This window comes from Callorhinchus milii, unplaced genomic scaffold, assembly GCF_018977255.1.
Source record: "Callorhinchus milii isolate IMCB2004 unplaced genomic scaffold, IMCB_Cmil_1.0 Scaffold23, whole genome shotgun sequence".
Lineage (NCBI taxonomy): Eukaryota > Metazoa > Chordata > Chondrichthyes > Chimaeriformes > Callorhinchidae > Callorhinchus > Callorhinchus milii.
In genome coordinates this window covers 1,134,259-1,206,126 of record NW_024704764.1, presented here as the reverse complement: position 1 = coordinate 1,206,126, position 71,868 = coordinate 1,134,259, and the positions used below count along the sequence as shown (strand labels likewise).

Sequence of the window (71,868 nt, the reverse complement as noted above, 5' to 3'; positions counted from 1 at the left end):
TCACAGCCGTTGGTTCCTTTCTCCTGCCTCATCCGACATTTCGACAGAACCATCATTAATTGGCGACCAGGTGTAACAATATTTGAGTGATTAAACCAATTTTAGAACTCATTGAGCTACCGACTAAAATCATTTAAACTGTTTGCGGACGAGGATCCACTCTCTCTTCCTGGGATCTCCCAATCTTGTATGGCTCAGCTACTCATTCAATAGTCATGGAGAAAGCTGTCAGATTCCAATATCTTAAACGTAATACAAATTTGCTGAATACAAATCACGAAGGAGCATTTGTAATTCCACAAAGTAATCATCCAATCCATTTCCTTTGGAGTGCACTCCTGTTTGAAACCATTACACTTACCCTTAACCTTTCATCCTCTTAACCATCGACCATGCTCAGTAATTTAAATAGATTTACCATGGGCACACAACATTCAGTGGATAACCCAAACTGCCATTTTCTGCAAATTAGTTTTCAACAGCAATTTCCAGAGTTTTAGGTAAGCAACAATATTATTTTTAAAGGGTTTGCTAAGAACATTTTTACAAAAATTCCTAAGAAAATCTTAAATAAGAGAGATACTCTCAATGTATGTCCATACTGCTGCTTAATTGTCAAGGGAAATGCTACAGAATTTATAAACTATATATAATTCTTTGAATTTTATGTTAACAAACTATTTACTGTACGAAGAATCATTAAAATGGACCAAACTATCCACATTTTACTTCAATAACTATTAACATAAAAAAGTTTTTCACAGCGTTCAATTATAGCCAGCTTTATAGAAAGAGGACTTTTTAAATAATATCACCAGGTAATAGTGTAACTTAAATGTGGTTTAATACCACAATGAAGTACAACAGGAACTCAAAGTAAAGAATGCATTATAATAAAATTCAACGTCAACAATATTCAAAAAATATTTCATTATCACTGTGTTCATTGTTGTGTGGATCCAGTGTGACAATGTTCGTTGTAACTGGATTTAGTGTTATGGAATTCATTCTAATACTATTTCACTGCAGTGTTTACAGCACTGTTAGAAATATTCACAGTGACCCCATGTTGAATGATTTTTCTCAGAGAGAAAATGGAACCTTATATCTTAGTACTATGAACATAGTAGAAAAACATGTAGAGACGATATGGCGCTCAAAAGAGAATTAACGCATTCTGAGGTCATTCATTTACACTGATGCATAAACATCTGCATTTCTTACAACGCTCCTAGAATCCCAGGAAGCTGTTAATGATCAACAAAATGAAAGTTAACCTCCATCACTATTAACTGTGTTTCGCCAAACAAAAGTTCAAAGAATGTGGTCTGATTGCAATTGAACCTGAATGATGTCATACAAAAGGTGTAAGATATTTGTGGGGGTGGGGGGAAATTTGGTTAGACTTTGCTCACTCTCTTTAATGGAAGAAAGTTATACAGGTGGCCATCACAGCACTGTAATAGAGATATTAATATTAGAACTCTCTGTTGTCCCCAGGAAATGTTGTTACTGGTTCATAATTTATCTCGGTCCAGAAAATTTGTGAAATTCATGCGAAATACACCCCTCAGCCCAACTAAACAAAATGATCTTATCCTACGACAAGATGCATCTTTAACAGTCTCTAGTTTGCCTTCAGTAAATAAGAACAATCCTTGCATTTAATACAGCACATTTCAGGACGCCTTCAAGAGCTTCGTGGGATTTATTGTAGTAAGTGTAGTTACTGTGATGTTTTTAAATTCGATTTTGTGTTTTCAGTATAATGTGTGCATAATGCTCTATGTTTGGAGTCATCTAGAAAATATGTCAGCCTGGCTCAATGTGTAGCATCCTCACCCTTCAGTCAGAAGGTTGTGAGTTGGGGACTTTGAACTCACATAGTCTAATATTATGCAGTCCTGAGGGTTTGTTGCACAGTCAAAGAGGTGCCGCAGTAATAAATAATGATCATTCGTATCATGATTGTGAGATATTTTTGCGCGTAAATTGGCTGCCGCTCTCGCCTAGAAGTACTTACAATACTTCACTTCACAGTAAATCCTGTGAACGGATTTAGGGACGTCCTTCCGACGTGAAAGAAGCTATACAAATTGCAAGGATTGTTAGCATGGAATGTAATGCCAAGGTTAGACAACCAAAAATGCACCAACGCTTAGAAAGTACCATAACGATCATTTCTATGATTCCTATTCGTAAATCATTTTCCGATTAAGCCACAGATAACGAGTTCTATTTACAACGATTTATTTCAGGGTAACGTTTCGATTGCTTGGCAGTGATATATAAATGCCCCGATTTAGCAGTGTTCAGTTTAATAGTCCCAAACTCAAGTGGAATTATTATGGGTGGAGCAGTTGAAAACACGGTATGCAAATTGAAACTGATTTAAAAATCATCATGTCGTGCTCTGAATTTCAAACCACAGCTCAACAACAAGTCCCATATATCGACGAGACGATCTTAGCTGCACCCGCGCACCCTCTGCCGTTCAGAAGACATCCTAACAAGTGAATCGCGATTACTTTCTCGCATTAATCGACAATTCCAGACATTGCGACACTGAACGGTCAAACGTATTTGGAGCAATATTGCAACTGCCAATCTTAACGTAAGGTTTCATCTTCCGCGGCGAAGGCCAACTTCTATAATAGAATATTTCATAATTGCTTACGATTTTACCCGCAGTTTTACAAAGCGCGTTGTCTAAGTTCCCAGGTCTGTAAGCGCTGATTGAACATTATTTGCTTTTCTCGATAACAGTGAGATGATATGCTTTTAGTAACTTTTATTACAACGACTGTTGAACTGTTAGAGTCACCAGAAAAAAATAATATTTACGATAAGGTTCATTTGAATTAGTTTGTCGGTTTTACGGTTTTATATTTAATGTTGTAAATTAACATATATTTTAACGAAATAAATATGTAATTATAAAAAGTAGAGTAGCCTAAATGTATTTCCTGTGTATACGATTGTATTGCATTAGCTACTCGTTTATATTGCATCTGGAAGGGAATTTTTATTGTATTCTAATAGTATCATACTCAAATTATATATGGGTTGATGGGGATGAGATTAATATTTAGATTAAAATGTAATACTTTCTACTTTACTCAATACAGTGAACAAGCTTTCAACATCAGAGAACTTCTAATGCAGATTTTCGATGCAAGGATTCTCTGTATTCCCGTTAAACACCCAGGATGGTATTCTGACGCTTTTCTTATTAATAACAATATCAATATTAACATTAGATTAATATTAATACTTACATTGGACACTTACAATAATTTTGGATACCGATCTGTAAAATGGATTGCTGTCAGGATAGAGATCCAAATATTTTCCCAAAATATGCCATTTACTTTTAGTAAACGCGGAGTATGGTTTTTCGCGCGTTTAACAATCAAATCACTTTTCCCCGAGACACAGATGTCTTTGTCTAACTTATTCAAACACAAATGCACGAAGAGTTTACGCATGTGTGGGTAGCTTTAAAGAAAACATCGTCCGCGTAAGGAAACTGGGCCTCTTGCAGTTCGGTTTAACATTTTCTAAAGGATTCATAAAAACTCTAAGGAGGTGAAAAACCGACTTTCAGAAAGTTTCAAAGTAAATCTGAAATACTCAGATAATGGTAAATTAACCTACTGCAGAGTTAGAGCATTCATATATATTATATGAGCTCCTCGACATCAGCCACGTATTAAAAGAAACTTGAACTGAATCTCGCCCATAAATAAGCATTCCATAATTATGCTTTTCTGGGCCTTTTTCCGGGACTTCTGCAATGAAAAGGATATTCTTCACACGCCCTGGTATGAAGAAAAATGTGTTCTTTGTTACTAATCTTTCTTGCCGAATTTATATGGAAGGAGCGAAGTTTGTGCTTCCTAATCGATTCAGCTATAATTAAGTAACAGTATCCTCACTGCGAGAGCGCGGATAAGGTTGGAATATTATGTTTAAAGACGGTTCATTGGTGTTTGTGTGTCTGAAAGAGTTGTTTGGATGCATACGCTTTTGTGTGCAACTCCTGGTTATATGGTCTGTTTGCTTATTTTTACACGTGTGCATATGTTCACTCGCATTTATCTGTGTGAGTGTGTGTGTGGCTTGTATGTGAGTGTGCATTGTGCGTGTGTGTTTGCACGGGTGCGAGTGTGTATTTTTATGTGAAATGTGTGCATGTATGCCTACTCACTAACAGTAAGTACATGGAGTACATATGTGTGTGTGTGAGAGAGAGAGGGAGAGCGGGAATGTTTTGTGGATGTATATGAGTGCACGAATGAATGAGCGAGAGGCGTTTTGTGTGGGAAACAATGTACATAGATGCGTGTCCGCGCGTTAAAAGCAAAATATTGTTTTATCCCAGAGACGGAAATTGAAGAATTGAAGAAGCGGAATCTCAAGGGAAGATTTCACACTCATTTAAACCACAATTCGAATTTCAGCGAAGCGCATAAACACTCGTAACCGCACAACGTTATGTAATCTCCACCCTCCGCGTGTCAGAAACGCATCCAAATTCCAACACAAACTCCGAGTCGCAGCTAAAAGAGTCAAACTCATTTCTGAACTGTCGGAGGAGACTTTTGTGACCAATGGCAGTTGGGAATTGGTAAGATGGAGCACTCCGATATGATGCATTCATTGCGTGGATTCTCACGCCTCCTTTATTGTTCCTGTTTGTGTTGACGATGTACGTTTATGTCTGTGCGGTATATATGAGCCCCAGTGTTCCGGTCTGCGCTGAGTTGTATTCAGTGTGTAAACGCAGTAACAGTGAGTAATTTATCAGCTATAGACCAGTTTCTGTGTTGCAAGTTACCAAGTGTTATTCTTTGCGATGTAACTTTACTTGCGATCTGACATTGAACATGAATTCAACCCCTTACGAATCACCCCCTCCTCCATTCCAAATCTCTCAAACTCGCGACACAAACAGCGGATTTTTTTTTTTTACGTTGACTCACTTTCTTGGCGTTTACTCTTTTGATTTACCGATTAATAATTTCACGTCGATAACTGCTCGAAACTGGTTTCGGATCGGCTTCGCGTTTCCTGTCACTTTTTTTTTTTCGCGCAGTTTGCAACACGTACCGATTTCGCTAAACCTGACGGCAAATCAACAGTTCCAACTCAGTTCTGCGAAAAAAGACAGACAAAACCCACATAAATCCCTCCACGAATTAAGACTCGACGTTGTTTTCCAGTTAAATAATAATGGAAATTCCAATAAAATCATCCAACAAAATGAAGGCAATTGTAAAGATTGCATTAAAAAATATATTATTATTTGCGAATTGCGGGTTTATTTTTATAAATACTCGTTATTCCGTCACCTATTTACGGTTACTGGAAGAGATCGAGTTTTGCATCGTGTGTGCGCGATATTCTGCATATAAAATCCATCTTACAATGCTTTAGGTTCTCTTATAAAATCGTCACATGGAATTTTATATTAAAATTTACTTTTTGAGAGCAGTTATTCATTCGCTTTACGCTGTTTTATCATCCTCTCTCTCTATATATTTCTTTATTGGTAGTTTTTGTAATAATTGGTTGATATAAGATTCTCAATAACTCTAGGCGAACCGCTAAAGCTCGTGTTTTATTTAATAATTATGAATAAAATATCAATCATCATGCGTTTAATAACTGAGTGAAAATCGAGGATGACATTCTTTTCTGCGTTTATCTAAGCCACATGATGTTTAATTTTTTTATATATACGTTCATAAAGATAAACCATGTTGTTTAATTTCTCTTCATTTTATTTAGGCATTTGATTCTATGAGTAACCAACATTTTCCTGTAGGAATCATTTCAGTGTCAGTGATCTTACACCCTGTTACATTAGAGTCCGTATTATTTTACTCCAGATAAATTGGTAATAGTATTTCTTTTGGTTTTGCATCTTGGGGAGGACAAGTTTGCAGGGCTATGGGGAGAGAGCGGGGGGATGGGATTGATTTGGATAGATCTTTTAAAAGAGTTGGCACAGACACGATGGGCCGAATGGCCTTCTTCTGTGCTGTATATTTCTATGATTCTATGATTTGGTTAAAAGTGAATGATTTGTTTAAGGTTTTGCAAGATGTGTCTGTCGGAAACGCATTAAATCAAATGCACTCCAGGAAATACCCTCCCGTGTCAAACAGTACACCAGCTTTTCCATAAAGGCCAAGATTTACTGTGAAAAGTAGAAAACAAAAAGAATCCTGGATTACTTTGATTTCTGACATATTCCGTTTATGAATGATCAGCCCGAATTCGCCGACAAAAAGTTCCAAAACTAATAACTCTATTTATGGGGCTATATTTCTTACCCTTTGTGTTGTACCGCGAGGCATTTATAACAGTCACTTAGCTGACACGTCAGTAAAATAATAATATCAGCATTATTGACGTGACATGTTTGTCCGTGTCTGGATTTTATTTCAAACTTGTATTCTTTCGCTGACAGATCCACTTGTTTCCGCCTCCTGTTGATAATCTTAAAATGTCTGTGAATATCAACCTTCAGAGTCTATAGACAGTGCATATTGCAATTACAATGGGGAATCAAACAATGAGACATTTTTATTTACAGGCTGGTTAACGATACCATCGTTTGACGTGGGACGTCCTATTCTGCAGAACATGATTAAAGGCTAAAATGTTTCACTGAACTCATCTTATGGACAACACCTACACTGACAGCATTGTGGTTTGGTGATTAATTATGCTCAATAGTTCGAACTTGAAAAGTATCGTATTGAAAAGTAGTTATATTCCTATTTATTACATTCAATAACGATTTACTTTACAATTAGCACAAACAATGTCCTGCCATATTGCAATGTATCAATTAGTGCGAAATATTACGTTACAAAAACGTTGGTTGAAATTATGATGGTTTACAAAACGGTTCATTTCACAAGCACTTAAATTTAGTCAAGGAATTTCCAATGATTTCTCCACGTTTTGACTTGGAGTAGATGGTATTTAAAACAAAGATCTAGAACTTGTAGCAAGCATTTATATCGCTTAATGTATATAAATGACCCACCTTTACTATATTTTTCTCTATTTTATTCATTGTTTTTTTTCTTCCCTCACTTGGTACGATTGTCAGCGCTGTAAAATAATATATTGACGAATCACCAAAACAAACAGCATCAGTGGAATCCCGTGTTATAGTAAAAATGATCCAGAACCATATGTGGTATTTATGAATATATTTACCCAATACATAATGTGCAAAACGAGAACGCACGATTTTGAAAAGGATGCTTCCATTGGAAAGCTGATTATGTACTTTAGATCTATATCATCCTCCGGAAGTATAGTTTCAAAGTGTACCTTACCTGTTTTTTTTGTAAAAAAAAACGTTTGAAACAAATAATGTGAGGTTTATGTCACATTTCGCATGCACGATCAACAAGGAGAATGATAATAATCTCAAGATTAACATTGGTGTGCACACATAATCTGTCTGGAACACAATGTCATCAATGCAGGTTTGATTTGCAATGACCCAGTAGAACTTAAAATTAATGCAAATCTGCTGGATGGCACAGATTAACTACTGTACTTTGGCAATGTATAGTGCATAAATTGCCTTGAAGCGACCTTTTACATAAAATGCGAAAATCAATTAAAAAAATTACAGTGCTCTGAGGCTTATTAAAGAAACTGAATACAATATTTTAAATGCATATTTACCGGGAATACATTTATTGAATAAACTGCTGTGTTGATGCGAATTTTACGACGAACCGTTAGAACTTATACACTAATTTTCGGACGGCGTTCGTTACAAAAAGATGAATATCCCGACGAAGAAAAGATCGATCTGTGTCTATTTGTGTATGTTTTCTGACACTCAGTCAGTCAGAGGATTAAGACGTAACAATAATAATGATAACTAACAATGAAAACAGGAATAATACAAATCAAATCAGAGATTTGTAGATTCTATATCTTCTAAAAGACAGTACATCGAGCCTGAAAGTAAGAGGTTTGCTACAAGAAATGTGGCACATTTTGGTACGATACATCACCCCCATGTCTTAGGGTAAAGTGTCTGGCCCTTTCTCCCTCGAATACATATACGAACACGGATTACAAATAACATTGGATGATTTTTGACAATATTTTCCTGAAGATGTATTCAGTCCAGCTTTCTTGTTATGCCTGAACTGTCACATCCAACTGAGCCTGATAAACCGACAAGAGATAAACCGACAAGAGATAAACCGACAAGAGATAAACCGACAAGAGATAAACCGACAAGAGATAAACCGACAAGAGATAAACCGACAAGCGACGTGGCTTTATTGAAGTCAATTTCATTATCTTTGAATTAAAATGTTCCCCCTCCTACCCCGAAAGAAAATCCTTGAAGGACTTCTCTACCCATAAGCAAAAACCACCACAGAGTCAACAGCCGCCAACAACAAACGGCTTCAATGGCCTGTGATTGTCAGCAGTTACCAGGACGGTAAACATTCTCGAGAGTAAACAGTTGCTTTCAAACGCTTCTCAGAGCGACAAATAAATCCGACAGGGGAATGCGCCCAGGGAATAAGTTTTAAGTCTGGAGCCGTTTCAAGGTTAGGAACTCCAGGGGGGAAAAACAATAGAGGAAAGGGGGGGGAAAAAACTCGAGAAGTTCAACCATTTGTGGTGTGTTGCCTCCAGGATACGCTAATAAACAGCCCAAATCACCAGCAGAGCTAGTTAAATTGCATCAAAATCTTCCTTCCTTAGCCTTTTTTTTNAAGAAAAAGGAAACAGAATGCGGATGAACCAAACAATATTGACATTATCTGAAGATGTCCTGAACTTTGCAGTCACACAAACATATCCATGATCAAGTACAATGCACAGCTGGGGCGGTTTTATATTTCTTTGTAGATTTCGTTTCTTGAACTTTACCGGCAAACAAATGCCAGGAATTTCATAAAAACAAAACATAAATTTAATTCTGCATTAAAATAAATCATGTCCTCGGTTGCAAGTTTCTGGGAGGGTGTAAATGTATAAAAGGGTATTTCTGTAGGCGTACTATAAGCCGTGTACACAGCAGCCAGACAGTTTATGGCCTGTCTGTGTCAATTTTATGTGCGGACAGACTGCAAGCTGACAAAAAAAGAAGTCTCTGCTAACAAACACCAAATCGGTAGAGAGGGAGTGGGAGAGAAATGGAGCCCTTCCGAGTCCACATAAACAAAGAAGAAAAACGACAGCAGCGTTTAACCCGGGAATCCGAAGGTAATTGGAAGTAAGTAGGAATCCTTTCAAATAATCGCTGAGTGAAAACAGAGCGGACAGATACATATTCGGCCATTGGGTGAAAATTCACTTTCAGGTTCGAAAACCATAGCTGCTGATCATTGGAATAAAATGAATCAATCTACACACACAGCTGTCATTCGTGTACCCCCCACACCCCCGGGAAACTGTCTCAGAATCTTTAGATTAATATTTCTGTAATTGATAATCCATCTATTTAAAGGATTGTGTATATTATATTGTTTTTGAAATATTTCTTAAACAGACATGCTGTGCGCAAAATTTTACTTCATTCTTTTCATTATTTTATATACGTTTCAATATGTCATTGGGGCTGGAGTTCAGTTCAACTGAGTGCTAATGCAAAGTAAGGCCAAAGTATCCTATTAAAATTAATACAAATGTATTTTGTATTGTATGCTACATCAGTTGAAAACTATTAACTATTAACCTTAAAAGTAACTTTGCATTATGTATTATAAAATATCCTTCAAATGCATTTAAGGTGCAATATATATATTAGCAAGCGACTTGGAACATACTTTGCATGTTTTTTCAGTTTGCTGTTGAAAGAGTATGACCTATGCTCAATTTTTAAAAGAGTTCAATAGAATACTAAAATACGTCAAATGTTTAAATGTATCAAGGAAATACAAACGTGGCTGGTTTATATGCTGATTCTGCATCTGATTTGGGGCAATCACAACACAGTCATGTCACTCGTCACCTTCAGTCTTCAGTTAATTAAACAACTCCATGTAATACAATCATTTCATAAAGTAACGGAATTAATACACTTGCTTATGAGTGGAGATTTCAACCAATCCAATTAATTTCGATCCTTATTTCATTTTAACGCACCTTTTACACACAAGAAAAATGTTTTTTTCAAATAAAAAAATCGACAATCCGAGATTTTCCTGGAACACTGGAATGAATGATAAATTATTATTATTGTTATTATTGTTATTATTATTATTATTATTATAGTGTAGGTATTATTACTATAGGTCTTCATACATGATAGGACTGTAAAATGCACATTCAAATTTATCTAATATGCATTGTTGGGCAACTTATAATAATAATAATAATAAATTCTTCAGAACTGGGGCGAAGAGCACACAAAATAATTCGCTTCATTCAAAATATTGATTGTATTACAGACGAAATCATTCTTTTGCACAATTGATCTCCGTACCCATTGTGGAATATACATTTTGTGGACATAAATTACGCAAAGCACATTCCAAAAAATACGAGTACTTTCTGTCATTTTGTTAAAAGATAGCGTTAAGGTTAGCCACCTTCATCAGTATTTTAACGACTCCTGTTTTCAATGTATCTCTTGATCTGTAGCAGGTTTTAATAATTCAATGAATAAGTTCTGGGTAATGGGTCGCATATGGGTCAAAGACAAGTCCGGGATAAAAAGATAAAGTGACTATATGTATGTTTTGTGGGCGGACGCGACAGCCAATTTGTGCCAGCAATATCCCACAAAAAGTAATTGAATGAGTGACCAATTTTATTTGGGGGATTGTTGGCCAGAACACCGGGAGACGTTTCCAACTCTTTTCGAATAGTGCAGTGGGGGTTTACTGTGTACCTGAGCAGGTGAAGGGGGGGCTTCATTTTAACATCATCCGAGCGACAGCAATTCTAACATTTCAACGGGGCAGTTGCACTGCATTGGAGTGTTATGTTCGACTCAATGAGTTTCAAGGCCCGACGTGGGGCTTGAACCCATAACCTCTTGACTCAGAAACGAGAATGCTACCAACTGAGCCAGGCTGACACACCAGGTGTTAGGTGAAATATTCTCTGCCTGTTCTATGTAACACAGTAGGATTCTTCGCCCAGAAACGCAGAATTCAGTCTTGTCGGTTTGAATACAACGGATTTTTGAATTTATATATAAGTCTCAAGGTGCAAATGATGACACATTCAACAGGAGTATAGTATCGAGATGTGATATAACATTGCGATATCAGCTCGTCCATGTTGATGTTCCTGAAAGGTGTGGGATGTTACTAACTCTTTTTGCAGTCCTTACATTATTATCAATATTACAACAGTTATTAATGAAGTAACTGTTTCAGGTAGACCCCTTTTGCTGGAAATTTTAATTGAAGTCACAAGTCACTGCACGCAACAGCAATTTCCTGTGAACTGCTTTCAGGGTTTGCAACGCTCTAAGCGCTGTATCAAATGCAATGAGCATTATTATAAGTTCAGCGGTCTTCTCCACAATGTTGTTTCGTCTGGTCTGCACTCCATCGGTCCAATTGCGGATAAGGGGCTGCATCCGGATGGTTATCCTACCTCTCACTCTCACAAGCCTTGTGAACCACTGTGCATTCCCTCCACTTTGGTTTCAGCAGCAATTATACAGAAAGCAATGGAACGGCCAGCGATAGAAAGTAATCTTACGACGAGCAATGTTAGGTCAGTCCGTCCTACAACATAAAACAGGATTGCAATATAAATGTAATTTAGTGACATCTTGAAATGATCTTGAAATGATCGGTGGTTTTGAGCATATGAAGTAATCCACCCAGTCAAACCCTGGGTTTTTATTAACCGATTGATGTAAGAAAACGCCCATTAAAATGACATCCATTTATAAATGGAAATGCATCATAAATAAATTGGTGGTTGGGTCGGATGATAGATAAGTGTGGGTGCAAAGTTATTTGCTCTATTTGATGTCTCATTTTAAATACCGATATTCTACCAACGATATCATATTGTCCAACATCCGCTTTACAAGAGTAATCCCCCGACAACATTTGTGATGCATGTAAATTAAGAACACACCGACAATGCACATTTAGATGACGACAACTTAGCAATGTACACCGCAGCTTGAATTGGAGCACGATTTATTAACGAAAATATTGTTTCTGGTGAAAAAATTAGGGACATGGCAAACGATAAAAAGGTAATTAAATGTTGTGTGTTCGAAACACAGACTCTGAAATGAACATGGGGGTGGTTGTCATGTTCCGACCCAATGCATCGTGTCGACCAGCTGAAGAAATATGCAACTAAAGCTTACTAATTACAAATGACACCCCATGGAACGCTGTTTAAAAAAAAAGGTTCATTCAACCAACGTTAATTAAATTTATGATAAAGGTCTGGTTTAAATTGCTCAGAGCACATAAGGGAATCTGTAACTTTCGAATACTCCAGTTATTAATCATAAAAAAGCTCTTTGTGTGACCATTTGGATAGCAAATGAAGATGGGCAATTCGCCACATCGAGGGTCATATGAAGTTCCTTGTGCTTTTTAAAGTTAAACATTCATGGAAATGTAAGCGTTTTATCACTTTTTTACATTAACATCTTTATTGTGTTTGCAAAAGTGGGAACTCGTACAAAAGGAACATCGAGTGACATAAACAAACTATCGTATCAAATTAAGGAGCATAGCAATCCGTATCGAGACAACTAATAGGAGCCCAAGAATCTTTGGAATGACTTTCCAACCACAAAAACAAATTTTAGACGAATATTTTAAGTGAACCATTTCTTAATTCTTAATCTTGCCCTCTGAGTTTTACGCCTGTGGTAATTTATCGAAACAAACCGGGTCTTTTATTATGAGAACTGGCAGATCTGGGTCAGTATCCCGGGCTTTCTAAAGCGTTTTATAAACGACAACACCCCCCCACCCACACCCCCACCCCGCGCCCAAGACATTCCAGTGAATATTTTTGTTCCATAGCACAAATGAAAATAACTCTGCACATATTCCTCTTACCCTTAATAACTTTTTTTTAGGTGTAAATACCTGCAACGCAGAAATGACACCTCCCCATTTACTACATTTTACATTCTAGAGATTCATGTTGGACATGGGGGGGACAACCTATACCAAATGAAACACACTATTAACATTAGAATTTTTTTTGTTGAAAGTCAAAGCAAAGTCTGGAAGAACTTGTGCTTTTTCTAAACATGTCATTCTCACGAGATATATCCGTTCGCATTAACTCCCATTGTATAAAATTCACGACATAAACTTGTTCTCCCAAAACCACTCGATTGTGCAGTCCTCAGAGGTCAGAGCAGTAGATATGTTTCTACTTAAAGCTTTGTCCCATTCTTGGTTTTGCAAATTGACATTACGGTGCCACACATACTTTAAGATTCATGGATTATGTTAGAGATTACATTCAGTAGCTCAAGTAAATCCAACTCTCATGGTCTGCCCCTAAAACCGAATAATTGAACTAAGCAAATATTAATATTTCGTTGGTGGTGTCATATTTGCTCAGTACTCCTCTCTTTGCTGTTTACACATACACAAAGGGCAAGTGGCTTAAGTAAATAACAAGGTCTGCTTGTAGATGACCAATTAACAAAGATCCAATGTAAAATTTAAAGCAGGACCAACTTGAAATTCTACTCTAGATCCTCATTGTTTACATGTCTATGTCCATGGTTATGACAACCTGTTTCGAGGGATTGTAATAGGTTCCTTATAGCTAGATCTGTATGACTATGTATATTTAAAAAATGGACAGTGAGAAGTCAAAATGCCACCCCCTGACTGCAAGCCGCATACCAATATTCATTTGTCTCTCTGTTCGTTCGCTGAGTCAGTCGCAACCAAGTTGCATCAAAAATGCTAGACGAAAAAAAAGACCAAGGTCCATCTAGTTCTCCTTCCACCTTCCTGGCGGTCGCGTAGGTAACCGCGAGACTGGATGCTGCAAGTGTCCAAGCTCAACATACTGTACAAAGAAAAGGCAGAAAAGCCAAATTTCGAAGATTGTATAAATAGCAGAGTAAAGAGAATTACATTACTTAGGGAGGCAAATTATACCATTTGTTTAGATGCCCATAACATAGCACAGGCATAGAGTCAGATCTTGACCCAGAAAACTTTCCGTCTGACATACTTTGGGAAGATATTATCTACGGTGGACTCCAGAGAGAATCCTCACCTCATAAAATCGTGTTATTTTAAGGTTGACTTTCCAGAGCTTTCAGACTTCAGTTCAATTTTAACCCTGAAAATGTTTTTCCTTCCAGATAATTTGCATACTTTTGTCGTTAATATGAAGGTCACTTTCTAGTCTGACTATTTTCATTCGGAAGAAGGATGTGTTTTGTCTACTTTTTCCGATTTTGTTCACCACTGTTTTCTCTCTCTCTCTCTCTCTACGTTCTATCTCTGTTCTGTTATGAGGTCTCTTCCTATCTCTCTCTGCTCTCCTCTCTCTCTCTCTCTCTCTCTCTCTCTTTTTCTCTTTCATTCTGACTGCTCTCTTTCTCTCAGACAAACTCAGTGCCAAACCATCTTATCCTGGTCCAACAATTGCTGTCTTTGAACTTCCGTCCGGGTCAAGGTTACCTTTGACCCCGAGGTCAATAGAAACACATTCCACTCTCTACACAAACTTCGAAACCTCCCTCCGGAAACGGATCGATGTCGCCATCCGTTACTCTGCACGGCCCCCACCCCACCACATCACTAAAGATCAAACCCCCAAACGTGGCGTGGAAAGGACGGTGGCTCTCGACGGCTCACCTTAGAAGAAAGCAGTGCTGAGTGGAAAATGTCTGGGTATTGGGCCTCTTTGGGTCTGAAAGATGCAGAGCTATCAGTGTAAGATCGCCATATAACAGGGTGCAGCCGTTGTCATGGGTACGGTTATATATCACCGATCCTTAATAAGATTTAATGGCTGGTACTTTAAGGCGGGCGATTGGCATTAATCCAATTGCGACCAATTAGATAGAAATTTCACGTAACCCCTGATTTCACACAAATATTCAAAGGGTGACAATGACCTCCGGGGGAAAAAAATGACTTTTTGATGCCAAACAGTAACAGGGCGATCTACATAATCCGCAGGATGGCGCAATCAACGTCCACTCATAATCGCAGTAAAATTGTGCAGAGTGTTATAAAATCCCCCAACGCATATCTACACACAAGGAGAAAGGGAAGGAACAGAGGTCCAGAAGGCATGGTCACTGTGAGACGCACAACATTGGCAGCAACACACCCAAGACATGGTCTCTTCAACACACTAACAAGCCGGCAGGTAAGCGTGTTTGGCTTGTGAACTTTAGGGTGCTGCCGCTCTCTCAGAGGAAGATTAGAAGTGTGTGTTTTTTTTTGCTTGTTTGAAGTTTTCTGATCTTGACTCATGGCGAAAGTTTATTACGATCACAGTTCAGCTTGAAACACCAAGGTGAGGAAACCCCGGGGAAAAACGAAGTGGGGGGGGGGGTTAAAAAAATAGTTTCCCGTGGAGTAGCTGATCCAACCTCTCTATTAGTTTGGAACCTCGCTTTTTGGTTTGCAGAATTAGCGGCAATGGTATGTGTAAAGGAGTCCAGTCCGCTTCATATCTCCTTGTGATTTAAGTATTTAGTTTCACTGTCCTGCATTAGATAGTGGTATTGTATGTAGTCTAATGAAAAGAGGCATTTGTGTTGTTATTGTTGTTGTTGTTCAGATATGCTCTCCAGATATGTAGCCTTGACTGTGTGTGAGCTCTGAGCATTAGCGTTACCCAAATCCCTTTTCCACACACTAATTGTTTAAAGATTTTTAGTTTAGACACATGTATACCGTTTGGGTACGTGTGCGCGTGAACACATTTAAATATCATAATTTTGAGAATGATCTATGATATGTGTAGTGCTTTCTGTGTGTTTTATTAGATAATACAGTTGTAGAAAAAAAAATTGCATTGTTTTCCCTGTCGCTTATTGCTGGATTGTTCATTTAAATTTCCCCAAATACGTGCATTTTGTTCTTTATTCTATTGTGCAATTATTTGGCAGCAGTTTAATCAGCTTCTACAGTAAGGCCTACGTTTTATTTTGTGTTTTCTATTTTAATTGCAATTTTTTTTGAGAAATGCCATTGACTTTGGAAGTGATGGTTCTTTGCCGAATTATAAGTACTTCACGTCGAAAAATTGTGTACGCTTGAATAAATGTAAAAGTGTCTTTCTTCAGTAATGGTATTGACTCTTTTCTGTTGTTGTTTGTTTGGTTGATCTCAAGCTTAAAGCAACAGGAAGGTAAGGCGGAGAGTTGAGATCAACTAATTGGAAAGGCAGTAAAGAATGAAAGACAGTTTAATGCACAGACTGGCATTCTCTTTATCGACCTGTCTGGACTGTAACTCAAAACTGTATGAAAGCCAACATCTATCACTGCCACTTGATAGCAAAACTTCAGTAATTATCGACCAATGCTCAGGAAAAAATTAAACTCTGAGAAGTTAAAAAGTAACTTACTTGTTTTTTTTGCTCTTCAAATATACACGATGGCAATCGTTTCAGCACCATGACTCGGTTTATAAAATGATGGGTTAGGTTTCGCGTAAGCGGTGGGAAATTTTTTTAAAAAATCGATTCGAGAAGTTTTCATATCTAAATCGGTTTATTTTCGACCATCAACTAATAATGGAATGTTCTTTGTTCGGTCGAAAAATGATGAAAAGAACATAAATTCCTGAAATCGTCGGAATGCTTTGGTCAGAACATTCCAAACTCAGTTTTTTTTTACAACAAAGTAATATTTTTGCTGTTAATGTATCACGATGTTTCAAAAATATCAAAGGGATGAAAAGTAATTCTCCAGCCTTGGATCTCACCTCAAAACAGTCACAATTCAGGTCCATGGTCCTCTTCGCTCCATTTGTAAGACAACAGTGACATCAAGTGGTCATTGTGGGTGACTGCAGTGTCTGTTTGCAAGTGTTGAGTCAGCTTTGTGTCATGCAATGTAAGAAATAGTAAAAGGTTCTTTTACGCACATTCAAGTATAATTTTAGTTCGTTTTTCAGTCACAGTAAAGACAAACCAGAAGAAAGTACTTTGCGTATCTTGTAATGCAGTTACTCCGTTTATTTGCGTGAAATATTCATGGGAAACGCCTTCTCCAGAAAAAGTCTACGACTAATGAAATAATCAAGTTTCCAACATCAAGTTTCTCAGCATATATACAGAGGCAACTATGCATCTGTGCTTCATTCGAGTTCTTGCGAATAGGTATCTTTTGTATTATATTAAATTGTTTTAACCAAAGGTTTACTTAAATCTCAAAGCGTTTTATTAAAGTAATGCCAAATCATGTAAAGACGTGAAATAAAAATATATCATTCAGCCCCTTCCAAGTTCACGTTGCAAATTCTGGTCTTTGTGCGTAATTATCGACTGAGGACAATATTTCGGGAATTATTTCGTTTATGAACAATTTACACACATACATTTTATGTAAAACAAGATCTTGATATGAACCTAATTATTGTATGTTCGAAATTATTTGAATTTTGTCAAATAATTATAAACAGTTGAATTTCACTGCCTTTGTTTTCAGAGAGCATAGGATTATTCGACAGGATTCATCGATACGTCAATAAAAAGGCGATATATTTGGTTTACACTGAATTGTGGGTTTAATTTTCTTTTCGCTTCTTAATTCAGACAGAGCATTAATACTCTATTTAAATTGGTTACTGTGTTAAATTCAGGCCTGTCCCGAGTAAGATGGCAGGCGGAATGACGTGACATTTTTTTTTAACTTTGACTAAAATATAAACTGGTGTTCGATGCAGAAAAAAAGTAATAATATTAAACAGGAAGATAAAGAATAGCAGTTTTAAAACCACTCGAAATGTAATTATTTTTCTTAATAACGAAATAAACTGCTGATTGTTTGATTTCATCCCCACTACGGATCTATCGTTGGACTATATTATTCGTTGAGAAAATAAACCACAAGTCGTGTTGTGACGTTCGATTGTTCTTCGAGTTAAGCGAAAGTGTTTATACTGTTCAGGTTACGATAACAATTATAAATGTGACTTTTGTTTGAATAATTTATGAATAAGCGCCAATGTCCATCTTGCAATTCCTCATTAAAAATATTCGATCGGATTTTTGCGCCTTATAAACTGGCTTCGGGGCTCTGCTTGGGTAAAAGTGTTTTATTTCGGCAGTTTGGTGAAAAATGTCCGAAACTTGCATGTGTTGCTCTGGCGTAAACTGCAATTGAATGTTGCAATGGATCATCTTGATGATTTGTGGTTTGCATTTTGAATTCAATACATTATTCGACCACCTCCAGTTAATTGAAGCTATTTGGAAGCGCCCAGTTATGCAGGTTATGTGTTCGATATGGCAAATCTGGATATTGGTAACTCTTATAGCGTCCGCTCCCACCTCTACATCTTCAACGATGATTTATTAATAATTCTGTTGAATTAATAGGTTTTTATACCATGCGTAATTTGCAGGTAAAGGAATTGTTTCTCCAAGAGAACGTTTTTCGGAATTAGGATACCTTGACCTTCACAGGGAGAGAGTGGGGGAGGGAGAGGTCGGTTAGACTTGAGCTCAGTAATGTTAGCCTTATTCGCTTGCAAACATCGAAGCAAGGCTGTGGTATCTTCAGACTAACACTTTAGATGTGATGTTTTAACATCAGTAATATGCTGCGTTCGGCACTTGATCACATCAAACCAATGTTTGAAATATCTAGAAGATCATTCAAAAAAAAATCCGCAACTTAGCGTTTTTCTGCGGTTGGGGAGTATTTTCACCGCGTCTGCTTCCTTTCTTACCGGCACTTTTGGTTCGTTACTGCTAAGAAAGAACTCCCGGCCTATCGTCTCACATATTGACTGTTATTAAGTACCCGCAATGTGTAGAAAGTGAATGAACTAATTCAGCGGCAATGCTTTGCTTCATGCGTTCAGTCAACGATAAGAGGATCCAGCAATTCACCGAAATATGTTATGGCATCTTCAACGTGTGGACAATTTCTATAAATTTGCTGATGTAAACGAATGGAGAAACGTATTGAGAAGGTAGTTTGTTTGCTAATTCATTGTTATTCGCATTTTCAGCAAAGACATAGCAGATGATAGAATATTATTAAACCTATTCAGTTTCTATTCATTCGGCTTCAGATTGAGAAGTATATACAGTCGATAATTCTTTGTTTCGATGTGGAAACGTTTGAATGGTGTGATATATTGTCGGTTGTTATTCGTGAAAAGAAAGCATCTTGTTTCTTGCTCTGACCCTCGAAGGTTCTAAAATTATCATTTCAAACCCTGAAAAGTACAAAGTCTACGCTGACATTCTGCAAATATCAAACTGTCCTCCTCCGAATTCCTATAATTTTTAACTGAATGGTTATTTATTGAGTTGCCGAACGTTTCCAAACCAGTCGAGAAGGAAAGTGAATGCGCACTGTGTTTCAGGAAAGGTAATTCACAAAATATAAAGGCGTAACATTTAAACAAGTTTTGATATATTTAAGTAAATTCAATATTATTTATAAAGATATTGAATATTTAATCTGTGAAATCGGTTACTTTATAATCTGATTACATTGCTTATCTGGTAAATGATTCAAAATTAATATAATTGTGTGTTAATATGTATATGTGATAGAGGGAAAGGGAGAGAGAAAAAAACGGTTTCGTATGTAAAAATAATATGCAGTTCACATCCTACGACAACTATAATTGTGTTGCTGCTGAAGTGGTTGATTTTGTTGCTTTAGTACCATTTATTTAAGAAAAGGGAGCTTTCCATATAGAAGGTTTCATGTGTAAAAATAATATACAGTTCACATCCCGCGACAACTATAATTATGTTGCTGCTGAAGAGGTTGGTTTTATTACTTTACTTACCATTTGTTTAAGAAAAGGGAGCTTTCTATACACAGAGTGTTGTTCCATGATCTTGCGCCTGTGGTGGGCAGAGAATAGTCCAACAAGATCGCCTGGACTTTATAGATCTATTAGAAAACCGTCCAGAACTTGGACTTATTAGAATGGAAACAGAAAGTAATAATGCTATTAAGTTTAAATTAAGTTCAACATGCGAGAGATGAATCTATATTGTGCTCACTATGTCCTTCATGTATACCACGAGAGCTGGATGTTAGTTTTTCTTAAGGAAATAAGCCAATTCGTGTCATTGTCTTCATTGTTACTATTATCCTTTGCGACAAATAATATGTTATAACTTCCTTTTTGCGCACACATACAAACCTATTTGTGCACAGAACACACATACACCCATTCGTATGCACACGTACACAGATAAATATACACATTGCTCACGTCTACATATGTACACTCATACACACGTATGGTCTGAAATATACAATCCAGGGTTATAATATAAACTGTGTGCGTCGCTTTTGCGTATTCTGAACGCCGTGGTTCATTAACGGAAATAACCTCTATCGAGATATTTTACCGATATTCTATTCGCAGCGAGATCGATGTTTTGCTGCTGCCCTAACATGGACCAGAAAGTAATATTTTGATGGAATTATGGCTGAAAGTCCTGTGGCCCTGTTTGTTGGCACCCCGGAATGCAGTGAATCTCCATTAATTGGTCCGCCAAGAAGCCGTATTTCACATGTGTCCGAAACTGAATGTAACGCTTTCAAAAATACCTTCACTTAAGCGTTGCAATCTTTTTGTAAAAGCGCCATAAATTAGTGGTGTGGGTTTATATCTGTGCGGTTTCTGCCACCTTTATTGTATCAAATCTAATTTAAAAATACCTTAGAATTACATGCGGATCATTTCCCACGAAGGAGCCACCAGGATTTTACCTCCACAGCAAGTTCATTTACAGCGTAAATATTTCTTGATTGTTGCATTAATTCCTGTCGATTCTCCGTATAAGTGTCTGAAGGTTGTGAAACGTGTGGCTCTAAATAGTCCCATAGAATTGAATTCAACTCCGGATTAAAAAGCAATTGAATCAAAACAGGAAAACACATTGTACAGTTTATAATGCAAATATTGCTATATTCTAAATCATATTGAACAAAAATTAGGCGCTTTATATCAAATGCAAGGATTGATTATTTATTAACGTAAACTATGTGGTATTGAGTAAATCCTATCGCTCTTTAAAATAATAAAATATCCATTTTGACTCGATCTAGAACAGCCTCTCTTTAATAAAGAATCCCGAAAGCACACGTATTTTCATGTTGAAATGCAATTATTTGCTATGAATTTACGTTCGGTAGGTAATCAAACGTATCATTGAATTTGGATAACCCAGTTATTTTATTTGGGTAATTCTCGCAATATTACATGGAAAAATAAATGCAATTATTCACTGCTATTTGTTTCAATGGTAGCTTATGTTTTGCACAATGTTATACCTGCAGTTTTAAGACAATAAAACTTAGAAACAAGGATTTAAGATACTTGTATTGTGTCGTGCTCACACAACATACAATAACATGTACAAAATCTGTCAGCTTTTAATATATAATATATGCAAATTATATACAAATTCATGCGTGTAAGTTCAGATCTGAATATTTGGTGAATAATTATATATATAAAAATGCCTCAGGTCATATATTTTAGTTTCTTGTTTATCCGGGGGAAGAGTTAACAAGCAGTTTGCTGAAAATGCATTTCTAATTATTTTGGATCCTTCTGGAAAATAGTTAGTTACTTTTTCATTTCGTCTCTTTCTGAAGAGGCGATGTATAGAACTGATTCAGTAAACCTCTTATATATAGATGTGCCGAATGTCCCTCCCTCAACACACACCGGCAGACACACACGTATATACGTACAAAATGAAGCACATACACACACACACACACACAGACACTTCTATGTTTCCACGTTTCTCTTCTAAACTCAAAATCATGTTCTCGTGGGTCTCATATAGAAGCGGAGGACAGATGATCTCAGGCTATTTTCACCCATCAGACGGTCAGTCATTGTACGCAGAATTATTTCTCTTCTGGGAAAGAAGTATATCCCCAGTGCGTGGCCTCTCCATGTGGCCGTCTGTCCATGTGCCTTTCTCAAGTATCATCCAGTTTTGAAATGTAATAAAGGCGAGCATATCGCATTCCTTTCATTTGAGGAGATGCATTTCTTGATTTCTTGGCTTGGGAGTGTATGTCTGTGTGTGTGTGTGTTGGGGTGGGTGTTGTGGTGGTGGGGGGGGGGGGGGGGGGGGGTGGTGGATGGGGCAGAGACGGGGGAAATCTCAAATCCCATTTACATCCTAATCCGATAATCGCAAACCAGATGCTTACATAATTTCCGGTGATAATGCCTTTGCATTATTGCTATTTGGGGGTATTGAGAATGATCGGACATTGCGGTTCGCCTTCAGTCAAGAAAACCATTTCATCCAGGATGAAACCAACAGTTTCACAAAATCTGTAGTTCGTTAACCGTCAATAAAAACTTCCTTTCTGTCATCCAAGATTTAATCTTTCTTGGAATACATAAAATCGACAACATGGAGAACCCTGTGCGGATGATGAAGTAATAAAATGTTAAAATATTTTAGTTAATGTTTTGGAAGGTGTTTGGTGCGGCGCCATATATTACATGATCATTTTCAGGGTTAATATCACTTCTCTCTGAACACATCTTGCTGAATTTACGGACACATATTTGTACTAGAATACTTGTCGCAGAAGGAAAGCTAAGTTATTGACCACGCGTCCATTTAACATTAGTTGAAGTTAAATAATATTTGTACAATATCCAAACAATTATTCTATAAATACAAGGTACATTGGGATCAGGGCATGCCTACGATTTCGCTCGTTGGGAGAAAATATGAGTTGTATATTTTATTTATCAGATCTTGGAACTCGAGTACACATTCCAAATGAAATCAACAATTTCGCCATGTATTTCCCCTGTACACATTTATCCAGAAGTACGTAAATGTGCTTTTCATACGTATAAACTAGATCCGTATATTCGTAGACGTAGCTATTGATTTGTTTGTTTCACCGAAACCATCCACGATAATGTATGGCAAGTAAACTTGACTACTTGTTGTGAGAAAGCGAACACTGAGGGGTAGTGAATTAACGTGAGGTAAAAAGAATGAGAATATTTCATTTCAACCATCTTTAAAATCAATAATTATCATCCTAAAAGAAAAATAACGTATTTGTCACGAAATAAGCATGTAGCATTAGATATTTAGTTAATTAGTTTGAAGTCACATATATATGTGTATGCGTGATTGAACCTTATACACTCCACAATAAAAAAGTTTCAATATATATTTACTGAATGCAAACATGAGCTTTGTTTTGCGTTACATTGAGGTGGATAACACTGAACACTTCCAAAAGAAAACTGTTAATATTACTTAACCACACAAAATTATTCTGATTGAAAATTAAAGCCGCCCGTTAATTGCCATTAAATCAATTATATGTTTACAGCATATAAAATGTTAAAATATGGGCTGTTACTAACTGCAATGGAAGACGAGTAAGATTTTGATTAATGAATGCACACTACAGCCTTCAGAATCCTCACTCTCTCTCTCTCTCCTCATGGAAAAGGCTCACAGTATTGGATATGTTTCTAATTCAGGTCACCGTGAAACGGAATTTGGGAGAAAAAGCAGAGAACTCACGTGGCGATTTACCGGTCGCCATTCCGTGGAAAGAAACTGCAAATTGTGACCTTGGCTCGTTTTTATTTAAAACACGAAAACGTAGGCGGTGACCTTGCTCGCTGAAATATTAATATGTATGGCGCAGAGAAAGAATAAAGGCCCTGAGTCAGATGTATAAAAGCAGGATTAACGAGGTTGTATTTGTCACAATAACTAGGTGTAAGTGAACGCCGCCAATGCATTAATTTTCGACTCTTTTTTTTCAAACCACCGAGCTGTGGGCGGTTCTGCGGTGCCTTGTGCGAGTCTGAGTGGCTGACTGACAGGAAGTTGTTCGCAACCGCCTTGTGATGAGTGCAGGAGAAATGTCAGTTTGACAATAACCTTTTTCCCCGGCCAAATTAAGCTCCAGCTATGTCATGTTCCGAGAATTCCGCTTCCAGCTCGTTTTCGGTGAGCTCCTTGATTTGCCCCAACCGAACAGAATCCTACTGTCCTGGGGGCTATTTGCCCTTCAGATCGGAGCAGAGCTACGGCTTACAGAACTGGCAAGTTGGCGTCGCGCAGCGTAAACAAGGGGGGATGAATCACCAGCAAGGTATAGGTTTGGCTCCACATCACTACGTGCCAGCGATGGTAGGCTGGGTAAATCAGCCACCCTCCAGCCAGGCAGACCGACCCCAACAGATAAGTAGTTGTTCTTTCGCGCCCAGCGTTAAGGAAGAAGCGAACTATTGCTTGCTAGATGGAGATAAGCACTCGAAGACGCAACCAAGCGTTTCTCCTTACCCGAGATTGTCGGAAATGTGCTCTGGTGACAGTGGTAGAGTTCCTGTGCCAAGATATTTTCGTCCCAACCCAACCTATGCATCAAACAAGCCCACGGATTACAACCCTCTGCAGCCGGTCGCCGTGCAGTGCTCGGTTCAATCCGATAGATGCTTCAACCCTTCCTTCTCCGCGGCACCAACATTATCACCATCATCCTCTTCAAAAGCAGGTGAAAAACACACAAACGTGACCACGGTTTCCAATCATTTGGGCCAAGCAGAACCCGCAAAGAACGGAGACGAACGAGAGTCCCCCTTCGCAGAAGACGCGTCGTCCTTGCGGTTTGTGGGCGTCGATAAGACTATTTCAGAGAAAGAAGTAAAAGGTGAGTAAAATGAGGAAGAAAAGAAGACAAGCAATTACACGACAATCGGAATAGTAACAAAGCTGCAACAAGGTGAATGGAGTTAGGCATCTCAGTGAATTGTCTTTGTCTTCAGCACAAAGATCCCACTGTTCAAATTAATACCTGAGGTAATTTATAGTGCTGGCCCATTCGCCAGAGTAAGTTACAACCTCATTTAAGCCACTCTTTAAAAGATCAAAACGGCGGAAGGTTTCTTTTCTGAATGTGACTGGTTTCTAGATATTAGAGGCTGCCATAAAAGTCCCTAATATAAACAACCCACCTAGGCAAAAAGAAAGACCATTCATCAATGCAAGCGCGTTTGAAAAGAGAACTTAAAAGTACATTTTAACATCTAGTTAAGGTATCAACCAAAAGCAGCTTCAGAAATACTAGCACAAAAAGAATGCGTATCATATCTATATATGCGTGCAAATCATGCAATTGTATATATGGATAATATATTAATACAAACGAAATGAAATTTTAAATTCAGATTGTATAAGATTATACGTACATCTCACATAAAAGATAAATGTGCGCGAGTACAACTAAATGGCTAGATGGATCTTTATCTAAAAGACTAAGTCCTGTTAGTGTTAGGTCGTTTGGTAAGAAAATTGTGCCGGTGACAGCAATATATCAATGGCCATTGGTATTGCTGTCTGGGAGAGCTAACAATATTCCATGAACATGTCTTAAGCACAGATTTTCCCCATGTTCATTAGCTGGCGCATGTATAAAAGCAACCCAACCCAAATTAACTGCCGCATTCGCGAACCATCACGCAGTCACTGCACTTTACGGCATATCATGTGAAGCGCTTTGAGGCGTTTTCCCGACGTAAAAGTATGTAGGGATTTGTTGTATAGTCCGAAATTCCATCGCTGAATTCCGTATTTAAGAATACTGAATGTAAATTATTTGAATCCCATGCGAATTTACGAATTTACATGGTCTGTGTTTGTTACCGTGGGCTCTGTTAAGGCACCAACTGAAAATCTCGTTATGTTGGAGTTGGAAAGTATTTGCTATGTTATTCCTTTACACCTCGACACTTATAAAGTTAAGCAAACAATCAGACATGTTAACCTCAGTTAGTGGTCACAAGTAGCCCAAGTTCCAGTTACTGAAAAATATCATTATTAAATATATTTTCCTGACTTATCCTGCTTTAGGAAAAAAAANCCGAGCAGCTACTAGGATGAAAGATATATTTATCTCAGGGCAGTCACAATAATTTCCCAGCACTATTTTTCGAAAAACAAGTTGCAAAGTTCAAATATTCTGAAGTTGCCAATTTCTTTGTAAATTACCCTACTCCCTCACAGTTGATTATTCCCTGCTATGCGTATGTTTGGTAACAGTTTAGCTGAGATGATGCAATGAATAAGATAATATCTAGATATTATACTTCTTTCATTTAATTGTAGATTGTTACCGAGTGTTCAGCTCACGAACCAAGTAACCCAACCGTAAATATGAGGCAGGGAGGTTCAGGCATAATGTGAACATTTGTGATATATTTTAACTTAAGAGTATAATTTTCTGGAGATTTATTATATCTCTTGGGCGACACTATTCAGACAATTAATAAATACTCCCCGAGGCAAATATTCTCCTATTCTGCAAGAGAAGTTATTGCATTCCAAATGCTGTTTTCGTTTAAGATATATGTTGCCTGAATACGCACTGCATTAATCCCATACTTGAATGGTGCCTACACGAGATTCAGATTCATTCCATCGCAATTTCAGGTTAAATGGCATTGGATTTATGGACTCTATCGGATGGTCAAATAGATGGGCCAGGTCTGAATTTCTCATACAAATACTGCAAATTCTGGTTTGAATCCTCCAGTGTGCAAAAACACTGACTTATTCTTTGCTGTTTGGCATGAAGACGTTTCTCACGAACTTAAGTACATCCTCTGACAGATCATGCAATACCAAGTGTCTTTGCAACACATGCATTGCGTACGATTCAACACTTTTTTAAAATCAATACAGTATCTGATATATAATGCAGTGGATTTAAAAGATATGTATACGTTATTCAATTTATTCCTCAGTACTAGGGAAGAACAATACCTAGAAGTATTAAACTACGTTACTCTTTGTTTGCCAATGATTTGAACAAAAGTTTTTTTTTCTTCATTCATACCTTCATGTCTTCATTTATCTGTGGCGAGACTACTAAAGTGCAGTTAGACTTTAGGTTGGATTCAAAATTGAAATCGTACCTTTCAGACACTGCAATGACTGAGAGAACTGCTGCTAACCTATTTTATGTGTCTAGATTTTGCTTCTATCAAATAATTATTGTAGTATAAAGCAGCAAGCAGCTGCTTAAAAAAAACTTAGCCGATTAATCATTAGCAAGCTGTTTAAAGGTACATTTTTGATTTACGTTTCATTACTCAAACTAAGCCACAAAGTGGTTTGTTATCGCTTATTCCATTCCAGTCTTGCTTCTCTCCATTTCGCCTTCTTTTGCCATTTACTGCGTTTGAAAAGTATTGGGTCCAAGGCCACACTGCAATGACCTCAACAAATAGTGTTCCTATTGATCTAAGGGGTTGCTCAATTAAATTGTAGAAAGTAAACAAAGAATAAATAGCACAACAAATACAAACAAAGAACCCGTAAATGTAGACAGGATTCAATCCAACTATCGTATCACACATTTTTTCCCCTTTTTCTCGAAAGATTAGAGACCAAAATGAAAGAAGCATATAATCAGGAAATACATGGCAAGTATGACCTTTCAGACAAAATATTAATTTGAGCATCACAATACGTTCCTTGTACCTTATTTTCTGGGTAGAAATATTAACTAGTATTAAAGTAGCTCTCCTGTTTATTAGCTGGTACATACAGTTATAATTGTGAATCTTTATTGGTTAAAGGGCTGTACTGAAGCACAGAAAGATTATTATCAGATTTCATTTGATACCGAGGGTTTCGTAATACTATACTTAATGTGATGATTTGGGAATGTGGTTTCCCTCTAACAAGAACACGAGTAGGAGTATTATTATAACATAGAATCATACAGTATTACAGCAAGTCATTGAGCTGATATTTTTCTCTACTTGAGCCATCTAATCCAGACTTCTGCTGGCAACTTATGTCCATTAATATTTCTCTTTTTTCAATCAGATATAAATGTTATTGTTTCTATAAACTCAAACGGTATTGGTGTTTTGATTCAATGGTAACAAGCGAAAACGTTCGGTTAAGTTTTCAGGACAAAGCCACTGTGGTGGACATATTATTCCAGCAAGCGAGTGCCTCAGCTCAATAAGGATCGATTTTTTAAAATTAAGTTTATGAAGAATATAGAATGGATTGTTGTCTCAGGTAAACATAGAACAATTACATTATTTCTTCATTGCTCCTCAAAATTTTAAAAGTTTCCCCTGTTGAAACTGTAATCAAAGCCATTAAAATAATCAGATCCAATGCTTTCCATCCCAACCGTCTTTATTTCCAGTCAATTTTCACCTCAACCGAGCAATGAAAGTTTATTTGAAGCGTGACCATAAAACCTTCACAGACGAGTGGTTAATAGACAATGAATTAAAATCTTGAGATTTTGTTCTCACACCATTTACAATCCTCACCGTTTTTGAAATGATTGGTGTTTTGCTTAAACGCTTCCACATAAATAGTTTTTTTTGGGGGGTGCTTTTATGCAACTTTTCGCGCCCATGTGAAAGTTCCTTGACAATCCTTTGACAATTAACAAACAACAACCGCTGTGTAAGTCTGATTACTTCTGTGGCGAGACAGTTACTGCAGCTTTCAGTGTGTATCACTCGTTGAACACAAGGACTTCATTCTGACCGTGTTGGAATGCAAAATGATAAGACTGTGGTTAAAACTTTCCATTAAAAGGTGAATGAATAGCGGGGGGGGGGGGGGGGGAGCTGTTTGGCACTATCGATAATCCCTCCCGTAAAGAAAAAGCTCCAAGTATCTGTGCGCTTCTCCTTTCAAAACGACAACATCCCTTTACTGTATAAATCATAACCTTCGTGCAATTCAGTGCATGAGCGCCTTATTGTGCGCTCGGAAGCGAGGAACCTGGTCACGAACAACGGTCGCGTGCGTGGCCGACAACTCGGGGGTGTAGAAGAGCTATTTGCTAATGCATCCATCCAGTTAGAAAAAGAAGGTGACGCGATTGTCCAATGGATATTATTCATTAAAGGAATAACAATAGATGTCAATGTGGTTTCGCTGATAAATCCAACCGGTTCAGTACAAATGAGTTTAGGTTTATTTTATGCGCGCGCGCGCACACACACACACACACATATATATATAATACTAAAGTCCTGCTTTTGTTAGGCAGCGCAGGTCGTGTGTAAAAGAGCATGTTCAATGATTCTGGCACGTTCTATCCATTATATATATATGTATATATCACTTCACTTCGAGGGCTGCTGTCATAAGGCTATACAAAGGCTCTCTTCGAGCGATATTGTATTGCATTAGATTGCAAATCAGTAACTTTTGATATAGTTACACCGTCTTCATGTATTTCGTAAACATTCTGAATTAAGTTCTAAGTGTGCAACTTTTGGCCCTGTCGCAAAGTGAATTCTCCCCTTCGATTCCTGGACGAAACTAACGTCGCGATTGAAAAATAAAAATAGGTTCCACTAATTTGAGGTCCAGCACCGTCTACAGTTTGTGTTTTGATCCAAGAAGAATCGTGGATGGTTCGCTAATATTTCCTCAAATGAGAGACCCTTTTGAATCTCGGGTCACGATGCTGTTGGGGTTAAATAAAGAAAGAACACTTTTATTCGGCAGTCCGTTTGACAATTTGTTTTTCCCGATTGACAGAACACACAAAGGCGGAGAATGCGACAAACTGGCTGACTCCGAAGGGCGGAAGGAAGAAACGCTGCCCATACACTAAACACCAGACCCTGGAACTGGAAAAGGAATTTCTCTTTAACATGTATTTGACTCGAGAGCGCCGACTGGAGATCAGCCGGGGCGTGAATCTGTCTGACCGACAAGTCAAAATCTGGTTTCAGAACAGAAGAATGAAGCTGAAAAAGATGAGCAGGGAAAATAGAATTCGAGAAATGCCAACCAGTTTCCCAATCTGATTAGCACTTATTAATTGGATAGCAGATGCAAACGACTCGTTTTTTTTTGGCAGAAGTCTAGACTCTACAACAACATTGACAGGCCGGGGGGTAGTAGAGCTGCAAGTTCACAAGTCTAGTCCCTAGAACAACATTCAGCCAGCGGGGTGGTAGGGAGTGGGGGAGGGTGAAGGAGAAAGAAACAAGATGGAGCCCAGAGGTTGCAAGTTCAAAATAACTCAACCTCAATTTTTTGGGATTTGCTTGTTAACTCTACATAAAATAAAAACTACAGTGTCCCCTGAAACTGTGCAGACGTGCATTAATGAAATAAATTAACTTAGGCGTCCTATTAACTAATTATAAGGAAAATAATCGAAAACATTTGATAAAACAAATATTTGGCTCGGATGATATTTTCATCGTCCTCCTTTCGTGGCATTTGGATTGAATTACATTTGATTAAAATGGGCGCATAGTTGGTTACACGTGTATGTTACGCTTAGAAATATAACCATTTTAAAATCTGCGACTTGAGTTTATGCCGGGACAATAGAGCAATTTTATACTTAGTTTATGTCCTAGAGTAAGCCATTTGTACACCTAATTTTTTTTGTCATTAACGTGCAACAACAAACATAAATGGGCAGGAAACAGTTGAAACAACCATGCTTGTCACAAATGTCGCGAACATTGTACTCGTTGTGGAGCAATTTGAGTATTAGGGAATAAAATTGGGAATATTTCTTGTTTGTGGGGAAATGTCAGCCTGGAATAGATCCATTCCATTGTTTATTGAAGCAAATCCAAGTTTCCTCGTAAAATGGAAGACGATCTGATAAAGAGCAAAGAAAACCTTTTGTATAATAGTTGTCCTTGGCTTTACTCTTCACCAATAACTGCTAACCCTCGCTTCCTTCCTATGACAGATTCCCTGCGAATTATTTTATCATCCTTTTGTTACAAAAGTGTCAAAACGTGAATTTCTCTGTTACTTCAATGCACGTGGGATTGGGTATTGTTCTCCACACAGTGTTCAATATATTTAAGAGACATTTTAGGACACGCCCCACCCACCCTACCAACCCCCAAATTGTCGATATTACCTTTCCAGTATAGCTCCAGTGCACAAAGGACGGTGGAACTGAGTTTACGAAAATAATGCCTTCGATAGGTAGAACTGCATTGTTGGAGGTCAACAGATGTTGAGTTTGTTTCTGCTTAAAATGATTATGTGAAAACCTGAGGTGGTTACTACACTAAATATCAACGAAGACACCAACAGCTGTTGGATGCCTAAGGGATTTTTTAAAATGAGGATTACACATGTCAACTCGGATGACTAAATCTTAATGCGATGCCATGAACATACAGGACTTTGCTTAAACAGGTGACGTTTGTACGATGTGTTGATTAAAATCAAGTAATTGAAATCATTCGTCACCTGACATCGACACCTCCAGATCACATCTCCAGTGGCACACAATTTGCATAAATAGCCTGTAAATATGAACTTTTTATGATTAAAACCTGCTCTTTGTCTATAACCCCTCACCACCCCCACCACGCCTATAAATACCCCAGACACTTCGTTCCACTTTGAAAGATATGCTTCGCTTTGGAAAATGCTGGGGAACAACATCTTGGTGAGATCCAATTGCACCCTGACCTCATCCACAAGTTCCAGACTTAAGCTAATGATTTATTTTCGCCTTCTAATCCACGTTATAGTTGCAATGGAAGGTTTTCTTATCAAAGCTAGCACGAACAGAGTGACAGAAAGCGGAATTAACGTGATATCAGTGACAGAATCGCAAACTAAGTGCACCAGCTAATTCGACTGATGAAACAGAAGAACATTTTCTCTAAGGTGGAAACCAATTTGGGTGGGGGTCGGGTGGAGGGTGGGTGGGTGTAGGGGGGGCGGGGGGGGGGGAGGGGGGTTGTAGCCAAATGTGAAAATAGTGGTCAGGGTTAACCTGAGTTTGCCAAACAAGCGAGTGCACAGTTTATACCTCTTACAGCAAACTTTCACCTTGAGTAGATATTGTATACTAATTAAAATGTGTGTTGTACTTAGAAATCACGTATCTGTGATACATGTTTCTCAAAATGTCTGAAGATTATTAAACCTTGATCGTTTCTTCGTTACTTCGCCTTTTCCTGTGCCGAATTAGGGAGACGTTTGTTACACTAGATGTTAGAACTTCGAAAAATGTAAAAAAAAATTATTTATTTTTAAAGAAACAAACGTATTACACCAAAGACTATTCCTGATTTTCTCGTCATTTCTTGTTCACTGCTATGACACTGAACTAACCACGAAACCCTCATCCATGGAAGTGACACAGTGTAAATAGTGGACAACAATATTCTCACTGTAATTCTACCAATAACAGTTGAAATTAAATATTTTCATTTTACATTGTGTATTAAATGTTTTGTATGGCATGTTATAGGTTTTTTTACGGCTTAAAGTCGTTGTATTAATTCGTTAGCCTCGTTGTAGGGCTCTGTTAAATCCAGATTTAAAATAAATAAAGATAAGTTCCAATTGTCTGGACTTTCATGATGTTTCACCCCCCCCCCAAAAAAACTTCTAAAAATTCATTAAGATCATTCATTCCGCGATTTTTCTTTATCGGAGTCCGGCTCGTGGACATCACGGATGGTGGTTGGTTGATTTTGAACCCGTGAAATTGACCTGAAATAGACAAGTTGATGGTTAAAAAAAAGAGCGAGAAAAAAAAAGAAAGGGAAATCTACAAGCTTCGTATCCCAAAGAAAAAGCCTGTAGTTTAAATTTATTTGATTTCCGGTGTGGGTGATTTAAATACTATCTAGACAGTCGTAATTTGACTATGAGCAGTGACGGTATATTATGGCCGACCGCGTCTGCTTTTATAACATTTTATGGCTTGTAAATATGTTTGGCGAGTTGCTGTCATGTAGGAGCTGTTGGGTTTGGGCACTTTGGTTCGGAGCAGCACGCCATGCACCACAACTTTGAGATCAGGGAAATGCCACACTTGCTTTGCAAACTTCAAGCCGGATTTGGCCAACTGGTGCTCAGACTTGGCTGCAGCACATTTAAAGGATAAGAACGGAATGGTAGGACTTTTTTTTAACACACACACACACACACACACACACAGTTTTGCAAACGAATGTCGTTGTGGCTGCATTCAGCTGAATTCCTTTGCGAACTTTTGCACCATTCATAGCGGTTTGGGTTTAATTTGGGAGCTAAATAGTCACGTGGTTGACATGGAAGATGAAAATTTTAAAAGATCACTGTGGTAACTGTGACATTGGTTGTTTCATTTTCAAAAAATATTTCGATCACCCGTTCACAGGGCCAATAGTGTAAGATAAACAATGTGCAAAACATCTAGTTGAAATAGTTGAATAGAACCAACTGCAAATTTGAAGTTTGTGATAACTCGTCCTTTTTAATTCAGAATCCATAGAACGTTTTTATGATCGAAAGAAAACGTTTAGCAAAATGGTCTTTAGTTTGCGATTGGGACTAAACTACATTCATTAGGTGCAATCTTTGGCGCAAGTGAAATGCAACTGTTGTGTGATTTAGGTAGTTTCCTGTTGTTGGGCTGCTCTTTGTTCACAGTGACAAGAAACTGCCTGTATTACTCCAGTTATTTTCATCGCAAACTTGTTGGATTTTAATTAGAAAGTGGATTGCTTTCCCTCCAGAAGAAATGCTGTTACAGTGGCTCACAAAGGCCCAATTTTGTTGTGTGAGTTTGCTAGGTCTGGTTGGTATGGATACTAGCTGCTGATGTTATCGTAATCTACGCACAGATAGATCTGTACATATGTCTGTATATAATAATAATAATCCTTGGATTTGGTATAGCACCTTATCATGTCTTCGAGACGTTTCAAAGCGCTTCGCAGAGTATACTGTAAAGTGAATTGTCTGTATATTTTGTGGGCGAAACGCGACAGCCAATTGCGCACAGCAGCGTATGAATTTATAGATGTATATAGTTTATTTACTGTACAAACCATACAATAGCAAAATGGTTTAACTTTATACTTTACTACTAAAAAAAATTGCTTTTGTTTAATGTATATTTGCATAAAGTATACTGTGTATAAATTATAAATCATTTTTTTGTAATACACGTTTTTTTTGATTGAAAGATAGATAAATAGACAGACAGAGGAACAGAGGAACAGAGAAATTTCATTAATATAACTATTTAAGAATGTTAACCAATATTCACAGAATATACCACCGAAATAGCGTGTTGCTATTTAAGTATTCCAGGATTTTTATTGTTAATAAGTGTTTGAAAAGGGACAGGAAATGTCTTGAAGAAGGGAGGATGACCCGACAAACTAAAATGAGTAGCTCTTTGGATTATAAGTTAATTTCGTTTATGAATTCGCTTTCTGTTTCTCTCTCTTTCTCTACCTCTCTCTCTCTCTCTCTCTGGTTTGCGTTCCAAAGGAGAATGAGGACCACAGGAAAGGTAACTCATAACAACAGGTCTTTAGTTTGTTCTGTTTTAAGCTTCTATTTGCATCAAGTCTGAAGAAGTGTTTTTTAAAAAATAGCCTTGTCAATGCATCCAAAGAAGCTTTAATGCAAAATGTCACTGTCCTGGCTAGAGGAACTATTGCTCGTACATTTCAATTAATCCCTTTAATGGATAAATCGTATTGAACAAATTCCATTTTCTAACTGCAATAATCGAATTGAATAAACGTATTCCATGAACCCCAGCTATACTCATCCACTTCCTCAGGAAGTGAGGATTTCCTTCATACAATTTCACCGGATATTAGGTTCAATTATATCCTGTAAAGTGACCAAAGTGTAAATATTTCGTTTACTTGCAACATGGTTATTTCCGTCGCTTGAGTACTTGGTATAGGGCCACTTTTCAAAACACACACAGACACAAACACACACACAAACACACGCACAACCGAGTTTGGATTCCGACGAATCGACTGATCGAATCCAGGAAAAAGGAAAATTCCAAACTTTCTTGCTATCCGGCACTCCAGCCCATCGCCCATCTACTTTGTGATATGGAATATGCTTTTGATTTAACCAGGGGTTGGCTATTTTCCCTGTCCATCCGTTCCCGTCCATCGATTCTTGAAGTGAGCCACACTGTGCGCATGAAAATGCTTTCCTTGCGTTGGGAATAGTCTTAGTGTCACAGCACTGAGACTATTTAGTGGATAACGGTCTCTGGTGTTTTGTGTAAACTCAGTGGTGGCCCACGTTGTTGTGAGTTAGGCCTGAGGCAAGACTGTCGCTTCGAAACAAAACGTGTCGGTCCCACCTTAAATAGACTGCAGCGACCCCGACCGACAGGACTGCTCTTATTCATGACCCAATCGCTGGAGGAGACATTCGCCATTTTCTATTGACACGGATTTGCCCCTTAAAAGCATTGTTTTTTTTAAAAAAAGCCACATCGTTGAAGTTCAAAAATGATCCGACAATTTCCTTAAAAATAACCCCAGTAAAACCCCATTGGTGCAGTAATATATTTTATAGGCTATAACGGGAACACTGGCCGATAATTATATTTTTAGTATGGATTACTACAGTGCTATTTGCCTATCGCTAAAATAAAATTCACCTTCGCTACCTTGAATTGTACAGAAAGTTCACTTCTTCAATATTGACCCAATAACAGAACCTCATTTTTGCTGCAGCATTATGTGCCCTTCAACAATTAACTCATATTTTCACCAACAAAACCACCGATTGTTGCCGATTGCTAAATCACTTTCAAATGCAAGTTTAACTGGAATATCGGTGAAACTTCTATACAATGGACGATGTTCTAACTATGGTTTAGCATATGTATTGCTTTACTTTCTTTCTTGGTTTAAAACTGCCCAAAAATGGCAAGGATACGGCCGAGATCGAATAGTCAAGCTCCAGTAAACCTGGAGGAACTATCGCATCTCTTTCTTTATAAGATTACATTCGAAATAAAATGAATATCTCTATTCTGGATTGTGTTGCACAACGGGAATTTACCATTTACAAAATCCCTCACAGCAGATTGAATTTCCTGAAAATCAAATAGACCCAAAGAAGTGTGAGCCGCCTTACAAAGCACTTATTGAATGAATATAATTCAAATGATTATGCAGAACAATATTGTACGCCTAAGGATCGTTTTAGTTTCATCAAAACGTGCTTTCTTGGTATTGCCAATATATATACACAATTGCATTGTTTTACAGTTAAACAGCATAAAACGAATTTATCGTATTATTCCTTTGAATCTGGTCACTTTAGGTGATGAATTGTACGGTTTCATCATATGTACCACACCACAGAAGACATGTTGAAGAAGACTGTGTCACTCCTGAATACTAACATGGAGAAATTGCTATGTGAGTAGTATGTAGAGAGAGAGAGAGCAAGGCATACTCGCTGTTTAGTTTACATAACACTTTGGCTAATGCAGTTTCCCGTTCTTTTTTAAAAAAACAAATATAAAAATCAAAGATAGTTTTAAGACGTGCAAGTTTGAAGAAGAATATCTAAAGCAAAAGCAATCTTCAAAAAGTTCAATGTTATTCTAAGTATTCGGATACGAATATATATTTTCTCTGATGCGAAGTGCATTGGTCACATAAATTTAATTATTATACTTTAAAATAGGCGGCTGATACTAACAGGAATCTTACTGAATTGACTGCATATTGTGGGCGAAACCAAAATTATAGAGGTCTCCAAAATTAAAATGCAAAGATACACAGTTATTTCATTAATACTTTTTTCATTTAAAAAGAAAAGTTTATGAAAGAAGGCATATTCCTCGTTGGTGGAATAAAACGATTCTAATTTTCCAACCCATTAAGTCAAAATAAATCTTAACCCGAAATCTCGATAAGGATAATATTCATTGTTCTTACCTTCAGTTTAGCTGATTAACTTTGGTAATCTTTTGCGACTTGAAAAATAATCACATTTTCTTTTATATACGGCGATTGAGTTTCAATCTTACTGTTTAGTGTCCAGTTTTAATTTGTCATTTAAGTTCCTAAATTCCTATTGTAAAAATACTATAAATTAATGCAAAGGAGGAACTGTGATCACATACATATTCAACAACATTCTGCTTTCGATTCTATATCTGTTTGTAAATCACGCCATATTGTGTCTACTTTTATGAATTAGCGCGGATGTGCTTTGGGAGGTCTATTCATAAAGTATTTTCCAGTAGGTGTGTGTTTATGGCCACACAAATATGTCTTGAACAGTGTTCATTCTTCCCGAAAAGGATGGCGCTTTCATTAGGTGAGATAACGTAAATATGATGAGCCAAGTTCAGCATTTCCAACTCTTTCCAAATGACGTACTATAACCATGCGTATGATTTTTTTCTGCAACTGGAATAATTTTTTAAAAGCAAACTCTCTTCTCAGGCTTCTCAGCTTCTGTAAGATTGTTTGAAACGCCGCTTTGAAAAGGAGACAATTTGTAAAACTTGATTTCGCAAGCAGAGCCGTTCGCTTTCTTTCCCCATTGCCTCTTTCGGGAGCAAAAACCAAAGCTGTTTTGTAGAAGTTTAGCGGTTGGAACATCGAGCTTTGTCCAATAAAACTGGTTCCAGTTCGAATTATTTTCTGCCCCAAATGGAATTTGTTTTTTTTTAAAAAAAAGTCGAGTTGGTTTATTCTAATTTGTGAGATGTCTATTTTCATAACAAGTTAAGTTCTTAAGAGTTCAGACATTCGCAAGCGTGCGAGCACTTTGCTTCCATAGCGTTAGATCCTTCGGGTTATTGGAAACTGAAAAGTTGACGCGTTTATTGGCAATCCCTCAAGCCTGAGCCTATGTAAACCGCCTGGCCTTCGAGAGTAAACTTATCAGCGCCCACAGCACCCATCGAGTTTTAAGAGTTGTCTACTACGAAAATCCTATTTGATGTTCTTTTATGTAACTTGTTAAAATAATAAGGCGAACAATTATGAGACATGGTGTGGGAATGTGCCACACAGGAGAAGATTAATTAGGGGGCAAAATAGTTCCTTGAAATGCTGAATTTGAAAGTTAAAACAAGCTTTTGTGTTCTTAAACATAGTCATATTTATATGTGTGCTGGTGTTCTCGTTGCATGAATACGGATATAATCATCAAAAGATTCTTAATGTGGGATGTATGTTAATTGTGTAACCCTCCCTTTGCGGATTGATTTACGTTTTATTGTCGCTCTGTCGGCCACATGAAAACTTTAACCAATCGTTTTGCAGATAGCCCACAACATATCAGCTAACTCTACTTTGTTGGTTGAGAAGTTGGGAGAACAATTTCTAGCCTTACGTATATTTCCCAATGAGTACGATGTTCGAAAATGTCGATCTCTGGGTCAATTAGCAATTATTATGTAGATTCTCTTATAAGTCATGAAAGTGAGGAGACATCTTCCACCAAGTTTACTCCGGGGCAATATATAGTCTCCAGACAGACGGGGCTTACTGAGCACCCCGACTTCTCAGCTTGCAATTTTCAGCCTAAATCTCCTGCATTCAGCACCTCGTGGAGTCCTCTGTACCCGCAGACCACTGGCAATGCATCTGCAGTGTACCATCCTTTCGTCCAGACTAACCCCGTCTCCTCGGAGGGCAGGTACATGCGGTCTTGGCTGGAGCCTACGCCCAGGACCGTGGCTGTACCGGGGATAGCTCCCAACCGCCAGGATTCATTGAAAACCGAGTCATTGGTCGGTGCTGGCGGGGAAACGTTACTGGTGCCGCTGCAAAAAATAACCTGTGAATCTTCGGAGAACGAGGCCATCGATCCCAGCAAAGCGCCGTATTATGAAGACAATACCATATGTGAAGCCACCGAAGACAAAGAGACGAGACATCAAAGTAAGTTACAAACCTCGAGAACGATATACTCCCCTTCAGAACGCGCATAGATAACGAACGTCATATATAAAAAAAAACACGCCCGCAGCAGGTCCTAATAAAACAGTATAATTTATTTCCAGTTTAACCGCAAGCATTTAATTCGCTTTTATCTTGCGTGTTATTTTACGTGCCGCAATTGTATTTTATTGGCTTTACAAACAGCCACCTGCAAACGTTTAATGAGTTTTGTTTTACCACTCTGTCCACCAAGAGGCAATAAACAAACACTATTCTGCATCTAGTGGTTTATATCTTGAACAGGAGTGGGAACCGGTACCATACGACTTTAAGTGAAGTATTTTTTTACGCGGTTGGATAATTTACTGTTACATCGCAAACATCCGGAGAAACTTTCACAAAATTCACACATCACAAATTTGGTAGCCGGCCATACTGAGCGGTAACAAAACAGCCTCGCTATTTCTCTTCCTGGCTGTAAATGGTCTGCTGCGTATTGAAACAATCTGAAAATATAGCAAATGCATAGGATTGTAACGTTATTTTTTCTCTTAATCTGCTCTTCCCTCTTCCTCCCCCCCCCCCCCCCCGCCGCCACCCAACCACCAACCCCTCACCCCCACCCCCACCCCCCCACACACACCAAATACAAATCTGCAGATAATCCCTCGGCAAATTGGTTGCACGCTCGATCGACAAGGAAGAAAAGATGTCCTTATACGAAATATCAGACTTTGGAGCTCGAGAAAGAATTTCTATTCAATATGTACCTCACCAGAGACCGGAGGCACGAGGTGGCCCATCTTCTCAACTTGACTGAAAGACAAGTCAAAATATGGTTTCAGAACAGGAGAATGAAGCTGAAGAGACTAAACAAGGAGCACGGGAAATAGGACCCGGTCACCGCCTCTGCTGGAAACTGAACCTTTCGCGAAATAATAACGGTCACACAATGCAATACATCCTTTAAGGCGCAGTGAGTGGAGACCTCGAGCAACTTAGGGGGAAATGCTGCACAGGCAGAACGATTCGTTTTAACATCCAGCTATTCGGCAGTTTAATTCGAACTGATCTAACTGCATTTATTCAGGGAATACTGTCACGTGTAAAGGATTTTATTGCAGGATATTAAAGGATACCACTTCCTCTCATTCCGACCAACTATTCCAGTCATGCACACAGGATCTTGTTTTATTTTGGCCGCGTCTGCTCTTTTTAGGTAATCTTTAAGGTTATTTATAAATTATTAAAATATCTGTGCAACGCTTGCAAGTATCCATCGCTTCCTTCATTCCTTCTGACTTAACGTGTTGGAAAATAATCTTTTTTATATAAAAAAAGGGACGAAATATATATTTTTAATTTTTTTTGATTTAGAAATGATTTAACATTACTTATCTTCGCCTGTTTACGTGTAAAAAAAGGATGTTTATAATTCATGTTTTGTTTAAGAAGTGTTCCATTTCTATGTATCGGAACAACGATTTTTTTTAAAAAAGAAAAATGTCTTTCTATCAAGTCATACATCTCATTTCTATGACTTAGGCGTTTACCTGCTTGAGGACAGTGTGCTTTCTATTTAAATCAGTAATATAGTTTTCATCCTTAGTTCTGCTGTGTGTAAGTGTGTACTGGTGTGCAACATGATACCTCTTAAGGTTTAAATTAGAAGCTTTCACGATTGGGTGTTCTTCCCAATATTACCAGTTCGTAAAACTACGGTCAGAATGCAACCGTGTGGTTAATTTTTTTAAAAAAAATTTCAAAAAAAAATACTTATTGTAGTCGGCACATGTGTACTTGTGGTGAAAGTGAAACTTTAACGATCTGTAACGTAGAAGTTGATGACATTTTAGAAATAAAATACCGTTTTAGGATAACCTGGGGGAGGGGGCTCGTGTCGTGATTGGCTGCCAAAGCGAACAAAAGAGGGAGACAAAACCAGAGCGACACAATAGAGAAAGTGTAGAGCAGAAGCGTTCCGGACCAACGTGAAATGTACCTCGTTCTCTCTGCCCAACTGAAAATTTCCAATCGGTTGCACGTTATTGCTTTCACATGTCCGTGTTTTCCTTTCGGCAAACTCCATTTCGCACACAAGGTTCAAAATTAAAGCCGGGCCCTTCCTCCAGTGAAACAGTTGCATTGTGATTTCTTTTTTAAAAAAATGAATGAAACCCACCAAATGGTATCACATGGTCGAGGGCAGTTTTTTTTTGTTGCACACACGGGAAAAAAAATCGCTATCGGTCAGGGGTAGGAATATGCGAACAATAATCCGTTGAACAGCTGGAAACCGTATTTCCACGTGGAGTGTTCTTCCCAAAGTTTCTGTCTGTCTTGTCGTTTTTTGACATCACCGTTATAATAATTTGAAGCGGGTTTGTGTTTCCATTTCTCTTAAACGCACATTCTAAAGGAATATAAAGATCAATTTTGAAAGCGGAAACCAAAATAACGTTTGCAGTTTCACTAGAAACAAAGAATTCAAATGTTTATCTTGAATCCAGACTGAGCTTTCACTGTTGACAAACGACAACGCTATTATTAAGAGAACAGCCATAGAGGTACAAAAGAGGAAAAAAGCGATTCCGTCATTTTCTTATCTTGAAGTTCACTTAGGTTTACCAATAAACTACCTCTTAACAGTACACTCACATGCAGGTTGTCAATAGCATATAATGCAAAAAAAAATACATTCACATATGTGCAAGGAGAACAAACATAAATTAAACTCAAACCTATCGTATGGTGGATCGAGATCCTGTATTTGGGACGGAGCCATCTTAACGGAGTTACCTTGATTAGTGAAATACATTCTCAATACCACATCGATAGACAATAAGGCTTGGCTCTGTAGAAACTTTAAACAGATTTACTCGTTAACTTGCCTTCATCATAGGGAAGCAACAATTACTGATATGCAAGCTGCCTGTATTTCTTCTGGGGGTCTTTACGAGAAGGATTTCCGTGGCTGGGTTACCCATTATTTGTGGGTTCTTTTGACGGATTAATTAACTCGCCATAAAACAAAATATTACAAAAATCCTAAGCTGATCTTTTTTGTTGCTGTTCACTTCTACACTCTGCATATTTTATTCTTGAACGTTTTAGTACACATCATAAAATGTTATTTATTGCTATCCACTCAATGGGTCATAAGTATCACAGTTATTTGAATAAAGTCAAAATACACAATAAATTCCTGTATAAAACTTTGACAGAAATTATACTCAGGAAAAAGGTTCAAATTCTGTTATAATCTGCCTTAAAGCGCCCCGGGATGCTATCCATGATGAAGGGCGCTATGCAAATGCAAGTTGTTATTATTCTTGCTAAAATTATATTCTAGTCCCCGCACATCACTTGCAATTCATATTGTTGCAATAAACATGTATAACTTTTCAGCATGCAATCACTCGTGTCCCCCCCCCCCCACCAAATAAAGGGACGATTGAGTAAGTCCTCTTTCGAGATTGCTCGGATGAGCCCATTGAAAATAGAGAAAGAAAAAAAATGTGAACGAAAGAAATCCAAAAGCTAGTTTGCTGACTCCAGTTACGCAGAGTGAGTTGGTGTGGAACGTTATTGTACATTAATGCCCATCTGGAGCTGATTACATAATAATAATCATTGTAGATCTATCTATGATGTAACAGAACAACTAAATATTTGTTGTAGTACAGCTCCTTACAACTTGATTCACAACAAATGACATGAAAAGTTATTTCACCCAACTGCTACACTGTGCAAATAAAATAGTGGAAAATGGCATCACAATAATAATTCTAAGATATGAAGTGTCGCTGAACCGCCCTCGATAATTTATCAAGGCAAATTTTACACAAGGACGCTCCAACAAGAATGTATTAGGTGAAATTTATTTAGCTGGCTTATTGAAAGCAACAGAGAGCCCAAAGACTTAGAACATGTACATCTTCAAATGTATGCGTAAATCTTCATTAATAAGCAACATATTTCACTTGTGCTGGAAACGAAAGTTGTGCAATTGATTCTCTTGTGAACACTGGGAGACGTTGTTGTGTTGCTCAAAATGACCCTTGTAAAGAAAATTCCGATTGGTGGCAATGCAGTACGGAGATTTTTAAAGACTTTTCTTTAGAACTGGTTTAAGTGGAATTGGGTTGGTGTGGATTTCTATTGGCTATATTAAATAATCTATATTTAGATGCTTTGACACATCCTTATCAGGAAAATTGGATAGTCAGATGTTTTCAAATCGATAGGGGTGAGGGTGACTGAATTATCCACTGATTAGATTCTAAAAATAACCTACGTGCAACAATTTAGAAGCATTAGAGTAGCAATGTTTCGCCTTCATATTACAGGTAGCAAATGCACTCACAAAAAGAAAGTCAAAATAAGCCTCGAGTTGCGGAGGAGGACTTAGGAAGTGGCCTGTCATTAAAGGAAATTCACGGTGGTGTACTGCAATAACAGAATATGGCCATTGTAAAAGTTTATAGGGTATACATTTCTGAAGGTTTAAAATTGAGCCTCTGTAAAACAAATACACCAAAGGAGAAACTTACAGGACACATTCAAATAAATTCACTGTCAGAAGTGCTCACCGCATGTTTGAAAATAAAGTTGCTTTTTATTCCGAAGGAAATATAGAGCAATTGTGTTTTTCAGGGAAAACTGACAGTGGTGTTACAGTGTAACTAAAATGCTTTAGACTCCAAAGCAAGTGACGCCCTCTTTTGTTCCACTGCCTACCCTTTCCAGGCTGCCAGAAATTGCTGCAATAAAAAGCTATACAGAGTATGGCGAGACGTCTGGAGCGAAGGCTTTGACTGTGTTTACAACCCTGCGCCAATCCTTGGGACTTTATTCTCACACAGAAAGCTCAATTGTTTAGACTCGGAGGTGGGGACAATGGAATTCTCAAAGCTTCCCCCCCCCCACCACACTCTTCTTTTTCTTCTTCCTGTTTATTGCCCCCGAGGAATTGAATGTTAGCGATCCATTGCACGGACCGTGAGGTTTATTGGTACTGTCCGTGAGCGTATTTGAGATTGAGAAACTAACATTTCCCTTCGCTGCATTTTGCATCTAATGGATTCTTTATAGCGGGTTTGATAGCTCTATTGCGCATATTTGTTAATACAGTACTTTTTTTTGCATCCTTTTTCGGAAAAGAAATGCAGATGACTTCCTCGTATTGCCAGTAGATGGCAGTATTGTTCCACTAAACACAGATCTGGCGGCCAACTGTGCCCCTTCATCTCAAACCCAAGCCTTACAGCCACAGCTGCCTTTACTTTGCCAACCCAGTCCGGGGGCAACACACAAAATTAATATAAAATAAAGGCACAGTTTTACTAAACCTTTGGCATTCTCATTATGCTTTCAGCAAAGCCCTCGCAAAGAGGTTTCAACAATTATTCTTCACGGCCGCGATCGTCTCGTTTTGCGCCAAGTTATTGTTTATATTAATTTGGAACTACTTTCGCGAAATAAGTAGTGGTAAACGACCATCTTTTGGGCCGCGCGAAATTTTAACCATTCTGGATGCAGTCAAAACTGAATAGAGGACCACTTTCCGTTACTGTGGAATAGCTATGACATTTGGGTCAGAAAATACAGTCGTGTGAAATTCCGAAATAAGTAATATACAAACACACAACTTCTGTTTGTGAAAAAAGATTAGATGGCAATTCACCAATTTGAGAGTCTCTTTAACATTAGCATTTTATTCAATTCCTATTTATACTGTTGAAAATAATGCACTACATTTAATTGGAAGCAGTTAAGTGTTGTAAAGAAACTTGAAAAAAAGAGAAAATCTGCAATGCTTATCTTACAGATGAAAATGTACGTTTCTGAGATTTCAACGTACCTTTCAACGTAGTTTCGCATTGATATTCATTGATACGCAGCTGCTGATTATTGTCAGTAGCGACATTCAGACCATTTCCACTTCTGGAAGTGATTTGTTGGAAATATTTTCTTAGATTTGTTTTCAATCTGTGCGAATTCTTTTTCACTCCAGGCTTTATGGATTGCTTCTATCTGTTAGGGAAAAAAAATTAAAAGATTTACACGATCAGTCAAAGTAGTCATCCTCTGTCCGTCCAAAGCTGGAGTCACGCAATTCACAATAGACAGAGGTGGATAAGGACAAAATAGTTACATTAAATAAGAATTACACTGGAGCAGGACCGACGCATTCAATAAGAGTTACTGCCTTAGAAGCCAAAATTAGTGGTATTTTGCCAAAGTAATAGTAAGAATACAGCCTATTTCAATTATGTCAGCACTGTTACATTTTATGTAATTAGTACATGCCCTCTCTACTTTTCTGTATTTAATTCATGAGTGAGTTAGTATCTGGAATTTCAGTAACTGCACAATAAAACACTAGTATTTCAGATTTCCCATTCATTACAGTCATTGGATTATCTTTCCATCTCCCTATCACCACGACGAGCATCAAAATAACAACAGGCATAGAATAGATGTATTTACATCCAGAGACTTATATGTAGACTGGCTGCTGGTTGTTATGCATTACATTTACTGTGCACACGTATAATATCGATGAGTCTATACATTTTCCTCGTTAAGTTTTTACAGAAATTGCCTCATTTCGCTTTCTGTCTTTACATGTTTACACCTAAAGTCCAGCAGTAAACATGCAACGCCAGAGAAGAATTCAGATTTCAAATGGTTTGACCATGGTACTTTCGATTTCACAGAAAAAAAATCTAGGAGCACTGAAAAGTTTCCAAACTAATTTCAATTATTGTGCCTTCTGTTTACTAAAGCATATATAGTGCCTCAATTGAGTAACTGGAGCTTTCACATTCAAAAAAACATATGTATGTATTACGTCTGGCCCTCAGTTTGGCTGCAACTCCTGATCCATTTTGACATTAGCAACTCTGTAAACATATAGATCAAGAAGTATGAATCATCAGCAGTTTTAAATATCACTTTGCTGTGATGCTGATGATGCATACATTTGACAACAATACATGGAAACCCAAGGCCCTTAAGTGAACATGCATATTGTATGCTGAAATGTGCGAAAAGTTGACTCTATGTACCTGCCAAATGCATCTGCACAATTTGGTTTAAACATTCTATGGGCGGTGGGGGTTGGGTGTGGTGGGGGGTGGGGGGGTGGGAGTGGGGGCTGGTGGGAGGAGGGGAAGTGGGGGGAAATAAGGAACACAACCGTATCTGAATATTTCCAACAAGCGGAAATGTACCCTTAGAAGCGGGCGAATATATGAAGGAGTTACTGATGAAGCACCCATCTAAGAAATCCGTTGAATGGAGGTTCTAAATAAATGGGTTCTCCAACCATCGAACAACAACACCTCTCCACCACCTAACAACCCAACTATCACGTGGGATATTCACTGGTCAGCTTTGCGGTGCAAGGTGTACATCTCGCTTGTCTTTTGCGAAAAGAAATTGTTTTAAACCGTACGGATATCTTCCAATAATTAACCAAATGCAATGGAGTCAGTCATTTTAACCGCACAAGTCTTCACCAACAATTTCAGTGTTATCATCCATATTGTATTTATTTACCACTTTACTTATTTTTTAAAAATCCTCTTTGCATCACCATCTATGTCTAAGCTGTTTGTGATATTATTTCCGGTAAATTCAATTGAATAAGTACGTAATAGTAACACTTAAAATGCTCTGACAACGGAAGTAACTTGTAAGAATAAAACGTGCTCGGAAAATAACATTTTTTAAATTGTAGTTATATCTATATTAATACTGTCACTGAAATGATTGGTCAGAAATGTAAAATGCCATTTTATAAATATCCAAAGTCTAATCGTTTGATTAACTGTAAACATAGATACTTTATTTTATTTGGGCCATTTCAGGATTTAGCCAAGTCCAATATGATTTACCCTTATCGTGTTTTTTTTAAAATTCAAGAAAATACATTATTTAAAGAATATTTGAAAAAAATATTCCCATAGAATCGAACTCATTTTGAAAGTTTTGAAAAGTGTTTTGCAGACTTTTTTTGAAACACAATTACATTGTAACACGATTACCTGAGCGTTTGAGGTAAATCGTTTACTAACACTAATATAATTTCAGAGACAAATAAAAATATATCATACATATCAGTTTACTCCAGTTGCCAACAATTCACTTCTAACGATTTGTTTTGCACAATCCCCAAACAGTTTTGTGCTCAGTCACATGCTGTAACTCAAACAGTTAATTAAAAAAGGAAATTTGCCCAAACAAAAGTCCCAAATATTTAATTTATTTCTATATTCTTGCAGAGATAGTCATAACTTTATTATTTGGTCCTATATAGTACCAAATAATAAAGTTAATTTCATTTTATGTAGATTACTTGGTATGCATATGCATGCTATGTGCTATATTTGGATAATTACTTCAAATACCATGAGTATTTGTCCAAAAATGATCCATTCTTCGCTTAAAACATGTTACAGGCATTCAGACATGTGTAATAACATTTTTAAAGTTTCAAATATCAGTACAATTTTCAAGAGACGGTTTTAAACTCATATGGAATAAATCCCATTGAATTACTGTAATCGCATGCAGGTATTTTTTAAAACTAACTTTTCGTTGTTTAATTTATGCTAGTTTGATGACAAAGACGTGTACATTGGATATGTTTGAACAAAATAAGATTACACTGAATAAACCAAATGCTTTGAATAAGTCAAATGAGTGGATTCCTACGGTTAAAAGGTTAACCACAAATCTTACGCGCAAATATACGTTCAAACACGCGTCAAAAGTTGCAATGTTGTTCAACAGTAAAATATTTTTAAAAAACTTTACTGGGTTCTATAGTGCAGATAGCATCGAATACTTTGTGTCCAGATGTCATAAATAAATCCTAACACTTTAAAAATGTCATTAATATAGAATCACTATAATTCATTATTATGGCGTTCCGTTAGTTGCTTAATAATAAGAAATTACTTTGTAAATAGTAACCCAAATTGGGAGTACTTTTCTCAACTTAATATTCTATTTTAAATAACCATGCTTCGACTGTTAATTCTGACAATTTATGAAAGTCTATATGAGTATACCTTTGTATCAGAGAGAGAGAGAGAGAGAATTGATATAATGGTCAGCTCATGCACTCCTTCACTGCAATATGCTCTGTGTTCTATGAGTCTGATATTGGTAATCTTTATACTTCCCTGAACAAGATTCCTTTGCGTCTGCGTGGAAGTGAAGAAGAAGAATATTAATTTAACGAGATCGAATCTGTGGTTTCACTGGTCTTTTAATAACGAATAGTCAGTAGTAATTTCAGAAGCCCTTCTTTTCTCCGTTTATTTCTTAACGTTAAAACACCAACAGGAACAGTCAGTCCACTTTAGAAACCTATATTTTACTGCTTTACACACAGCGTCTCGTAAAAATCCTAACTGCCGTTCACTGTGTGTTATAAACAATAACAGGATGTGGTTTTATAGCGCTTTATAGTTTCTTAATCTCTTTCCTACAGTTCTCAAATGACTCTTACTTGTTCCAGTGTCCATCCTGGCACCAGATTAAAAGCTTTATTAATAATAGGAAAACGGATCATTAAAATCTTAAATACGAAGACACCATCTTTCCCTGCGAACAAATGTTTATTTTGAGGGTTTTTGGGGGGATATAATTGGGATAGACAGCAATAGGACAAGCGGTACAATGCAATAACTTGGACGAAATATAGCAATTACACCCGAAGTTGATGGTAATTAGATTTCAGTTTTGCTACTGTACTTTCACGTCTTGTTGATGTAACTCTGACCTTTAAAAGAGAAGCATTTCTCATTAAATGCTCTACAAATTAACATCTGACTGTCTATCCTTTATATACACAGCATGGATACTTCCCCAAATCAATCTTTTGGTGGCGTATGTATTTCATCTGTTGTAAAGCGGCTGATATCCCAGTAATGAACATGGTTGAATATATTAATCCGCATATTCCCCCCTCTCTATCTTTCTTTCATTCCCTCTCTCTCTCACCATTCCTCTTTCACGAGGTGCGGTGTCCGTACGGAGTAAGCGAAGCCAATAGGACGTGGTTGAGGTAATAAATGCAAATTATCACGAAAAGAGACTGCAAAATATGAAACAACTCATTTGGGCTGAAGTAAATCACAGAAAACTGTTTATGAGGTGCACCTCTCCACAATGATGTGATCCAAGAACATTGTATATGGCAATCAATAGGATGAAGGCGTAATTTTAACATTTGTTTTTGTTTGTTCGCCTCATAGACTGTGCACTAAAGCACTAAGTTGCTTCCTTTGTACAGAGACACTTTTAATTCTTCCCAATGAGCTCGTACTTTGTGAATTCGCTGTTTTCTAAGTATAAAAGTGGGGAGACTTTGCGCCCCAGTTATTATGACTGTGGCTTCACTTCGGATCTCAGCGGCAGACCCACCGTGGTTTATGGACCCGGCACCGGGGGAAGCTTCCAGCATCCAAGCCAGATTCAGGAGTTTTACCACCATGGAGCATCTTCCCTCTCCACCTCCGCGTATCAACAAAATCCATGTGCCGTGACGTGTCACGGGGATCCCGGCAATTTCTACGGCTACGATGCTTTGCAGAGACAGCCAATTTTCGCCGCCCAACAAGAGACCGACCTGATCCAATATTCCGATTGCAAATCAACCGCCAACAGCTTAGGAGAAGAGGCAGAGCATTCAGAGCAGAGTTCCTCTCCAACGCAGCTCTTTCCCTGGATGAGACCGCAAGGTGAGGTTTTAAAACCGAATCCGAGAGGGAAAGGGGAAGACAACAAGAAAGGGGGTGGGGGGGGGGGGGGGGAATGCGTTTAAAAAAACACACGGAAAGGGCATTTCCTGAGCCAATAAGGGAAACTGCGAATTTTTACTGTTTTATGATTCTAAACTTCGGCACGTGAATTACTTTATAGTTTTAATGATCCTGTAGGCGTATTTTAAACGTGTTATATTGCGTACTATTTGTAGTTTTATTGCACTTTTATGGGGTATTTTACCTACGGTGATGAATGCTGCTTAATAGCGTTTGAATCCTGCTTCAGAAGCCTCCGTATAAGAGTTACAAAAGCCTCATACAGTTCTCTCTCTTATCCCCTCCTCCTTGCATTTCTTTTCTCCCTTTATTTACCAGTAGCTGGAGGAAGGCGGAGAGGCAGACAGACCTACAGCCGCTATCAGACACTAGAACTTGAAAAGGAATTTTTGTTCAATCCCTACCTGACCCGCAAAAGACGGATCGAAGTATCACACGCCCTGGGACTGACCGAGAGGCAAGTCAAAATTTGGTTCCAGAACCGACGAATGAAATGGAAGAAAGAGAACAACAAAGACAAGTTTCCAAGCAGCAAGTCTGAATCAGAAGAGACTCCGAAGGAGAAGGAGGGTAAAGAAGAACCAGAGGAAGAAAAAGATTAATAAACTAATAACTCAAAACATTTAACAAAAGTGGTGATAAATAGAATGATGTAGACAGATTTTAAAAAGAGAAATCCGAACAAATTTTATTGATTGCCGTTTGATACTAAATATTGTACGAAAATGTATTGAGGTGTAGAGTAAATGAACATTTCAACTTTTTACCAGGTGTAAACATTGCGTAGTGTAACATGCTATTTGTTTTAAGTGGGTTCTTGTAACATCGTTTAATGTGAAGTTTTTGGGAAGCGTGCGCTAGTGTGTGTTGATGCTTTGACTGCTCTAGAATATTCAAGCCAAGTGTGCACTATTTCAGCTAATAATCATTAGCTTAAAAGAGAATAAAACAACCCAACAACATGAAGCTGCCTATTTAGATTTTCTAGATTGTGTTATTGTTTACGTCTGTACTGTATTTATAAGAATGTTTCCAGTTGGGATGTGCAAAGTGGAGATAGGTTTTTTAAGGAAAAAAGTGATCCTTAAAATTTTAACTGTGAGAAAAGTCTACTGTACACGTTACTTGCTTTTATGGGGAGGGCCGGTGCTGCATTATTGTTATACATAAGGTCGGTCTGTTGTTTGAACGTGCAAGCGGCGGAAAAGGACACAATAAACTTTACAAGCGAAAACGTAACTGTGAAATTGCTGGCTTTTTTTTGAAAAAAAGGGAATTTCTGCGGATCTAATGGATGGTCGAAAAAAGCCCAAACCTGAGGAGGTGTTGGCTACACAGGCTTGGTTACAGGGCTATACTTTATAGCTGGGCATGTTGCTGGAAATGCTTATGAAAAGGCCAACACAGCTCCTCCATCTAATTCAATCAGCCTTCGTCACGTTACAGAGTAACCTAGTAACATGTTTGCGATTTACCTGACTCATTCACATTCATAATCTCCCCTTAAGAAAGACAGAACTTCACCACAAATCTCTTCCAAGGTTATTTCAGATGGATATAATTTTGTGTTTGTTTTGTAGTGACTACTATTATGATGATTATTATTGTGGCAGTGTTATAAAAACACAAGCAAAACCATTGGTCGGGGGGAAAAAAAAACAGTTTCCTCCTGACGATACCTATTATCTAAAGTTGTAGTGCGCGCAACGTCACAGTGTAAGCGAACAAAAAGCTCTTTTGACAAATGCATTGTTTCCTCAGAGGCGACAGAAAACCAATCGATTTATTTATATATATATATATATATATATACATATATATTCCGCTGCAAAGCACTTATCAATCTATCCCGCTTTTAAACTCAATCGGGCTCCCTTTCGGTTCCAATGCGAGTTATCAGCATCATTGAAAGCGTGGAAGGATTTTTTGGGGGAATTATAGAATTTTTTAATCATTCCAAAAAGAAGCAGTGGGAAGCCGCGCTCCCATTGGGCCGCCGCGTCACGTGCTGAAATCACGTGTAACGGGAGGAAAAAGGGGGTTCTTTCGGTGTAAATCTGGACTCTAATTCCGTAATATATCACCGTACCTCGTAAAACCGACACTGAGACGTCCTGGCCCACAAATCACCGGCCAAATTATGAGTTCATTGTATTATGCGAATGCTTTATTTTCCAAATATACAGCTGGAACTTCTGTTTTTCCGTCCGGGGTGTTTTCCGAACCAACTTCTTGTGCTTTTGCTTCGAACTCCCAGCGACCGAGCTATGGTTCGGGGTCTGCATCCTTCGCAGCAACCATGCCGGGTCTGTACAGCTCGGCTAACAGCATCCACCACCAGACCCCGACTATGTACACGTCGCCCTATGGGCTCAACGCGAACTCCTTTAACATGCACTGTTCCTCTTTCGATCAAAATATCTCGTCGCTGATGTGCGGCGCTGGGGATTCTTACAAGCAGAGTTGCAGCAAGTCAGAGCTGAGAGACACAGACTCCCAGTCCGAGAACTTCCGGATCTATCCCTGGATGAAAAGCTCAGGTATGTGAGAGAGTCGCGTAATAAAAACTCTTGCGGGGTCGGTGAATTACTTTATTGCATTTTGCGATGTCGTGTTTATTTATGACGCTCACTAAAAGTTTTTTTTTGGCGGGGGGGGGGGGGGGTGGGGGGGTGGGGGGTGGTCGTGGGGGTGTGGGGGTGGGGGTGGGGGCGGCAGCGGGGAATAATATGCAATGCACCCTTCCACTAGCAATCAATTTGCTTCCGTAGGATATTTCAGTGGGTCGCTCTGCAAAACTGTCGGGATTTAAACAGCAAAATAAGAGACAAAGCCACACAATTGGAAAGTTGTTCATTTTCAGTTGTACAAATCAGACCACCGAGACGAGGACGAGGTGGACTGCAATACACATTGTTTCCTCTGGAAACTATTGTATTGTCGACTACCTCGTCCCAGTGACTATTCCCCCCACAGACGAGCCGCGCAACCATAACGTCTAAACTGTTTAAATCAACTCCTTGTCTTTCCTTATTTCCATTAAACCCAGGTTTACGGTTGTCCGGGTTGAAGTTTTTGCCTTTATTTCTAAGTTTCTTCCTCCATTGGGTGCAATGAAAACGGGTTGGAAAGGAGGGGGAGGGAGAACGGGTCGGACAGAACATATTATAAATAGCAAGCGCGTGATAAATGGAAACAGCAAAAGTGCAGAAAAACGTCCATTAAATATTTAAAAAGACGCATCGGTTTAAATGGTATTTGTTTAAATGCCAACGTGTAACCTTGTTTTTTTTTGATTGCTGAGGTTAGCGCATGTGGCGGTTTGTACCGTATAAAATACAAAGGGCTTTTTCACCATTTGTCTATTTTCACAGCTCGTGTGTCCAAGGCAATCTCAGAGGCAATTTCCACACAGTGTTGCCCTGTCCTTAATTTCAAAGCCGCAATGCGTGCACTGGTTAGATTTGGAAATCATCGGTGCTTCGCGGTAAAAATAGACACAATGCACCAACGTGATTTTGTTCTAAAATCAATTGCGGGCCTCAGTTCCAAGATACCTGTCAGTTTCAGGTTACATGCATTAATTCAGAAAATCCCAGAAACTAGTTCAGGGGTAGAATAACGACCACCTTTCAATAAGATACCTCTGTTTAAAAACCGCAAACACAGATACCCTTTACTTTTTAAAAAAAAACTCAAACTGGAAATTTAAGGCTGGGCCACGTTTGGAGTTTTATTAGAGAAGAACGGTTTCTAACATCTGTTCCGCAAACAGTTAAAACCCACTCCCACATGTACACAAAATCAGCTAACTAACCTTCCAGTATGGGGTGTTAATGTAAACTTGATGTTAATTCTAATTAGCTTTTTTCAGATTCATTGCTCTTGACAAGGGCAATATATTTTGGCTAAAAATTGGGAAAAAATATTAAAACGCGTTCCAAGCGAATACTGTACAGAACTTATTTTATGAATGATTTCCTGTTTGTGATCTTTCTTTCTCTCTCATTCTCGTTGATCGTTCAGCCTCAGACAGGAAGCGGGGTCGCCAGACTTACACTCGGTATCAGACCTTGGAACTGGAGAAAGAGTTTCATTTCAACCGCTACCTCACCAGGCGGAGACGCATAGAAATCGCACACGCACTGTGCCTGACCGAAAGGCAAATTAAAATCTGGTTTCAGAACAGGAGGATGAAATGGAAGAAGGAAAGCAAAGCCATGGTTCAACCTGATGCAAGTGAAGAAAAACAGGAAGAGTGAAGAAAAGTGATCCATGAAACATATTGAGGAAAAAAAGAGGCTGAAACTTAAATGACTTGTACTAAATGGAGTGATTTACTCTTCATTTCTTAACACTGAAACAGAATACTACCTAAAATGTAACTGTGTTTTTATGTTTAGTTTGTTTTGTACAAATTAGGTGGAATAACCCACTGAAATTGTACAACTACAGTTCTATATTGTCTGTGTATTTGTCGTCCCACAGTGGTGACTTGGTTGTTACTGTATACATTACTTTAGGCCCGTTTGTTTAAATGAAATATATCCAGTGACTATATATTTGTTACTGTATCGATGTAATTTCTTGTCAGTGAGTATAGAAGAAAAGGGAGCTTAATGTAACCATTGAGTCGTGTACAGATCAATAATAAGTGTATGTTGTAAACTCTTGTTATAGTTATATATAGAACAGATAATGCTGGTTTGGTGGAAGCGTTTGTTGAATGTAACTTCTGTGTACATTTTCATATTTAAATATGGGCCAATTTGATGCGTGTTCAATTGTTTTTTTTTGCTCCTTAATCACGAAGGATGTAAACTTTTTTTGTGGAATAAATAAAATTAGATTGTTTTTCGTTACTTGCGCATCTTGTAACCTTGCTGATATTCTGCGCAAAATGCAAAATGCCTTCTCCGCAGTAGCGATTCCCGAATGAAATAAAAGATTCCAGGCCCCTTTGCTGGTCAATACCCTTTAGTTAAAGTAACCCAAATGAGTAGAATCAGTTATCAGTTCTATCTCTGAATCTATATTAACCCAATTATATCAAACGCTTGATCTCTCTCTCTCCCCACACCCCCTCCCCCCACCCTCACCCCACCCTCTCACCCTCTCACTCTCTCTATATATAGTACATAAGTTATATCTTCAAAGATGGGAAATATCCAAAAGGTTTATGCAATTGTAAAGTTTCCTTTAATTCTACATAAAGATACGTTTGTAAGGAGCGAATTGGTTACAAATCAATGCGTCGGCTCTGAGCAGCAAAGCACGTACTGGCGGGTAACATTTCCCAATTTACTGTCGATATATAATTATACGTATGGAAGACTAATTTATGAAAATAATTAAATGATTTATTTGTAGGGTAAGAGCTCTTTTCAAATAAAATTATTTGTGGTTATGGTGGTCGAGAAAGGATCTCGTTGTGGTATAAACTGAAGAGGAGCGAAGGCCATATTAACACAAAAGAACCATAGTTGATATTGAATCAGATCTGTTATGAACATGCTTTTATTTGAAGTAATTTTATGCTGCATTAATCTCTTTTAGAAACATATGCAATTATTATCCCCGAGTCTCTGCGATTCAAAATGTATGAATTCTTTTGATCAGTGCTAACTTGACTCAGAAAATCGACATTTTAATCTAAATTAAGGGATGTTTCTATGGCTTTCGAAGTGAATATCAGTGCATTTAAACAGATACAAGTGCATTTTGTCATTATTTAGTAAAGTAGACTACGCCTTGTAGAATAAACCCGGGCGAATTTCGTTCAGTCGTGTAATTTGCTCTCTTGAGATATATTTTATAACTAATTTCCGTGAAAACCTAAGCAGCATGTTCGTGCATAATTCTGCGTAAAGCCAGTGAGGGGGACATGAAGAAAAACACTATTACATTCGATATACTGCTTATATATTTTCCCACAAAATATAATTAACATTTAGTTACAGCGCCGCATAAAGGAGGTGACAAAAACGTGGGAATACACCGAGAAGGACGGTTTCATTCATTTGATGCAGAAAATATCGAAATCCACTTACTTAAACGGTGGCATTTTTGTAAGGGAAGAAATGGAACTTTTTTGTTATATAGAGAGATATATATATTAAAAAAAAAGCAATTTCCTTACGCACAAACATGGCGGCGAGGAGGCTTGTTGTTAGTAGTCATGAAGAAACGCAATAAATTCCTTGTTGTTTTATGAAAATTTACAACTTTGTGATAGAACTTTATGAGTGGATCTGTCCTTCCATTGGCCGCTGCCGGTCATGTGGATAGCAACCGTGAACATGAACTTTTTATGATTTCCCATGTGAGTATATTGCAGCATTCTTTTGGCCACTGCACCTTGGGTCGGATCTGTGTGCTCCTGAGGGCTTCTGCAGCTTTTTTTTAAAAAAAACTTTCATAGTTACTATGAGAGGTGCACACACACACACACACACACACACACACAAAGTCAATAATACTTTTGCAATCTATGACTTGACTGCCGACTAGGAGATTTCAGGGATGACTGGTGAAACGCAAATTTCAATGCTGTGGATGATATCATTTTTCAAAGAGATTCGGTTCCTGACTTCCAACGTAAATGACGGACGCGAGAACTCCCGAACGATCTGCGGCGGCGGCGGCAGCAGCAGGTCCGCCGACAGCTATCAGAACCGGACAATATTGCCCGCGAAGAAAATTGCTTTCCACACGAGGGAAGAGAAGATTTAAAAGTCGCAGCTGATCCTAAGAAGGTAAGACAAATATTAGCATTTGTTTTATATTTGGTTCTGTTCTTCTTGTCGGTATTTTAAGGCGAAACTCAGTTATGGAGACGTATAGGAATTAATAGGAGACTTGTTGACGTCAGTGAAAGAGCATTATTTTATTCAAAAATCATACAATACCACACTGTGGAAAGTTATTTGGTTAGTTTTAATGAGAGGCGTAGCTTTGGGATTGATTTTTGGTGGTAGGCTATGTTCCTTCAGACATCTCTGTGGTATAATTATGTATTCCCTCTTCCCGTGATGTGTTGACAAATCTATCACTGCGTTCGGTATTATGGTAAAGTTAGACGCGTTCGATAATGTTCATCTTTTCTCAGGGGCCACTTATTACGTAAACAATTTTAACAAGAGATACCAGTAATTAGGAGGGTGCAACTCACCCATGGTGACGTACAGACGTACCCTAATTATGATAAAATAGTGGCATTTCCCTTTTCTGGTATCTGGATTATTGTATTGATTCTGATTGAGATAAACATGTTTGTGCTATTATTGCATACAGATTGTAATGTGGCATTCATCATTTCTTGCGGTTATTGTATTGGAGCGCTTCAGACGGTTTCAGTTTACATCTAGAGTGGATGATATCTCTTGTGATCATATAAGATGGCGTTTAGTTGACTGTGGTCTGAGTGTTTAGCAACGGAGAGGCCCAGTAGCTTCGCATTAATATGATATTAATGTATCAGGTGGGGGGGGTGGGGGGGTGGGTGTGGGCGTCGGAGAGAAAGGAAAGGATTCCTTGTTCTCTGTTGCCACCTAGCGCTCAACCAGGTCGAACGAGCTGGAAAATGAGAGGCTCGGCTGCATTCGCTTCAAAACCACAATTATTTGGGTGCATTGCAAACTGAACTGTGGCTTTGGAATTTTAGAAAATCTGCAGCTGTATTAATTATTGTGTTCGTGCGGTTCTCAGCAGTGCCTTTGACGTGTTTGCTCTGTCCCATTTCAACTCTGTCCTATTTCACGTGCAATGATTATTATGGTTCAATTTTTTTTTCAATAATATATATACCGTCTGTTTTGAAAGACCACACCATAATAATCCTGACCCCGAGATCCTTACCGCGCTGTTGGAATGTGTCTAATACTCCTACGATAGGTTGCGGTTGCTGTTTCTATTTCCGAATGCTTTGTTTCAACACCATCCCATTCATGTTAAAGTAAATACCCAAACTCATTGCAACCTATGATCATTTGCCGACATCATTGAAGAATTTCAATGTTGCATCAAAACTAAGCTGGCGTGGAGTTATTTTAAATGCATTTGGAGACATTTCTCTCGTGGACTAATTCTTGCCTTTACGTATGCAAATCTGTACCAAGCTCTGGATTGTTTTATTCCTGCACAATTGGGAATTGTACAGTATTCCCTGACTGCCATTGCGCCTTATAGGTTCAAATCCTTTAAACATTTGGTTATATATATCTAGTTGTATGTAAGTCATTTCACATAGTAATCCTAATCCCCTTAATTTTACCCTCCTATATTTTCCTATAAAGGAGTTCATATCTGGTCAATAACAAAGGGCTGCTGAAATGTACACAGAATATAAAGCAGGAAATGTCGTTGGCGACAATAAACACAATTTCTCCGGCGGATATCCAGTTTTAAAAATATACAATTAAAGGATTTAGCGCAGAGCAATATATTGCATAAAGAAAATGGATTTTACTTTTCCATGGAAGCTCAAACAAAAGCATTTTTTTGGATTTGTCCAAATGGAAATAGTGAAATTCGTTGGTAAAGTAACCAGCTCCTGACCTTTTTGATTAACGTATGCGATAATCTCAAAATGCAATATACTACCTGGTTATATACCTGGGATCCATTCTTTGCCCAGAATATCTCTATTTCTGTTGATTTTCCTCTTTGAATCAACAAACCAAATTGTGCTTCACTCCAATAAGAAGATTACGTGAATAGACAGAACAGATTTATTAGGTGCTTTATAACAAATTTAAAATATGTGTAAAACAATAGGAAAGGTAAAGATAAACATAGTATTCTTTGCAAAATCCAAATAGTGATAAAAGGAAACAGTTGTCAACATACCATTGATTTTAATGACTCTACTGACTTGCAATAGATAAATAGGTTACATTCTCACGCAATATTATTTCCTAGATTTCTTGCAATTTCGAAGGTGATTTAAAATAATAGGATTAACCTGTAGGACTGTTATAAATTGATTGAGACAATGCCAATACTTCCTGGAGGTTCACCGTTAGCCATTCTGAGGGACACCTTTCAAAATGACTCCCTTCCCAAAGTTTATTCAGCAATCCTTAGCAATTTGTTTTGTTTCCTCCCACTGAAACCCACATCTTGGAAAACAATAAAAGCTGTCGGCATATAGAAACGAACAGACAAGCAAAAACTGCATCTTAATATCTAGCAACCCTCTATAATTAGCTCAGGATATTTTTGAAACAGATGTTCAAAACCAGGAAATGGCGCATTCCTGAAACACGTTTCTCACAAATCTCATTCATAAATAAAACAAGCTTCTAGAAACATTTCAGGGTATAAATACTAAAGCTATTCCATCATCGTGGCATTTTTGGGGGGATTTGCTAAAAAAATGAGGAGGTCAATGTTTTTAAAACTACACCTGATTTTAAATCCTACAATATTCTACCTATAAACTAGATTTGTCTCAATTTTCAATTAAGCAGCATGATAAATTCAGCTCATCTGATAATATGGAAAAAATCATAAATAACCGAAATATCTCTAATTGTCAGAGATTTGAATCAAAGTAGATAGACTGCAGGGAAAAACACATATTTCAGTGCACACATTTTTTTGTTTGGAAATGTATAGTTTAAGCATAATATCACATAAGATATTGGAGCAATAGCATTATATGTGTCCAGTGTTTCATAACTAAGTATTAATTTGCACATCATGCATTCCTGAAGACAATGTTGTATCTATCATTGAACTTTTTGCGGTGGGATAAACCTCGGAATTAATACAATACATTTTAACACAAGAAATAAGTCTGCAAATGTACTCACTGATCTAAGCAAAGCACATTTAAAATTCCAATACTTCTGTCAGCGAAGACCATTCTTGCCGTGTTTAGACCCAGCCGCTTGTTATTATAAGGCAGTCACTTTAGGACAAGTCCTTCTTTGTGAATTTGAAACATTTTATGCGTTTCTCTCTCGTTTTTGTCTTTCGTATTTTCCCGTGACAAACTTTACCCTTTGCAGATATTATTCCGGCTCTTACATGTAAAATTGCGCCCGTTTCTGTGCAGTTCCGGCTTTACCCCCCGGTGGCGAGGGAGGATTCTGTTTGTTGCAAAGTTCTTTCCGTTTGTTTTGTGGTTCTAATTGAACGATTAAAACTTGGTATTTTTCCGTCCCATTTTCACGTGCATCAAAGTAAAACGGTGGAAACTGCAACACATACAGAAGAAAGAACTTTCAGGAACTCTGAGGTTGAACTGAATAACACACACACACACACACACAAACACACAAACACACATATACTCGTGGAAACGAAACGGTTGATCGTGCATAATTAGGAATTGACACTAAAACAAAAATATCAGTGAAAGTGAAACACAATGAATACCGTGTAATAATTGAAGAGCTATAATGCTGGTTTGAGATTGAAAATGGAGGAAAGTAACAATGTATTCAATATTTTAATGTGTTATTTGAATGCCTATATACTAAAGGAGGATTTATTTCATATTGTTGTTTAGTTTGAGATGCTTTGCAGTCCCCTGTGCTTGTCTGGCTGATTGAATGTTGCGTACACATTTATTTATTTGAAAACAATACCCATACGTTTGGTTGCCTTTTGCAATATTTGTTAAAGTCGTGGTAGTAAAGGTTAAATCTGAAGATACTGTGTTGTATTTATTTGCTTTTTTTCTGTTTGGAACTTTTCCCCATCACATGTGCGGTTTGTGCTATTGCCTCTGATTCATGGCTAAGACCCTCATGGGTGCTATTTTCCTATCAAACAGTATTGCCATTGGTCAGTCGATGATCAGATGGTTATATTTCCTGCTGTCCTTTCTGGCACTTGGCCATCCAGAATCAAACCCATCTCGCTAACTGCTAATAGCACAGGCAGTTGGAATAATACACAACAAATCATAACAGAGCGCAGCCAACAAATGAGTTCGTATTTTGTGAACTCTACTTTCCCGGTGACTCTTGCTGGTGGACAAGAGTCCTTCCTTGGGCAGATTCCGCTATGTTCCTCCGGTTATGACCCTTTAAGGCACTACCCGGCTACGTATGGGGCTACAAACATGCAGGACAAGAGTTACCCATCACCCTCTTACTATCAACAAACCAACGGTACGTATGGGTGCAATCGGACACCCGGTGATTACGGGGCACCCGTTTTTTACCGGGAAAAAGAACCCTCCTGTACTGGATCATCCAGTAGCCCTAAGTACCACTCACTCGAGGACGCAACTCACTTTAACGCTGACCAACGCAAGACCGAGTGCACACAGAACAGAATTTTATATGGGGAAGCGGAGGACCAGAAGAACTCGTTGCCTGTGTACCCCTGGATGCAAAGAATGAACTCCAGTGGGGGTGAGTTTTGTTTTCATACTACATAATTCTATGTGTGTAAAAAAACACCACCTCTGTCTGCATGTTTAGATTGAGCATAATCAGAGAGAGCACCAAAAAAAANTCGTTCATTACACTTCTTCGAAAATGAACATCAAATATTAAATTTATTTCACTAGAATTAAAATCCATTTCACTCTGACCAGCTCCACATTATATGAAAGCTGCATATTCAGAGACTCTGAATAATTCATTAAAATCCAAAGTCTGATACATAAGATTAATATGTTAATGTACATAAATGTTCTCTATTGAAAGATGCATTCAGAACCGTTGTTCCTAAAGGTTTTAATGAATAGCTAATAGGCCTATAGCTTTCAACATCTTCACCGTATAGACCACAGTCATGAAAAATAAATAATACCCAGGGTTTTAGGATGCTAACAGTTTGTTACATAGTTCCCGATGAAACTGACGAATGCAATTTGTCCAATATAATCAATAAGAATCACTTGTTATTTCTAATGCTTTTGTCTACTGTTACCATGCTATGTGTGATAATCAAAATGTTAATTTATTTCTGTCTATCTTACTTTCTTTCTATTCCACGTCTCTCTTATTTCCCAGCCTCAGCGTTTAACCCCAACGGACGACGCGGGCGACAAACATACACGCGATATCAAACTCTGGAGCTGGAGAAAGAGTTTCACTTTAACCGCTACTTGACCAGACGACGCAGGATAGAGATTGCACACGCACTTTGCCTCACAGAACGCCAGATCAAGATCTGGTTTCAGAACAGGCGGATGAAATGGAAAAAAGAGAACAAATTGCTCAACTCATCACAGTTAAGCGGCGAAGAGACAGAAGAAAAATCAACAGAGTGAAAAAAAACAGGAAATGTTAAGGAAAATAAGAACGCTATGCGGTTCTTTATTTAAAAATAATGAATATTAAAAAGTTTACATCTTGTTTTCCTTTGCGCACCCGTGAAGTTGTACATTTGAGTATTTGTTGTAAGATTTTATATAATGCTATTGCTCCAATATAAAGTTATGCATTCCTTTGCTCGACTCTGGCAACCATTGTTTCACTCTGGTGCCACACAGTTTTTAATAAATATAGAAGTATTCGATGAATTCTGTATTTCAATTGAGGTGTTGCAATATTGTGATTTGTTTTTGCGCTGGTTTCAGCTCGGTAGTTAATTACAAGAGTTTTGTGCACTGTGAACACTACATTTGCTTTATTCTATATGTATGTGTGTGTGTGTGTGTGTGTGTGTGTGTGTGTGCGAGCGATTGTATAAATAATTTAAGATAAGTTGTAAATATTGCCATGGGATTTTGGGAAAAATGAGAGGAAAAGTTCAAAATGTCTTTCAGAGTTCAGTCAGGTTTTTTTAAAAAAAGTAATGGTTATTGTGTTTGTAGCGTGTTTAATAAATCTTTATCTGATGCACCCTTATCTGGAATGACAATAAAGTTTTCAAAAATCGAATCATTTGCATTTTTCAAAGCCTGCAATATAACTACCATGGCACACAGGAAAGTCGAGGCTATCTGAGACAAGGGGCAAACCTTGTTAAATCCGCAATATCGTTTCTCTTGTCAATCTGTCACAATTCCTAACATTTCACTTTTCCTCGTTTAATTACTTTATTGCTATCATTTCCATGCAAAACTTATGTACGTTTCACCCCAGTAATCGGTTTTTGGTCCGCTTCTGAGTCTGAAATCACAGACATAGCTCGCTGGTTTGATATTCAACATAATCAGATCTTTGAAATTCACAATGATATTATTGTGGTGGTAAAATAAATGAAGGATGTTCCAGCTTTGACGAGCGATCTGAGGATGTAATGATTTTCACTGTAACAGTCGTCGCCCGGGCTCGAAAAAATAGCGCGACCGATTGATGACACAGTCTTGTTAAAACTACATCTTTAAGAAGGAGTTTTAACGCCATAGAGTCACAGCCTCGTGAGTTCCCCCAAACCCACAAAGTTCCTTCTGCAGCAGATTTGTCCTTAAAATCCTTCTGTCTAGAAGCACATCCCCCTCACGCTGAAGCCTCTCTTCCAGTTATTTATTGAACCCTCTATAAAGGTGAATTGCCCCAAGCCGACCCGATAAGAGATCCCATAAAAATACTTCTGTACGAAACCAGGAAAGGATCCGTGACTGTGGGACGTATTTTCTTTATTTCTCATCTAAATTGTAATCTAAACGAATGGTTCCACCAAAGTACGCCATGCTCGGCAGTACACCGAGTAAATAAGTTCAAATGTGCATTTTTTTTATGAAAAAAAAACCTCATTCAAAACATACGTAGTGAAAACCATTGTACGAAGACCACTCCGCTTCACTGAGCGGAGCTGAAAGTGTTTACATGCGAATTTTAACGCTCTAGACGTTAAATCCCTCGCTGTGTGTGGAACACTCTTGTTTCTTTTTGCAGAACAACTTTGTTTTAATACGGGCGGTGTGTTGCCACATATTATCACATTGCAGAACGAAAATTCAACCCGTGTACGCACTGGCAAAACAACACGCAGAAGAGAAGTCACACGGACGGCAAACGCAAAAGGCAGAAGTCACTGGGGCTGCTTGTATTTCACTGACTGGTCAAGGGTAGCAACTTAATTGTATTTAAATGTATCTGGTCAAAAAAACCGAAATAAATTGCTCCACTTCAAGTGCAGCTATAAAACGTGATTTCCAATTCAATTGCAAGATAATTGAATTGCCGTTTTATGTTGGGCAGTTTCGGGGAATTTCTTTTTCGACTATTTTTTTTAAAAAAAAAGAAAACAAATTCATCGTTCCAAGGTTCAACGCATCACGAACAAGCGAGCGACACAAGATTGACATTCTTATACATTTGCGGTCGTTAATTTTTAAGATGAGCCTGTTTTCTGCATTATTGTTATTGGGAACAGCAATGTGAATAGACAGGCGATGACCCTAATGGGTGTAATCCGGACGGAGCCCAGCAGGTGGCGCACGCTGCAAACCTGGCGCCACCATTTGGACGCTCGCATTCACACGGCGTAACGTTTCCCAGATCGTCATTTGTAACCATAGAGCATGAATTACCCCTTGAGGTCATCAGTGAGAATTTACGACTGGTCAACAAAAGCACGTGATTCGACTCGCACCCCCCATATTTGGCCGCATACATAGAAGCGAACGAAGTACAGTCATTTCTATAATTCATTAATATATCATAAATCGTGCAGCATTGGGTTATAACGACTAACAGCCACAAATCAACCCAAAAAAACCAAATGAGCTCTTACTTTGTAAACTCATTCTCCGGTCGCTATCAAAATGGCCCGGATTATCAGTTACTTAATTATGGGACTAGCAGCTCCGACAACGGACCATACAGGGACTCAGGCACCATGCATTCAAGCACTTACGGCTACAACTACAATGGTATGGACCTTAGCATCACCCGATCACCCTCATCTAACCACTTTGGAGTGGGTAATACAGAAAACTCCCGAAGATATCCTCCAGCTACAGAAAGCAGGTTCAGGCAAACAGCGAGCTGCACCCTCTCCTCTCCAGAACCCATACCCTGTTCCGGCAAGGACAGTCACGGAGCCAAGGGTTCTCCATCTGATCCGGCTACCTCCTCCAGTTCAGCAAGTAATTTTACAGAAATGGACGAGGCCGGAGCATCCTCAGATGCCGAAGAGAGCAATCAAGCCAACAGCAACCATCTCAGGGCACAGCAAGAATCAACACAGACGACAACAGCACATCAACAGCCACAAATATTCCCTTGGATGAGGAAGCTTCACATTGGCCAGGGTACACATTTATTTTATGTTTATCACTCTCTACCGCTTTCGCCAGGTAATTCATGGCGTCCGATTCTACAACCTGTACGCCAAAAAAATTATATCATTTTTTCTTTAAAAAAATGCGCAAATAGAAACTTAACTGTAGATTTTCCACAAATTAAATTTAAATTTCGAATCTGAAGACCACCATTTTACAACGTGCATGGGGGGGGGGGGGGGGGTGGGGGTGGGGGGGTAATTATGCCCAGTTCGACCAACAAATAATGTGAAAACGAAGTGCTTTAAAATAAAGGATCGCATTTTAAGGCTGATAAATTCTAAACATCAATACGGTATCTCCACATATTGCAGTGTGGCAGCTACCAGTAGCAATTCGCGACCATTGGAATAACAAAGAGTGGTGTAAGCATCTATCCTGGATAGCCAACATTGCTGTGTCCTGTTTTCTATGGGTCTGCTCAGCATTTTCGAACCAATTAAGAAAAACAGTGATTGCATTTGTGTGTGTCTATCTATGAGTGTGCATGTCTGCGCTCCAGATATTTGGGAACTGAGCGGTGAAAACAGGATACTGAAACAATAAAACCCAAATGATAATTAATAGGAATTCAGATTGAAGACAATAGTACCAATATATATCATGAAAATTAGATACAACTGTTTTCAAGATATAAAATTATGTTCTTATTGAAAAAGAAGGTTATAATGAGGACAGATTGAGTAACACCATGGATAAAATTCCTCTATTTATTAACAGATGGTTTGAGTGGACCGGATGGGAAAAGGGCAAGAACCGCTTATACTCGTTTCCAGACTTTGGAGTTGGAAAAAGAGTTCCACTTCAACAGATATCTAACCCGGCGGCGGAGGATAGAGATTGCTCATGCACTCTGTCTCTCAGAACGGCAGATCAAGATCTGGTTCCAGAACCGGAGAATGAAATGGAAAAAGGACAACAAGCTCAAAAGCATGAGCATGACCGCTGGAGGAAGCGCGTTTCAACCATGATAATAAAAAAAAGTATTTTAAAAAAAATCCATGCTCCAGTACTGTACAGCGAGGCTCTTCTCTACCCCACTCCCCCACCCCCAACACCACCCCCCCCCCCCCCCCCCCCCCTCCACTACCACCACCCGCATGTCGTTAAATATTAAAGACGACTTAAAACTTTTCTGTGGTACTGCTAACAAAATATTGTCGTTTACTTTTTTGGGGGGGGAGGATGGATATGTTGTGTTGTTCTGACGCCGTTAAATGCTTGTCTCTGTCCTACATCTGTTTCTGTCAGTGAGCTGTTGATGCTTTATTGAAAAGTAGCATGGTTTTGTGGATTGTAAATGGCAAAACTTATTTATAATTGACACAAGGTGTACAGTTTGATTCCCCCCTTCCTGTAAACCCACCCCAGTTAATATTACCAATACGTTTTTTTTGTCCCTGCACTACCCTTGCAAAAAAACTTGTAAATTTCTACCCTAAAGCTATCGGTGTTTTTAAGCAGCTCTATAAGCCGAAATTCCATTTAGAGTGTAACCATGTGTAATTATAAGTGGATAGATTCAAAATCAGCGATGATTGTACACGATTATTAGTGAGTTATATTGGTTGTAAATAATGAGGGGAAAAAAGTTTATGATGTTGCCTATAGCTAGTCTGCAGTAGGCAGAGTGATGGATGGCATATTTTCTGTGGAAATCGGCAACAGTAATGTCTGGCTGTTTACAGTATGTTGCCAATAAGTTTTTTTGTATTTGTTTGTAGCCTAATTCAAAGTATAATAAAAGTTTCTCACAACTGTGCATGGCCTCTAATTGTATAATCTAATGACTGTGTAAAAGCCATAGTATCACTGTACTCAAAAGTACAATGCATCCCGGTGCGACTGGGGAATAGGTATCGTTAGCACAGTAAACAATATCATAGGTGATACTTACAATAAATCATACCTGCTTTATCCCAACTCATTTACTATATGTATTTCATAAATACTAACTTTTTAAAAAACGATTTAAATATGGATTTCGATTAATTGCGTTACCGAGTTGCTTTGCACTGCAAAAAAGACTGACATACTCATAGATTGTTATTTTACGCCTCATCATTAAATTGTAACTGTTGACTTTGTATATGAATTTAAACGGTTAACTACATTCAGCTGTTTCACTGTATTTGACATCTGGCCTCAGAACGGCTGTCCATTTGGCTGAAATATTCCTTAATCGCGTTTTTCAGCTTTTACCTGCTTTGGGTATCTGGTTTCAACTTTGTACAGTTCTTTTTGTTGTTGTTGCCTATATTTGACATATACCATCTGATATCGCAGGTTTTTATGCTATGGCCTCGGAGAATTGTACAGTAACGAGAGGTATCACTTAAAATGTGTCTAAATAACTTTACGTTTCTAAGAGTCATCTTTTGTGTAACAGGTTTAGTTTAAGCTCAACTTACCAAATAGGTCCATTTCTTATAGGTAGTGTAGTTGATAATTCAAACAGCAAATGTGAGTTCTATCCTGCAATGTGCGTGTTCCCTTGTGAATATAACAAACTACATATACAAGAACTCGGTATGACATTGGGATGTCAACTGAATTGGGTATTTATCTCAAAGTTAGATCGTAAAAATCGCCCGAACCGCGAGCAGATACCCCTACTGGCTCCGAAAAGTCACGTGGGGTCGTTAAAGTTAGTTTTATGGTTCTGGGGAGTTGACAAGGTACAATATATTTCACATTCAGTATAATGTTAGTGACGCTGAACTTTATCTGGCTGGGTTTGCAGATTGTGAGACTATAATGTGACTGGGCTTCCAGAGGATCCAGCGGGTCTCCTTAGCAGACCCAGGTATGGCTCAAATCTCTCTTGGATACAGTTGGAAGAATGGAGCGACACTCGTGAAAGTAAGTTCTGCTGAAATGTTAAGCATAAGTGTGCCCTGGCAAGATTATCGAGTTAAGCAGAGGTTCTCACGTTTGAAAATGGGCACTGCACTTATAACACTGTTTAAATGAATCCTATTGCCGATGGTTCAGATTTTCTTTTAAAAAACGCCAATGAAATCTAAACGTAAAGAAACCGTTGGTTGGATTAATAGGGCCCCATTCATAATGATTGATTATTCTGTCTGTGTATAATTAAATATTCCTAATGTTTTATTTCGGTGTAACATCGAACTTGCGAGAAGCATATGTCAGATTTATATAAATGCAGTTCTTATATTTGTATTAATACACTATCCTGACTGGAACCTGTCCTTGGTGGAATTTGGTGGAATTAGACCTTTTATTTTTTTTCAAATCAGTCATTTTATTCCTTCCTGAAAGCTTATTTCGTGATCCAGATTTCGTTTGCAGTGTAAAGAGCGATCGTTCCATTCCTTTCGCATTTTAGACATGTGGCGGTGGTATAACGTCAAACCAACCGAAGTACTTTTAACTATTTAACTGTGGCAAAGGAGGACGTATTCGAATCAGTGCAGTGAATGGTTTTAATTTGGTACAAAGTTGATTGTTGATTTATTGAGATCACAAAGCGTTGATTTTAACTTGAATAGAGTTTCTGGGGCTTTCCGTTAGCTTTTCTTATTTTCAACTAATACTGACAATGATTTCCCTTTCTGGAATAATACTCGTGTAGGTACATCAAGAATTACAAAAGCAAAACTGTCCCAAGTGTATTCTCGTAATATTATGCACATTGGTTATATAGTTTTAAAAGGAAGTTAATATTTTGAGGAAGCGGTATACACTCAAGGACACCCGCTTATTTATTTTAAAAAATGTCCGTAGTTTATCAACATTTGAAACTTTATCCAAACCCTCTAATACACAATGTGTCGAGGATAATATTTTTAAAGTCAAATTTACCACAAGTGATCTGCAGTATTTTATCGCAACTTAATTCCTCTGCAATAATAGGTTTATATCTTGGACAGAGAGAGGTGATTATTCCATCCTTCGGCAAAGGTCAATAGTAAAATATTTCGTGAAAACGTGCGTTCAAAATAAGCATGTGTATAATAGAAACTAAATTTAAAATAGTCTTCAGTAATATTCTGTTCTCTATCCTTTATTTCCTTTGCTTTCGAATTAGTGATTAGTACGATTTGGGCTGAACGACGCGTTTCTCGTGAATAAACTATTTTGCTGACTTGGAATATATACACAAATTTAACATTATAATGAAACAATGTTATCCTTTATTATGTATATTAACGTATCACTTCATAAAAACAGTAAGTGAATAGTGATGGACTGTATTTTACACTCTAATATATTTGCTCTTGAATTGTACACTGAGGTAATAACTGCATTACCATATGTATTATGTTTTCTGTATTTTAAGTCACGATTTTAATATTACTTTTAACATTTTCTTTGGTTTTGACATAAAGGGAATTTAGATTTTGTATTTACCATCGTTTTCAAATGTGGCTGTTTAAAGGTGACAAACAAAAAGTTGCAAATATTTTGGACGAATGATTTTTCTGGGGAAGTAGGAAGACACAGGTTAAGGCGAAAGAATTTTAAATAATTTCTTTGGGTTACACATCTTGTTAATCCTTCAATGTACGATACTGATTTATTTTGATCCACCAGTAACCATTATCAAAAAGGAGAACAAAGACTAACATAATGATATACAGTAGTTAGTATTTTATTAATGTAATGTGGTGCAGGTTACAGTGTTTGAATACTGTTACGCCTGTCCTATAAACAGAAAACATATTAATATACCATCCTTACTGTACTGGGGCTTCCTGTCACTTTAATAGAATGACTGTGCTTGTTTTGGGGGTTCGTTTACACAGCACATGTAAGATCACTTGAGCAGTCTTAAACAGGTCTAAAGAGAAATTTAGATAGGTAAGAAGAAAATTATACCTTGACATGTTTCATCGGGAAATGTCAAGTGTCTCACCCTGCAACAATGATTGCTGTGTCATGGCCATCGGTTCATCCTGAGGCGGACTGTCAATTGTTTAATGCTCCTGTTTCCGGTGCAATATTGGAGAGAGCCCTTGAAAGCCAATGTTACAAGTTCAAGATTTTCAGAAATTCGGATTCTTTCTGTCATCGTTTGATTGCCCTTCTGTGCTGATAGCTGTGGCGGATCCAGAGTGTAAACAGGAAAACGCAGAGCTGACGAGGGAGGGGGTGGGGGGGGGGGGGGGGGGGGGGGGGGGTGGGGGTGGGATGGGGGGCAGGGGTGGGGGTGGGGGGTGGGGGGGGGGAAACAAGAGTGAAATCTTGCGCTTCATTTCCCGTTTGATCCAGCTGGTAGGGCGACTGTCCCTCGATTTTCTGGAGTATAAAATGAGGGGAAAAAAGGGAACCGATCAATACACTTTTTTTTTACGATTTCCAAATATATATTTTATGTATGGATTTTCAATGACATTTTAGGGATTTAGAGGTTTGAAAAAAAATCCTATCAGGTAAACTTTTTTTCCCCCCAAAAAGAAATTGTCAATTTCAGGTCAACCAACCTTTGTGTTCTCGGGCAGAGTTGGAAGGTTCACCAAGTACATTATTTTGACTCTCGATTAATAGTAGTAAATTAGAGGGAATCATTATAAAAATAAGCTATATAATTTTAGAAATATTAAAAGAAGTATGAGATACTAATTATGACAGATATACGCCAGGTATAAAATAATGTTTATATGTGCATTTATATGTATAATGTTTCGCGTGTACATGATATATATGTCCAAATGTTGTCTATTGCAATGAATACGGATTTGAGGTGCAATTATCAATACATAACGGGAAACCTTTGTAAATATTTCATTATCAATTGTGAAACACGAGCAGACATTCACTCCCATTACCGATCTATCTCATGTTATCGGCACTCGCTTCCTTTCTGCACATAGACGCAAATACAAACGCTTATAGCCGGGATCAATAATGAACAGCAACATTAATAATTTAACTGCCGTCAAAGAGGTGCCATATATTCCAATCTACTAGCACCCATGTATTTGGTGCTGAGTGCCTCATAAGCTTATACACACATTCCTATAATTTTAACTGTGCAGTATAAAGGTGATATCTTCTCTTTGTCTACAGGCGGGTTTATTCATTTAAAAAAAGTAATCTGACGATGTACTGTTATAGACAGTGGGATGAATCGGCGACCCAGTATGTGTGCAATTAAGGAGAAAAGGAAAGAATTGAACACAAGCACCTCACATGCTCAGAAAGGTGTTGGGTACATCGCTGTATCTAATTGCTTAAACTATAGATAAAGCACATTCCGATCTTAGAGAATATTGCGTTCTAAAACATGCACTAGAGATAGCATACATATCGTCTAAGTAAACATAACATAAGGTAAGGTGGGGGTCTCAAATCACTCAGCACCATTAATCTGGATACATCCCCATTTAACGCCCCAAATCAAGATTATTTAAAATAAAACCTAAATGATACTCAGTTACTTATTATTTGTGTTGATTCAGAAGGAGATTTGCTTGCTTCTCTCTACCTCACAAGCAGCAGATTTAAGTTTCACAACACAAAACCCGGGAGATATCTTATTGTCTCACATTTCCACTGTAGAGAATCAGCCCTTCCACAATAAAGAGGGATGGGAACAGATTTTCGTTGGATTCATCAAACCTTGACGAATACTCAGGACTGATTTTTGCAGTAATATTCGTAGCATTCAAAGTAATTTCCCATTTGTACCATGTTACTTTGTTTAAATTATTTTTCACAGATTATATTCACGGTATTGAAATTACCCTAAACTCTGACAAACACAAACCCGAATGATGTGGCTGAAACAACATGAACCATTGGAGAGCGCCGTGTGTTACCTGTACTCCGTTTCTGAGTATCGTAACAACGTTGGCTATTCGAACCACATTGAGACAAATTATCAGCGCTTTGCCAAAATCCTTCATGATATTGAAGAGTAACATTTGAAATAAACCCACGATACAGTGAGACCGTAACAGAGATCCGAGGGAGCTGT

The 71,868-nt window shown here is 38.0% G+C and overlaps 6 protein-coding genes across 9 annotated transcripts; all 6 read left to right on the top strand.

The window, feature by feature from the left end:
- The first annotated feature begins 14,809 nt into the window (after positions 1-14,809).
- hoxb10a (homeobox B10a) lies at positions 14,810-30,653 on the top strand. Of its 3 annotated transcripts, none has more exons than XR_488676.1 (2): positions 14,810-15,357; positions 29,749-29,811. XR_488676.1 is itself a non-coding variant. In XM_007904376.2 (2 exons), the coding sequence occupies exons 1-2, from the start codon at positions 24,130-24,132 to the stop codon at positions 30,018-30,020; spliced, it is 1,014 nt and encodes a 337-aa protein (XP_007902567.1). In that variant the 3' UTR covers positions 30,021-30,653. The 3 variants fall into 3 exon arrangements, 1 of the variants encoding a protein (XP_007902567.1); XR_488677.2 differs by lacking the exon at positions 14,810-15,357 and adding an exon at positions 19,306-19,546 and having other exon boundaries at positions 29,749-29,803; XM_007904376.2 differs by lacking the exon at positions 14,810-15,357 and adding an exon at positions 24,130-24,871 and having other exon boundaries at positions 29,749-30,653.
- Positions 30,654-37,825: 7,172 nt separating this feature from the next.
- Positions 37,826-40,229, top strand: hoxb9a (homeobox B9a). The gene is made up of 2 exons (XM_007904375.2): positions 37,826-38,882; positions 39,543-40,229. The coding sequence occupies exons 1-2, from the start codon at positions 38,363-38,365 to the stop codon at positions 39,773-39,775; spliced, it is 753 nt and encodes a 250-aa protein (XP_007902566.1). The 5' UTR covers positions 37,826-38,362; the 3' UTR covers positions 39,776-40,229.
- A 7,753-nt stretch (positions 40,230-47,982) lies between these two features.
- Positions 47,983-50,962, top strand: hoxb8a (homeobox B8a). Of its 2 annotated transcripts, none has more exons than XM_007904374.2 (2): positions 47,983-49,642; positions 50,045-50,962. In XM_007904374.2, exons 1-2 carry the CDS (start codon positions 49,216-49,218, stop codon positions 50,323-50,325), a joined length of 708 nt encoding a protein of 235 aa, XP_007902565.1. In that variant the 5' UTR covers positions 47,983-49,215; the 3' UTR covers positions 50,326-50,962.
- Positions 50,963-51,589: 627 nt separating this feature from the next.
- Positions 51,590-54,585, top strand: hoxb7a (homeobox B7a). Its single transcript, XM_007904372.2, has 2 exons — positions 51,590-52,263; positions 53,750-54,585. Exons 1-2 carry the CDS (start codon positions 51,864-51,866, stop codon positions 53,983-53,985), a joined length of 636 nt encoding a protein of 211 aa, XP_007902563.1. The 5' UTR covers positions 51,590-51,863; the 3' UTR covers positions 53,986-54,585.
- A 5,667-nt stretch (positions 54,586-60,252) lies between these two features.
- hoxb6a (homeobox B6a) lies at positions 60,253-62,571 on the top strand. The gene is made up of 2 exons (XM_007904371.2): positions 60,253-61,092; positions 61,699-62,571. The coding sequence occupies exons 1-2, from the start codon at positions 60,534-60,536 to the stop codon at positions 61,956-61,958; spliced, it is 819 nt and encodes a 272-aa protein (XP_007902562.1). The 5' UTR covers positions 60,253-60,533; the 3' UTR covers positions 61,959-62,571.
- Positions 62,572-64,165: 1,594 nt separating this feature from the next.
- On the top strand, positions 64,166-65,978 carry hoxb5a (homeobox B5a). The gene is made up of 2 exons (XM_007904370.2): positions 64,166-64,892; positions 65,643-65,978. Exons 1-2 carry the CDS (start codon positions 64,361-64,363, stop codon positions 65,891-65,893), a joined length of 783 nt encoding a protein of 260 aa, XP_007902561.1. The 5' UTR covers positions 64,166-64,360; the 3' UTR covers positions 65,894-65,978.
- Positions 65,979-71,868: the final 5,890 nt, after the last annotated feature.

What these genes read in the sequence shown, in the direction of transcription:
- hoxb10a (XM_007904376.2), top strand. Translation starts at nt 24,130, where the DNA reads ATGTCATGTTCCGAGAATTCCGCTTCCAGCTCGTTTTCGGTGAGCTCC. An exon ending in TTCAGAGAAAGAAGTAAAAG is followed by an intron (nt 24,872 to 29,748) that starts GTGAGTAAAATG and finishes CCCGATTGACAG; the next exon opens with AACACACAAAGGCGGAGAAT.
- hoxb9a (XM_007904375.2), top strand. Translation starts at nt 38,363, where the DNA reads ATGTCGATCTCTGGGTCAATTAGCAATTATTATGTAGATTCTCTTATA. An exon ending in CAAAGAGACGAGACATCAAA is followed by an intron (nt 38,883 to 39,542) that starts GTAAGTTACAAA and finishes ACAAATCTGCAG; the next exon opens with ATAATCCCTCGGCAAATTGG.
- hoxb8a (XM_007904374.2), top strand. Translation starts at nt 49,216, where the DNA reads ATGAGCTCGTACTTTGTGAATTCGCTGTTTTCTAAGTATAAAAGTGGG. An exon ending in TCCCTGGATGAGACCGCAAG is followed by an intron (nt 49,643 to 50,044) that starts GTGAGGTTTTAA and finishes ATTTACCAGTAG; the next exon opens with CTGGAGGAAGGCGGAGAGGC.
- hoxb7a (XM_007904372.2), top strand. Translation starts at nt 51,864, where the DNA reads ATGAGTTCATTGTATTATGCGAATGCTTTATTTTCCAAATATACAGCT. An exon ending in TCCCTGGATGAAAAGCTCAG is followed by an intron (nt 52,264 to 53,749) that starts GTATGTGAGAGA and finishes TTGATCGTTCAG; the next exon opens with CCTCAGACAGGAAGCGGGGT.
- hoxb6a (XM_007904371.2), top strand. Translation starts at nt 60,534, where the DNA reads ATGGTTATATTTCCTGCTGTCCTTTCTGGCACTTGGCCATCCAGAATC. An exon ending in AAGAATGAACTCCAGTGGGG is followed by an intron (nt 61,093 to 61,698) that starts GTGAGTTTTGTT and finishes CTTATTTCCCAG; the next exon opens with CCTCAGCGTTTAACCCCAAC.
- hoxb5a (XM_007904370.2), top strand. Translation starts at nt 64,361, where the DNA reads ATGAGCTCTTACTTTGTAAACTCATTCTCCGGTCGCTATCAAAATGGC. An exon ending in GAAGCTTCACATTGGCCAGG is followed by an intron (nt 64,893 to 65,642) that starts GTACACATTTAT and finishes ATTTATTAACAG; the next exon opens with ATGGTTTGAGTGGACCGGAT.